The sequence below is a fragment of the Malania oleifera genome, chromosome 13 (assembly GCF_029873635.1).
Source record: "Malania oleifera isolate guangnan ecotype guangnan chromosome 13, ASM2987363v1, whole genome shotgun sequence".
NCBI classification, from domain to species: domain Eukaryota; kingdom Viridiplantae; phylum Streptophyta; class Magnoliopsida; order Santalales; family Ximeniaceae; genus Malania; species Malania oleifera.
In genome coordinates, this window is record NC_080429.1 from 22,319,187 (window position 1) to 22,391,275 (window position 72,089).

Below are 72,089 nucleotides of genomic sequence, written 5' to 3' on the forward strand. Positions count from 1 at the left end.
TGCCCTCTCTGGAGTTGTCAACTGAGATTTTCAAAAAAAAACTTTTAAAAAAAAAATGATATTATACATGAGAAAAATGTTGTCTTATTCTGTTGATGATTGAAGTTTATGCTGTAATATTAGTGACATAAATTTTTTCACTCAATTCGCATTTTTTAATAGGCTTACGGGTCTCGTCAAGTGTTAAGTTGGAAGTCGGTTCGACCTAATTCAGCCTGCTTCATGGATCACAAAACCCATTTTAAAACTATGCTATAATGTCAAATTCAGTAGACCAAGCTCATGGGTCAAATGACACATTTTAAAATCATGTTGTAATGTTAACTTGGACTCGGTTGGACCTAATTTGACCCAATTTGTGTATGCAAAAACCGATTTGAAAATTATTCTATAATGTTAAGTTGGACTCGGATTCGACCTAATTCGACCCAATTCAAAACTGTAAAAGCCCATTCTGAAATTACGTAGTAATGCTAAGTCGGACTCGAATTTGACCCGGTTCATGGCTCTAAAAGCCCATTTTATTTTCCAACTTTTTTGTTTGGCAGTGATTGTCGCACTCCCCATTCCTGCACTTTAAAGCAAATTCCATGTGTGAAACCACTAGGGAATATAAGGAGTCCACGGCCCTAAGCAAAACTCAACTGCGTCATCATTTTGTTTTGGAAGATGGAAGTTGCTTTTTTGTGATTATGATTTTTTTGTTTATGATTTTGGTTTAGCTGGGTGCCTGTCTAAGCCCAAGTCTACATCTTAATCATAAGCTTCACCCTCCTCCCTCCACCTTTTTCTTTACATCAAGCTTTCATTTCAAAGCCTATAATTACCCTAAGTGCTGGAGTTGTTGCTCACTTCTGCTTCTAGGGGACACTGCAGGACAACCCATACTCCCGTGGGAGTCCTCTAAATCATCGCCCCTTTCTCCTCTCCCTCTGCTTTTGAAGGTTGGCTCGCGCCATCACTCTTGTGTGCGTGTGTCTTTTACCATTATTTTCTCCCAAAAACCCTTTTGCCAGCTAGCCAGGCCAAGCACCAATTCTCCTTCCCTCAAGCATCCAAAAGAAACTACGCGGAGTGCTTTCAAGAGAGTGAAATTACTTGTTCCATCACAAGAAACTCTAATTAGATTCAATTTCACTCGTAGCAATGGACCCAAATATTTGGAAGCATAGATTTTGGACCTTTGATTTGAATTTGGATGGATTTGGACAATTTTTAATACAATTTTATACTACATCTTATCTAAATCCAATACAACACCAAATTCAATCTCTCTCCAAATATAGGGTTAGTGTTTATTCACCCTTGCGCTCGCACACGCATGCACAGACCTATGAGAAGATAAGAAGAAAAATTAGCACAAATAATAAGCAGGTCAATCAATGCACTAGTGAGAAGGTATGAGTTAGTTACTATGAGAGAGAGAGAGAGAGAGAGAGAGAGAGAGAGAGAGAGAGAGAGAGAGAGAGAGTAATTTGTGCTAATATAGTAACTAAGTAATGACAGTCTTCCAATTATCAAAGGAAATTGTTTTTAATAGTACAAAATGATGAATTGGGATCCATTGATTGCACTTAAACATGAGTGAATGTTGGTTGTGTTGGAGATTAAACCTGGAGCAACAATCACACACTAAGAAAAATTCAAGCACATCCACACTGGAACACCGGATTTACGTGGTTCGGTCCAAACTGACCTACGTCCACGGGAGCACACACCACTGCACTAGCAACTAGGAGAAACAATACAACGAGGAGCCACTGCTCAACTCTCTACACTGCACAACACTCTACACAGCACTCTCTGCACACTTCACACCTCTCACAATTCACTGCTGCAAACACACAGCTTTGCTCAGAACACATACACCCCTCACAGCTACACTGCTGCACAACTCCACTACACTAACACACGGCTCTCCACACACACACGTATATATATATAAGAGGGAGTGGAGAGTTCAAAGAGGGTGGCTGCAGATTTCAACAAAATCTGCAGCGTAGGTAGCCGCCGGTCTTCAGTGTCAAAGGTGGTGGCTGGGTTGGTGCGGCTGCCGACGGCTCCACACCAGCAATCCTAACAATCTCCCACTTGGAGACGGAGGCAGCATCTCAACCAGTGTATACGCAAATGATGTGCTCGTGTCTGTCTTCAAGGATGAAGACCAACTGAAGTTGAGCACAACTTCAGTTTCTTTTTAGTCACCACCTTCCTGTCTGCTAGATTTCTGCGGACTAATCTGATGGTTGTCATCTTCACAAGTGGTGTAAAAATGTCGGTATAGTCAATCCCTTTCTTCTTCTCAAAGCCTTTGACTACCAACTGAGGCTTGTACTTTCTGGAGCCGTCATGCTCCTCTTCAATTCTATACACCCACTTGTTGTGAAAGACCTTCTTACCTTTGGGCAACTCAGCTAGTTCCCACGTTCTGTTGGAGGTGAGGGACTTCATCTCGTCCTTCATTGCAAGCTCCCACTTGCTCATATCTGCCACCTGGCATGCTTCATCGCAGCATTTGGGCTCTCCTCCATCTGGAAGAAGTAAATCATCTATATACCTTTCGTCTGGTATATGAGGCCGAGTAGATCTCCTAAGTTCCAGAGCTGGAGTAGGAGACGGTGGTGTGATGATCTGCTCCACTGGTTCCTCCGCCTGAGGATTCTCGGCATTCTGCTGTTGTGTCCCGACACATTCTGGGACATGGGTGTTTATCTAGAAACTGACCCTCTTCTATTTCCTAACTATACAATCCTCACACATGTCAATCTGCACTGACTGTAGACCACTCAATTTTCCCTTTAAGTGCTTCACCCTGAGTTCTTTCTCACTCATGTGACCAAGTCGTTGGTGCCAGATATTGCTGTCACCATTTCCTGCAGCAACTGAAATAGACATGGAGGCATTGGAGGTTAGAAAAAGTGTCCCGCTTTTTTTATCTCGCGCAGTCGTTAGTACACCCTTTGAGACTTTTCATTCATCGCCGATGAATTTCGTCGTGTATCCCTCATCTGCCAGCTGACCAACTGAGATCAAATTCTTCCTCAGGTCTGGAATATGTCTGACATCCTTCAACTTCCATACTGACCCGTTCATTTTGATCTTCACAACTCCCTTACCGATTACGTCGTAAGGTTGATCGTTGCCAAGGTACACCTTACCGAAATCACCTGGTGTGTACTCCTCTAGGCAATCTTTGCAGCATGTGGCATGATATGAGGCTCCGGAATCTAAGACCCAAGACTCCTGCTTGCTCTCCAAAGAGCAGATCAACATCTCATCATTCTCGGAAGCAATATTTGCTTCTGTCTTTGCCTCAGATTCTTTTCTCGAACCTTTACACTAGCTTCTGAAATGTCCGGTCTTTCCACAGTTCCAGCACTCAACAGTCTTTGTGCCCTGGAACCTCTGGGATCTCTGGATTTGGACCGCCTGGTCCTAGATCTGCCACGATTATTAGATCGTCCATGCCCACTTCCCTTTCCTCGGCTTTCCACATTCAAAGCTGAACTTGAAGTGGAGTCATTGTTCGACTGCATTCTAATCTCCTCTGTCAAAATCATGCTGATAACCTCATCGTATTTCAGTTTCGATTTTCCTGTAGAGCTACTGATCGCAGTTACAATACCTTTCCAACTCTCAGGCAGTTGACTGAGAATTAATAGGGCACGGATCTCACTGTCAAAGGTAATCCCGATCGAGGCGAGTTGATCCGACAACTCGTTGAAATTATTCAAATGCCTGCTGAAACTCTCACCTGCAGACATGCTCATTGTAAACAGTATTTTCATGAGATGTATCTTGTTTGCGGCTGATGGCTGCTCATACATGTTAGATAGCGCATCCATAAGGGACTTGGTGGTTGTTAAGTGCTTGATGTTGAAAGCAACAGACTTTGCCAACGTCATCCTCACAGCTTCGAGGGCTTTTCGGTCAAGCAACTCCTACTCGCTCTCCTTCATGGATTCTGGTTTCTCCATCAGTGGTAAGTGCAACTCCTTACCAAATAAGAAGTCCTCGATCTGCATTTTCCAGAAACCGAAGTTTGTGCCGTCAAACATCTCGATGTGAGAGCTCTTCTGGTTTGACATCTCAATTCGTTGATCTAAAGATGGAATTAGCTCAATCAGACAGCACGGTTGGATTCGGAACAGTCGAAAACCCTAGAAATGGCTTAAGTCGTTCGAAAAACGGACCTGAAATGGCTTCAAAAAGCCCCATCAAACTTTCGGTCAAAATTGGTCAACTTCAGTCAACTTTAACGGAATATTCCTCTCATAAACGGAATATTCTCTGACGGCGTTAGTGACGCTGTCACTGTGCCGTCTGCTGACGTGGCACGTGGGGCCCGCTGCTGACGTGGCACTGGGGCCCACCTACTGCAGATGACTGTGGGGCCCACTGCTGCCGTGGCGTGGGACCTGGCTGACGTGGCAGACTTTTCGAATGCTGAAGTGGCGGTGATGTGGCACTGACTGTCAGCTTGCTTGGCGCCACGTGGCGGCTGGCAAGGCGCTGACGTGGACTGGCGACGTGGCGCTGACGTGGCTCCGAGTCTGGGATGGTTCAGGTTGATCTAGACTCAGAGCTATTCCGGGTCGGGTTGCGTCAATCCGAGCGAGGAAGACGCGTGGGCAAGCGTGTGGCGCGTGACGAGCAAGCACTGGCGCGTTATCGGCGCGTGCAGAGGCGTCTTTCTCTGGCTCGGCGCGTGGTGGCACGTGCGGGGTCGTCCGAGCTCTGTTCGAGCTCCGGTTGCAGCCGTTGGCTTCGTCTCGGCGAGAGGAGTTCGATGGTAGCCTCAAAATTAAATTTTGAGCTACTAGGCAGAGGGTCAAAATCCGGAATTTTTCTTGATCTGGCAATTTTACTCCAACCTGGGCTCTAATACCAATTGTTGGAGATTAAACGTGGAGTAACAATCACACACTAAGAAAAATTCAAGCACATCCACACTGGAACACCGGATTTACGTGGTTCGGTCCAAACTAACCTACGTCCACGGGAGCACACACCACTGCACTAGCAACTAGGAGAAATAATACAACGAGGAGCCACTGCTCAACTCTCTACACTGCACAGCACTCTGCACAGCACTCTCTGCACACTTCACACCTCTCACAATTCACTGCTGCACACACACAGCTTTGCTCACAACACATACACCCCTCACAGCTACACTGCTACACAACTCCACTACACTAACGCACAGCTCTCCACACACACACACACGTGTATATATATATATGCAAGAGGGAGTGGAGAGTTCAAAGAGGGTGGCTGCAGATTGGCCGCCGGTCTTCAGTGTCAAAGGTGGTGGCTGGGTTGGTGCGGCTGCCGACGGCTCCACACCAGCAATCCTAACAGGTTGTTGTTACTGTTGATGATTTTTGGTAAACATTTAGCTATGCTTAATTAATTTAATTATTTTATTTAACTAAAGTATAGACACACACACACACTCCATGTACGTTGCCTATCTTAATGCAAGGATTTATTGATGAAATACAATTATTAAGACGTCGAAGACAACATGAATAGTTTCTCAACTGAAAAGCATATCATGCACTGGTTATAATTTTAGAAAGGGCAAAAAAAAAGTACATTATAAAACAAACAGAACAATATTTTTAGTCAAGATATTTCTACACCAATTTTGTGAAGGAGCGAATTTGAGGGTGCACAAGAATCCGCAAGAAGATCATGTTTGTGTCTAGAAATTTTTATCATAATTCAAACACTACCTCTTTGACTGATATTAGATTTTTCTTCTTCAAAGTAGTTCACGGAATAAATGAAAAAACAAGTAGTTGCATCTATAAGAAAGGGGGAAAAAGTACCCAACGTTTGTTGGAGGGTGGTGTGTTTGTTTTCAAGAAGAGATATGATTGTTTTGTAGAACATTTAGATGATGAAGACAGTGGTGGTGTTCCTGTGCCACTCCCCTCATCTTTTTCTATCCACTTATAAAGGAAATGCAATATGCCAAAAAAGAAAATTTTGTCAGTTCTTCTATGTCTCATGGGTGAAAAGACAATGAGGCCTGCACTCTTTTCTTTCCATTCTTCAATTTTCTCTGCAACCAAACAAAATAGACGAGAAAAGAGAGGGTATGAACAAAAAGGATTGGAGGCACCGGAAAGTCCTTTGGTTTGGTCTGTTAAGTCAAAAAATTCCCTATCCATTAGGAAACAAGTGGACTTGGAGCTGTAAATCTCAATCTGCAGGTAAACAAAAAGAATTCAGAATTCTTTTCTTCATATAGTTATTAAATTGTTCTCTCTCTCTCTCTCTCTCTGCTTTTTACCTTTCATTTCTATTCTTATTTTATTTTAACAAAGAAATAGAGGAACTTACAATTATTATTATGAGACTTTAAGGAGGCTTTTGGAATATGCTAAAAAAGATGGACCATGGAAAATGTGGTATCCCTGCTGGCTGCTGTTCTGTTTGGAACATTAGAAACACAGAAAATAAAAGAAAAATATCAAAAGAATTTATTTTTCTTTTGATGATTAAGGCCCTCTTTGGAACTTGGAAAATATAAGAGAAAGGAAAAGAAAACATAAAGAAATTCAATTTCTCATATTTGATTATCAAGGAAATTAAAAAATAAAAATAAAAAAATATATCAAATCAGTGAACAAAAATTTAGTTATATATATATATATATCATTGACGTTCATTTTTTTTTCTTAATTTTTATTTATATTAAAACAAATTTTCATTTTTAGTAGTATTTGATATAAAGAAAAAAATACAATGAAAAATATGTTTCCTTTTCATTTTCCTTTTCTTTTCTTTCCAATCCCCACCAAAATCTTTGATCCAAAGGTGTCACAAGTTGACTATTTCACACCTTTGTAAAAGGACCGTGTGGCGCTAGCTAAAGCACTCTTACTTAACTAGTCAGTCTATCGTTTACCACAATTCATCCACAAAACACTTTCATTATCATTCAGTCAAACATCAATTATGAAAGTAGTGGCAAGTAAGCCATAAACATTGAAGCAACCTAATTCATTAACAACACATCCGTTAACATCGGGTGTTTAGCAAGGGAGACAAGTAGGCTAAAAATGTTGACAATAACTACTGAGTTTTACAAGATTGATGAAGACTCGCCCTCCCCTAAAGAGCTTTATATGCAATTCTCACTCTAGCATGGAAACATCAAAGTGAACGAGAAGTTATTCTGCCTTATTTGGCATAGGGAAAAACTACTACTGGAATATAAACCTACACTAGCATTTACATGATGGAAACCCACATCCCAAACGCACGAGAAAAGCAGTCACAGGTAAGCATAATGCCTTGAACAAGCTTGGCTCGCGACGCTCCCCTATTTATGCAGTCAACGTCCTTGTAGACTTTGACGCTAGGTACACTTCTACTTTGTCCACGAACGATTGCATATCTTCCACATAATTCCAGTTGATTTCTTAATCACTAAGGCCTTTCCACTTCACTAAGAACTCCCGCTGTTTCTTCCTTAAGGATATGAACTCTCTATCTATAAGAATATCTTTAACTTCATGTCTGTCAAGTTGCACTGTCTTCAATTCTGCCTTGGTTGGCTGACTTCTGATCAGATCTTTAGTGTCAACATTGAACGATTTGAGGCAGCTAACGTGAAACACAAGATGCACTTTCATCCAAGTTGGAGAGTCAATTTTGTAAGAGGTCTTCCCAACTTTGGCCAAGATGGGGACTAGTCCTTCATATTTGCGAAGTAGTCTCCTATCTCGTCCTCGTAGTGACCTGATCTGTTCAGGATTGAGCTTAACAAACACCAAGTCACCTACATTGAAGTGTTGCGATCTTCTCTCCTGATCTGCCCACTTCTTCATCTGCTTAGAAGCTTTCTCCAAGTAGGCTCGAGCAATCTCTGCATTCTGTTTCCATTCTTTGGTGAAGATGCACACCCTGGGAGTCTTTCCTTTGTACGACTCATCCACTGTGTGAGGTGACAAAGGCTGCTAGCCTATAACAAGCTCAAAAGGGCTCTTAATGGTTGTTGAGCTCTTTTGGGCATTGAAACAAAACCAAGCCACGTCAAGTAGTTGCACCCAACTTTTTTGGTTGGCGTTGACGAAATGATCAAGTACTCTTCTAGAAGCCCATTGAATCTCTCCGTCTGTCCATCTATCTGTGGATGATAACTCGAAGAAATGTCAAGATGTAAACTGAGAATTCTGAAAAGTTATGTCCAGAAGTTGTCAATGAATCTTGAGTCTCAGACACTAACAATATCTTAGGGAACACCCCAATATTTCACAATATTCTTGAATAACAATTGTGTCGTCTCCTCTGCCGAACAATACTTTGGTGTGGGCACAAATGTACCATACTTCGAAAACCTATTTATAACCACAAGTATAGACCTTGCATGGCTGCATCTCCCACTCTAGGTAGGTTGGTGATGAAGTCTAATGAGACACTTTCCCACGGTTTCGATGGTATTGGTAAGGGCTCTATCAGCCTTGCAATCTTCTTCTGCTCCACCTTGTCTTATTGGCAAGTGAGACAAGTTCGAGTACAACCAACCAGATCATCATGCATATGCGATCAATAATACCTTTGCTTCAGTAAAGCTAAAGGGCGGTGCCATCTTGGATGTCCGGCCCACATAGTATCATGAAACTCTCTCAACAATGTCTTCCTCAGATCCCCAACTCGTGGCATAAAGAGTTTGCTACCATGGGTCATCAGCAATCCGTCTTCCATTCAGAACTTACATGCTTTCCCCTCTTTGGTTAGCTTCATAAGGTTCTATGCAACTGGATCTTTGGCTAAGTTCTCTTTGATGCGCTACCGCATTGTCGTGGTAACAGTACTCACTGTCAAGTGTGCCACCATCTGCAAAGCCGCTAGCTCGGCCTCCCTACTTAGTGCATCAGCAACTTGGTTCAGGTGCCTTGCCTTGTGCTCAAAGGAGAAATTAAATTCTGCCAAGAATTTCTGCCATCAGCCCTACTTGGGTGTCAACTTCGATTGTGTGAAGAAATGGCTAACTCCCGAGTTATCTATTTTCACCACAAACCTTGACCCAAGTAAGTAATGCCTCCACACGCAAAGACAATGTATCACCGCTAGCATTTCCTTCTCTTGAGCTGTGTACTTCCGCTTTGCTTCACTAAGCTTATGACTCTCGTACGCAACTGGATGTCACTTCTATAACAAGACTCCTCCAAGGAGGAAGTCTTATGCACCTGTTTGCACCTCGAAGGGTTTCATGACATCCGGAAGAGCAAGTACCGAATCTCTCATCATGGCATCCTTCAAGTCATCAAAGGCTCCCTGGCACTTCTTAGTCCAGTTCCACCCATGACCCTTCTTTAGTAGTTCTGTCATAGGAGTCGTTCTCTACGAATACCTCTCTATGAACTTTCTATAATAATTGGCGAGGCCAAGAAAGGAACGCAACCCCTTCACTGTTGTTGGGATCTTCCATTCTTGAATCTCTCTTACCTTCTCCAAATTCATCCGGATATGACCTTACTCAATCACATGACCAAGGAATTTGATGCTCCGCCGAGCAAAAAAGCACTTCCCTTTCTTCACATACAGACTGTTCTCCCTCAGCCTGTCGAACACCTTTCGTAGATGCTCTTCATGTTCCTCCAAAGTGAAATTATAGACAACAATATCAGCTAGGTACACCACGACAAACTTGTCTAGGTACTAACGAAATACCTGGTTCATCAAGGTACAGAATGTTGCAAGTGCATTCGCCAACCCAAATGGCATCACCAAGAATTCATATGCCCCATACCGCATCACATAAGCAGTCTTCGACTCATCCCCATCAGAAATTCTCACCTTATAGTAGCCAAACCTCAAGTCAAGTTTAGTGAAGTACTTGGCATGACTCAACTGATCCAACAAATTAGCAATCAACAGAATAGGATACTTATTGCGCACTGTCACCTTGTTAAGTACACGGTAGCCTACACAAACCCGCATGCTCCTATGATGTTTCTTCTGAAACAACACCAGTGCTCCAAACGGTGCTTTGGAAGGGTGAACATATTCTAGTTCCAATAACTCATCAAGTTGTTTCCTCAACTCTACTAGCTCTGGAGGCGCCATCTGATATGGCACCTTAGCATGTGGTTTCACTCCTGACAACAACTCGATCTTATGCTCCACACCCCATCGTGGAGGCAAGTTGTAAGGCAGCTTATCCAGCATCACCTTCTTGTACTCATCCAACACCGCTTGAATGGTTGTAGGCACCAGCTCTTAGCTTACTTCTTCATCTACCACCACCGTGGCTAGATATGTTTGCTCACCCTTTCTTAACCTCTTCTTGAGTTGCATGGCTGAAAGGAACTTCCCATCATCTCATTTCGTTGCAACGGCTTGCACCATGCAGGGGTGATCTCCCATCAGACACAGGGAACCAGTAGAAGGCATCAACACTGCCTTCGTCACCCTCAAGAATTCCATTCCCAAAATGACTTAAAAGTCATTCAATGGCACCGCTGTGAAATTCGCATAACCTGCCCACTACCCAAGCTTCACAATCACTTAATTAGCTACTCCCAAAGTAGATTGGGCTACAGAATTCACAACTTTCATGCATCCTATATCCTTCTCCAAGGATAAGTTGAGTGTCCATGCTTCCAGCTGTGAAACATAATTATGAGTAGCCCCGGTATCCACCATAGCGCGGGTACTCTCCCCATTAATCCTCTAAGTCCACAAACATCTGTCCTTTTGCATGTGTAACTTTGGATGGTTTCGCCTACTTTTCCAATGCGTTCATCCGCCGCATTGCACCCATCCTCAGGATATCCTCCTCTTCCCCATCACTTTCCACTACCTACTCCGTAGTGGAAGCCTATAAGGCATTAAGTGTTGTTTTATAAAGGCACTCAAAAACTCTATGAGGGTCTTGACACAAGTAACACGAAATTTTACTCTTTCCATTGGGTGTGTTGAACCCTCAAGATGATGAAGCTTGTTTTGAAGTTGATACTTTATAGTCAACTACCCTACTTTTGGGTTTGCCCTTCTTAAAAGACTTTTCGTTGTTTCCCCCTACGCCAACTCTTTGTACAAAGCGGTAGTATCACTAGTGTAGTCAGTCAAGCGTTCCGCAATAGCTTGTGTGGTAGAAAAGTCTTGAACTCTTTGCCTATAAAGTTTTGTTCTTACCCACAGTTTCAACCCCTCAAGAAAGTAGAATAACTTATCCTTTTCCAACATGTCCTTGATATCCAACATCAAAGCAGCAAATTGTTTCACGTATTCCCTAATTGACCGAGTATGTTTGAGGTCTCTCAGCTTTTTCCTAACATTGTACTGAACATTCTCAAGAAAGAATTGAGTCTTGAGCTTTCTCTTCAAGTCTGCCCAAAAATTCACTACACAGTGTCCCCTTTCACTTTCATTGTACTTAGTATGTCACCACAAGTTGGCGTCACCAACCAAGTACATGATCGCAGTATCCACTTTCACCTATTCTAAGTTCGTCCTCATAGCGCGAAAGTACTACTCCATATCAAACAAGAAGTTCTCCAATTCCTTGGCATCACAGGCACCCTCATACATCCTGGGTTCTAATACCTTGATCTTGGTAAACCCCGAAGTGTTAAGTTTCCCATAGCAAGAACCATCAATTCATCTTTGCATCCAGATCAGCTATTCGAGATTGCAAAGTTTTCACAATATAGTGAAAGTCCTTTAACATTTCACCTATCAAACTTGCTCGATGCTTTTGTGATTCCATCACTTCATCAACAAGTCCCCTTACTTGGGTCGTCTTTGTGGCCACATTGTTAGTTGTTGTCTCAGCCTGTGCTTCCAACACACTGATTCTATCAACATTCGTTGGTGTCATGGTCATTTACCAAAGCTTTCCCAATCCCACAACGAAGGCAACTAAATTCACGTAGCAATTAATCGAGCTTTGATACCAGACGTCACAGGCTAACAATTTCACACCTTTGTGAAAAGACCATGCGGCACTAGATAAAACACTCTTCCATAGCTAGTCAGCTCATCCAAGAAACACTTTCATTATCATTCAATCAAATATCAGCAGAAGTAGTAAGCAATTATGAAAGCGGTAACAAGCAAGCAGTAAACATTGAAGCATCGTAATTCTTTAAAACACCTCTGCTAACATTGTGTGTTTAACTAGGGAGGCAAGTATGTTAAACACGTTGACAATAGCTAGTAAGTTTTACAATATTGATGAACACTCACCCACCTCTAAAGAGTTTTATATGCAATTCTCATTCTAGCACTAGGAAACATCAAAGTGACCAAGGAGTCATACTACCTTTTTTGGCATAGGGAAAAACTACTACTAGAAAGTAAACCTACACTAGTATTTACACAATAAAAACTCATCCCAAATGCACAAGATAAGCGGTCACAAGCAAGTATAATGCCCTCAACAAGCTCGGCTTATGAAGGGACCGTAAAGAAAATGAGAAATAATATATATCGAGAGTTTTAAGCTATTAACTTTTGATTTTTTTTATTTTTTTTATTTGAATATATTTTCATTTTTTATCTTACTTAAAATAAATATACATAACAAAAAATATAAAAATATAAAAACTCTAAAAAATAAAAACTATTTGATAAGCTATCAACTTTGACTTTTTGAATTTTTTATCTATAGTTGAACAAATCTTCATTTTTTATCATATTTAAAATAAATATATATAATTAAAAAAGTTTCATCTCATTTTCTTTTGCTATCCCCAAAATTACAGCCGTCTCTCACAAATTAATGATATGTAAATTAAAATTTTCACTTATTAATTTATAATATATTTTATTTTCTTTCTTAATAGCTAAACATAAAAGAGTGAATTCTTTCGCATTTTTATTTCCTTCCCTAGGATTTTTCAAGTCCCAAACGGTACCTAAACAGCAGCAGCGTGAACTTCAGCCTACCAGGCGATTGAAGAAGATGCAATTGATTTGAGTAGGCAGTGGAAAGGATGCTTTTTCTCTCCCGATTGGAAACAGTAGCCTATATTTCAGAGAAGACGACTTACGACCTTTACTACCTTAATAGAATTCTCTACAAGCCCTAAGTTGAGACCCAAGTTCAGCTAAAGAAGTGCCCCCACTATTTTTTTTCAATCAAGACTTGCTTAAGCAATTTGAATTCTTAATTTTCTTCCAATAACATCACTGTTCCATTGAAGAACTAAACAGCTAGTAATAAATAGGAAGATATTTCCTCTCTGCATGTCCCAAAGCTGGATTTTTTTTTTTTTTTTTTTTTTTTTTTTTTTGCCCCTTTCTAGTAGGCAAGTCTCAGGAAAATTTTTATTTCATAAAAAAAACAACTAATGCAGCCTAAGAAAAGTAAAATGCCAGGAAACTATGAATAAATGACTTAATATTAGAATAATTACGTTTACTGCATCGCAGCACATAATTAAACAACTGATACCCACAATTACTCTCTGAATGCTGCTTTCCAATTCTTGGGAAACTGATATGGCTCAAATTCCTCTCGCCCCATTTCCGCAGCATCAAAATTCACTCTGTATGAATCATTACAATGATAAGTATGAGCAAAAATAGTGTAAATTTCTGCATATTAGGCTATCAAGTACTCACCTTTGAAGGGCTTTTGAATGAAACAAGTCTTATTTCAATCGGTATGGTCACGAAAATGGACAATTTTGTTGATGAAAGATCTTTCGCGGCGAAAGCTACAGATGGAAACAAAGTTACCAGTGTAAGTGCACTTCCCAATTTAAAAAATCAAAATAGGCCACAATGACCTATGATGAAAAATACCAAAATTATAGTTTAATAGCAAAATAGCCGTTTGAATAATAGTTACCAGATTTAAACAATGCATTACTTACATGACAAATGATGACACACACAGGCAAGTTAGCCCAGTTAAGAAGTGAATGAAAAATGTTTCCCAGAAGATTTCTCGATCCAGAAATATTTTCTCAGAGAAGTGCGTGACTACACCTGAAAAGAGCAATACAGTCCAGCCTGACGGCAAGCAGCTGCGAAAAGAAAATAAGGAATCCTGTAAAGAGAAATGGTTCCAGTGTAAGGTCCAATTATCTACAACACGTCATCTATACATTATCAGATGTGTTCACTGAAGAAAGAAGCTAACAACTGGTCATAGTTACAAGGGAAGTAACCAAAAGTTACAAGCGTACCTGAAAATACTGCTTAATGAATACTGCTGAGTAAATAATTCTAAAAATCATATCTTTATGTCAGTCAAGAAAATCAAGGTCAGTTACAAATATTGTACAGCAAACACAAATGCATGCAGTACGTACAACTGCAAAAGGCCTCCCTCCCTACCTACCTGCATACCTGCCAGCAGAGTAATCCTATAATTCTTGTTCTTATGGAAGTCAAAAAACACAAGACCACTAATTTTTAATCTCGACAGAACATTAACTACATAAAGAAAAAAGTGCATTAAGTACAATTCACTACAATTTGCAATATATGAACCTGGCATCAATCCTAATAGATAGACTGACCCAGTGCCCCATCTTACTCTCCAAAGAGAGCAATATCATTTGAAACATAAGATGCCGTCACTAAGAAGTAGAACTTCGATCCTAACGCTCCTCATCACCTCTCTTCATCCCTCTTACAATATTATCAAATGTAGGAGCAAGCCTAAACCACAGTTCCTTCCTGGTTGTCAGATATCGCAGCTGTTTCACAGCTTGAAAGTCATTCCAAGACTAGAATCAAGTGCAAGACACAAACGGTCAACCGTTAACAACTAATATAGCCACATCCAAGCCAATATTGATTTATCTATCAGCGATAACTCAATGCTTTAGGCAAACTAAGAAATGTTAACAATATTGGTGAGTTTCAATAGCTTTTATAGACAAGAATAGAAAGCATCCAACAGCACACTTAATTGAAGAAAAAACAAAGACGAAACAATGGCTAAACAAAGTAACTAAATAAAAAGTGCTGTCCTGACGTTCTTCAAAAGCCATATAAATTTTGGTCCTTCGAAGTTACAATTCCCATGGCATTATGTATCAGCAGCCTGATAATTTTTTCCAGTAAATATTATCATATAAAAAAATTTTATAGAAAAAGAAAATTTTATTAAGAAAAATAAGTACAAGGAGCATAAGAAATCTTCGTTAAAAGATGCAGGAAAAAATAAAAAAATAAAATCAAAACAGCACAACCAACCAAGCTGTGGTTCAGAAAATGAAAAACTCCTTGAAACATCCAGCTGCAAAAACCCACAAGCTAGATACTTAATCTATCCCAAAGCATAATCAAAGACATCCTCTTCCCAGTAAAAATACGAGCATTCCTTTGCAACCAAATCCCCTATAAAAATGCTAAAATTGCACATCTCCATAGTACCAAAGCATCTTTGCCCCTTCCAAAACCTGTAAAATAGATAGCCAAGAAATCCTCCACTGACTCTGGACACCCAACTCTCTCCAAGTAAGCCAATAAGGTTATTCTCTCCCTCCAAAAAAAAAGGAGCAATGAAGGAATAGGTGAGAAGCAGATCCTGAATTTAGAAAGAGAGAACATACATCCAGAGACAGAGCCTTGAAAGGCATCCTGCTCTGCAATTATTGTTAACTCTATTAAGAACAACCAACCAAATAAAAGCCTTGATCTTACGGGGGACTTTAGCCTTCCAAATGGATCTATGAAACAGGAAAGACAAGTTAATTTTTATTCAATGTTCAAGGAAAGAATTACAAGAATACCATGCAAAAGAATCAAGAATTCAGGAACAACAGTCTCTCCTTTCAGAAAAGAGCCTACTATTCAACAAACTTAACAAGGAGGCAAGCTCCAAAACCTCCCTATCAATAAAAGCCCTACGAAAATGGAAATCCCAACAGAAACCAGCATGTTAGAAAAAAGGAATAAAGAAATAGATTTGTTGTGAAAAGAGGAAACCTAAACAAACAGGGAAAGGATGAGCAAAGCAAAGGAACATTTTAACCCAAACTCTCATTAAAAAATGGTTCATTAAATACCTTCATTAAATCCCCCCTAACAATATCACAACAATCTTGGAAGAAAGCCATACTAAACCCATCCAGACCCAGAGCCTCTTCTCTCTCCATCTTAAACACAACGAACTTAACCTCACTTTCCTCAAAAGGCCACATCGATCACCTTATCTGGTGACTACAAATAGGGCCCCATTCCAGCCCCTCACACATAGTCCTACAAAGATCATCCTCATCAATAAATTTGCAAAAAAGAAAATCTGTAATCACCTTAGTGATTAAAGAAGAATCAGTAGTGACCTCTCCTCCCTTCAATTCCAACTCTATAATCATATTTCTCCTCCTCCTACCAAAAGCCAAACTATGGAAAAATATAGAATTATAAGTCACCTTCCCTCACCCACTTCAACTTCATCTTTTGCTTCCACATCCTCAATTCCCTAAAAATCACCTCCTCTAAGTCATTAATCAACTTTAACCTCTTCACTTTATCTCATTCCAAAAGACTCTTTTCCATCCAACGAATTAATCTCACCTAAAATAGTCTTTCTTCATCCCTCAAGTCCCCAAGAAAACCTCCATATTCCATATTTTCAACTCTTCTTTTACGCATTTTAATTTTTTCATTAACTTAAAACCTTCCCAAGCCTTCTCAACATTCTCACTCCAAACATGATTGACCAAAGATTGAAAAGACTTGCGACCGAGCCACATATTTCAAATTTAAACAGAGTTGGCCTTCAATTGAACTTACTATACTCTAGTAGAATAGAGAAATGATTCAACACTGGCCTAGATAAAACCCACTGAAAGACTAGGACATTCATCCTCTCACTCACTAGAAACAAGAACCCATCTAAACGACTAGCTACCTCTCCACCTCTCCCAACAGACCAGGAAAATAAAGAATTACCCAAAGGAAAATCACTCAACCCACAATCTCTAATAAAACTATCAATATTCTTCATACTCAAGGGAAACCTCCCAACCCCTCTATCTTCCCTAGGGAATCTCACTGCATTAAAATCTCCCCCTAAACCCACCTAGGATAACAAAAACCATAGACCATAACTCATCCCAACAAGAAGACCAAAGAACAGATCTGGAAGGACCATAGACCAATGAGAACCACCACTGCCCCTACCTTTCGCATCCAACAAAACAGACAAAGAAAAAAGAAAAAAGAAAAAAAAAACACCATGAGACTATCAATTCTAACAACAGAACAAGAGTCCCACAAGATGAGAATTCCCCCAACTGCCTCTGAGAAGGAAGAACCTCCCACTCCTTAAACCAACCCTCCCAAATAGTACAAATCACACCACCACCGTACTCAAGTTCTGTTTCTTGTGCAAAAACAATATCAGGGGAACTCCTATTCAAAATTTCCTAAATAAGACACCTCTTCCACACAGCCCTAGCCCCCTAATATTCCAGCTAATGATACTATCATACAAAATTACCACCCCCATTCAACTTATGCATACTGCCAACCAACGAAGCTTACAGTAATCAATTATAAATTGATATTTTTACAAATTTTAAGACTTTCAGCATTGGACTCACCAAACAATGGTCCAAAAACCTGGTTTACCATTAGCCACATGCATTAGGTGCATAACAAGAACAGCTGCCCTTTGTTCTCTATTATTCAATTCATAACAGAATAGTTCACTTGGCATGTTGAAATTGTCCCTGTGAAGACAGCATTGTACAACACAGTTAAAAGAATACAGAAAAACTGAAATTATCAAGGTAAGAATATAATCTTATGATGACTCAAAAAACATCCACTGTTTAAAAAGGATACTCAATGAATTAGCAAGAACTAGCCCAGCTGCACCCGCCAAACGTATCAACAGGACATTTAGCACAAGGTAAATCAAAGAAAATATAAGTAATGAATCATTTGAGCGCTTGAGTTGGTTCTCTGTTGCAACCGCATGTAGAAATGCTTCAGATGTTCCTGATGCAAATTCACAAGGTAATAGTATTATAATCTAGATTATGTTAGATGATTTCATTAATTAATATCATTAACACAAGGCAATCTTCAGATGTTCGTGAATTAATCAGCTGTCTGGAAATTGAAAGTGTCAATATTTGATAAATTTTGCAGAATTTATTGACTAAAACCAGTTTCATGACTCACTGATACACTTAGGAGACCAGAGAACAGGACTACAATTACATCACCAGACAAAACCCTAGAGGAAAATATTAACTAGCGAAAAATAAATAGGCAACATTTCTTTTCGTCACAGTAACACAACAATTAAAATAGAATGTTGTCACAATAACACAACATATTAAAATAGAATGAATTGAATAGTTAGGACGATTCAAGCTTCAAGGTGCCAAAATCTTATTGCATTACCATACTACCAATCATAGATAACACATTAAAATAGAATGTCGTCACAGCAACACAACGTATTAAAATAGAATGAATTGAATAGTTAGGACGATTTAAGCTTCAAGGTGCCAAAATCTTATTGCATTACCATACTACCAATCATAGATAGTCATAATGTCATTCCCTCTTATTATAGTATTTTCGTCTTCCATTTTTTCTTTTCTTTTCCATCTTTTTCTTTTTCTTCAAGAATATAACAAACCAAGGTTTTAAATAGTGGTAGTAGGTACCACAGCACAACTGTAACCGGTATAGTGGAAAGCAGAGTGCTATGCGAGGGGTGTAAAGACCATGAATTCTTTTTCAGGCATGCACAACCTTATCTATATTAGTGATTTGCACATCTCAAACCCCTATCCTTCCTAACAAGATTTTTTACGTATTTTGGGTCCTTTAGTTCAGCCTGCTAATATTGTTTAGTAATTAAAAAAAAAATGGTCTCGAAATAATATGGACAGAAAATTATACTTATTTTTCATTTTTTATTACTTTATGAGCACAAATATAAACAAGATTAATCATATAAAATAAGTTGAGAAGTAGATCACATCATATGATGAGTATTTCATAAATTTCAGTAATGAAATAGAATATATTATGCATGTAATATAATGCACACAATCAATACATTAGCCACAAAAGAACATAAGAAAATATCCAAAAAATAATCTATCCATATTATATACTGAAAAGGTCTTAAATTTTACATAGTGAACATCTTAAATTTTGAAGACATGCTGAATTTAAATTAACCTATATAGTAATATTATATAATCATAAAATCACAGTATCATATGCATAAAACTTGCATCCCTTATAGGTATTACAAAAACTAAGTGTAACATTGCCATCCTCATTATCATCTTATCCACCCCTTCTCTTTATATAGCAAGTTGGGATTGAAATACAAAACGAAACAAGAGAAAATGAGAAGAAAGTGGAATTTTTTACTTAAAAAAAAAGAACAGTTTCTGTGTTGTCTTTGGCAGCACTTCAAAGTTCAAAAACAAAGTGCTTATGACACTTACCACTTAAAATAAATGCTTGTGCAAAGAAGTGTTGTTTGGCATGTCCCCAAAAAAGTACTTAACAAGAAAAGGCTGAAAAAGAACTACTTCTTAAGTGGATTTTGAGAAGCAAAGAAAAATTGCTTTTTGCCACTTAAAAGTTGACACTATTCATGCACGGTGACAACTTTGTAATATTATTACTAACATAAATGAATGATCATAGATCATTTTATTATGTATTATAATATATTCTCATTAATTAGAAGATAATAACGATGAATTACATTAGTTAAAAATTATTAATTAACACCACTATTTTAATTAATAATATAATTAATTTATTAATACTGTTAATTTAACTAATAGTATATTATTATTAACATAAATTAATAATCATATATCATTTTTGTTATACATATAATATATTGTTGCAAATTAGAAAATAATGATGAATTATATTAATTAGAATACTAATTATAATTTTTAATTAAATTAATTGTTAACATAAATTAATAATCATATATTATTTTATTATGTATTATATAATATATTGTTGTTCATTTAGAAAATAAAAATAATGAACCATCTTAATAATGAGCACTTATTTGTAGATGCAATATTTATGACTTGTAGCACTTTTGTAGTTCAGCCCTCATCATATTAAGCACTTTTTTCACGTCAGTACTTCTCCATAAGTGGTTCCAAACGATTCCAAGAGTCTCATAGCAGCCATAACAGCTGCAATGACTCTGGATTTTATTACCACCACCATAGAGGTGTGTAGAGGTATGGCCCCAAAAATACATTATTTAACAATGTAACTGCTACATAAAAACATTGCATGTAACAACCAAAAGGTTGTAATGAGGAACAAAAAAAGCCTGAGGGGCTCTCAGTAAGCGAAGATGTCTAAATATTTTAGCTGTGACAATTTTATATTAAAAAAAGAAAGGGAACAAATATTCACTAACCATTCATAGCCAATACAACAACATAAAAGCAATAATATTGCAGGGCTGTGGCAGCTTCTCCATCACTCCATCTCTGACCATACAATATTCTCATGAGAGAGTAAGAGTAACTTGGGCCAAATGCCAAAGCAATGAGACCTACAAGAAACAAGGTTGTATCATGAAACCTGAAGAGAGTTTTTTTTTCTTTTCTTTGGGAAAAAGAAGGGGAGACTGCACCATATGCTCCAAAATTTAGACAAGTTGAAGAAATAAATCAAATGCACTAATATGAAATAAAATGAAAATGCATTCACCATTCACCACACATGACAACTCTCAGAATCTTAATACAACCAGTTCGGGGCCAGCTACATAATTCCTTTTTAGTCATATTTCTCTATCCAGGCCTATATTTTAAAATCATTTATGAGAGAACACATATCTAAACCCCTCCTCCCTCCACACCCACCCCCCTTCCCCCCCCCCCCCCCCCCCACAAAAAAAAAAAAAGACAAAAAAATTACAAACTACTACTACTACTACTAATGATGATGATGATGATGATAATAATTCTGCACCTAAATCATGTCAACACCACAGATACATAGAAGTGAGAACAAGAGCAGCCAAGGGAAACAAGGAGATCAGAGAATAGAAGCATGCACAAAAATCATATATAACATTGAAAAAAAAAAACTGTAGAACTATAAATCATAAACTAACACATAGTTGGCGCCAAAGAAAATCCATCCTATTATAAGTGTATAGGGACTAGTGTTTATAAGATAATAGTTAAGGTTCTTGCTGGTAGGTTGCATGTGGTTTTAAGTGATGATAATATTTCTCATGCTCAAAGTGCTTTTGTCAGGGGTACAAAATTTGGATGCTATCTTGACAGTTAATAAAATAGTGGAAGATGGTAGGAAGGAAAATAAGGGCATTGTTTTCATGGAAAGAGACAAAGTAGAGAGCGGAACAGCAAAAGTATACATGAAAGAAAAACTCAAGTAACTTCCAAATTTCAAATTCACTAGACAGTTTTTACATGAATTTAACACGTTCATAGGAAAGAGGAAAAAAATATAAACCCCTAAGACCAATTCATGTACAAAGAAACTCTACATTAGTACAAGCCTAACCAGTAACTAAACACATTTGCGTTTAGGACCCAACAAGCCTTTGCCCCTCTTCTTTAGCATTAGCCTCCAAATAGCTCAAAGTAATCCGTCCAATGGCCAACTTCCCATCCTACATCACACACTCGGTACACACCCTATCCAGCCCTAATTGTTATGGCTCAGAAAAACCAAACTAACATAATAATTTCAAAATTACTATAGCACATAAAAACCAAACTAACATAATAATTTCAAAATTACTATAGCACATAATGAAAACATATAATGCATCATTATAAATGTATATGAATGTAAAAATAGTACAATAAAATTATAATCATCAATCAGGTTAAATTTGAATGCTTTGGAACTCCATTCTCTATGTAATTTATTAATGTTCACTACTTTGAAAAAGTTTTACCTACTTATTCATGTAAATATAGCACTTCCAACTCTATTTTTTTGACCATGTAAACAATTTAGACTAGTTCAAATTGTTTTAACTTTACTTGAGCATGGCGCCATGGCCCCACTGCCAACTCTAGTCAGACTAGGTCTGGGGGCTGTCAGGAAAATGGCGAAGGCCTTTATAAATATTTCCAAAATAGGTAAATATTGTGAACAATTTATTCCAAATCAGTTGAAATTTTCAAATTTTCAGAACTTCTTAAAACAAATAACACCAAACCTGAAGATTCATACAAATCCTGTCTTTGGACCCTGCAAATTGAGCCCCTCTAAAGAACTTTAATGAAATTTTGCAGCCATTAACACAACCAAATATATCACTTCACCCAAAAGGCTAAGCTATTAGGCTGTGGACCAGTAACGAATAATGGGCAATTGAGGTGAACAACATAATTTATAACGTATAGAATATAAATATTAGCAACAAAAACTAAATGCAGGTTCTCCAATGTTCGCCAAGGGGTGGCAATCAACAGCCCAGGTGACGGAGACCCAGGGTATGGGTCAAGTCACAATAGAAATGTGGCACAGGGGCTACTGCAGTCTAAGGGATTTGAGTAGACTTGCAATCAACTATAGTTTTTGGTGCAGTAGTAGGTGCTCAATCCTACATCCAGGAAACCATGCTCTAAATACCATTTTACTTTATCTCACTTGAGCTAAAAGCTTACACTATCAGGTTTTGAACCAAAATTTTAAATCAATACTTTAACCATCTTGATCGTTTATAATTGTTGTTCACTAGACCAAAAATGTAAGCCAAGGTACAAGATGCAGCCTTCAGTTCGACATTTTCTACTTGAGAAAATAAATAAATAATGTATGTAGAGAGAGGGGGGAGAAGGATGAAGGTAAAGAAAATTAAGATATAATCAAATAAAGGAATATGGATAGTCACAAAAAATAAAGGAAAATGTCTGCGAGGCACGTGGCAAAAAAGTCAAGTTGTAAAAAAGTGAAAAAATGAGAACTCAATTTCAGCCTTTTGCTCCAAGAGGCATTCAGTCAGTTAGTCCTTCAGATTGTCCACAAATTGGATATAATAAAAAACTGTAATTTTATTTTAATTAGCTGTAAGCCATTTACTGCTTTCCATTATCTTTATCCTAAGGTCACTTATTTATAGTTCTATGTGACATGTCATCAATCTGTTCAAACATTCCTTCACTTTCCTTCTTGAATATTCCAAATTGTTCAGTGCATTAAAATGCGCATGGCTAGGATATATTTGTGGGATTTTGGACCAAAATAGAAAGATTACTACAAGTAAATATATTCACTAGAATAAGAACTACCAGGAGAAACATACCAATCAACAAAACAAGCTTCAGAGCCTCGGTAAGGCAACTTCTTAACTTCATGCTTCTACGTGGGTCTTGTCCTGCCAAGAGAAATAAATAAAACATTTTACTGATTGTCAAATATTAAACCCCCAATAATTTTTGTTCTTCTTCCAAATAGAGCCCTCCCAAATAAGTAGATAAAGGAAATAATGAATAATCTATTTTTCACTTCATCCATTTGAAAAAAAATTATGACCCATGAAAAAAATAATCAATTAAAACTGTTCAACTTTAATTGACAACGATAAATGTGTTGAATTGTTGTATCTTTCTGTTAGCTTTAGAGGCTACGTGAGCTTAATTGTCTTGTTTTGATGATAACAACCCATTAGTGGTTCTAGGTAAGCTTATCGTTGCATATCAAGTCATGGTTATTATAATTATAAATGCAAGATTAAGTAAAATAGTAATAGGTTAGACATCATCAAAAAGGGGGAGAATGTTAGCCTTGGTGGCTACACTATCATGGTTTATGTGTTTTGATGATATTAACCTATATGTGGTTTCTAATGTTTTCCATCTTTGCAGATCGTGTTTAGTACTGGTCTAGTGGCAATTACATGAAGTACTAAGATCAGAGGCAAAGATCGTACTGAGTTGACGTCGAGTATGAAGATCAAATGGACACGTACTCGGAAAGAACCCAAGCACAACCAAAGGAAGATCATTGTTGAATTATTTGTAATAAGGGTTGTGTGTGTGGTAAGAACTTGTTGTAACTCTTGTGTTTTGTTTCTTGCATGATTTCTCAGCAAGAGTGAGCAATGCACATGCATACTAGGACACATGAGTTTATAGAATGGCACTAAAATCACAAAGTCAACTTTCGTGATTTTCAAAGTTAAACTTAAGAGTTTGTCAAATGAATCATAAACTCAAATATGTTTTCAAAGGGACAAGTTTTTAACATCCTAATTTTAAGAACATTTTTTATACTCAGTCTCAATTGTGTTAAAACAAGTTTTATGTCCTAAAGGTTCAAAGAAAGTCAAGTATATTAATAAAAGGACATACTAAGCATATAAGATATCAAAATGGGTTTTCAAACGTGTTTTATTAATCAAGATATCTTATATTCAAAAGGAAACTCATTTGGACAAGTTTTAATCTTCATTAGACTTAATATATTTCATATACTTTGGTCCAGGAATGTTTTGAGTCATTAAAAAGCTTTTTGACAAGGAAAAACAAAGCAATCGTCACTACCGTATTGCAACCTTGAGTCATAAACACCCTTCGGTATTTAGGGCATAACTTTTGCTAGAAAAGTCCAAAAAGGACAATCTTAGTGTCCCTAGAAGTTAAGACAAAATGCCACAACTTTCATGTTGATGACTTTTTCTAATTCAAGGCACTCATTGACGAACACAGAGGATTCGTCGATGAGTGGCAGTGTGTCACTAGTCGACAAGAGCAGGGGACTCGTCGACGAGTCCAACAGGCAGAATGACGCTAACGGGCGGAAAACGGCTAGTTTACCAAATAAAACATCTTTTCTTCCCCCCAACGGTTAGTTAACGGCTCCTTTGGCTCTTGGGCTATAAATACAAACAATTAGACTTGTATTAATATGATTTTGAAGGTTTTTGATCATTCTTAGTGAAAAATATCATTTTATACAAAACCTAGCACATTGTATATTAGTTCTTCATTACATGTGTTCATTCTCTCTTGCTTACTTATTGTGTTTAATTCAATTTTTGAGAGAATAGTGTGAGGTTTGGGTTGTAATTTATATTTGCTCATTTAAGGAGCATTGTGTTGTATTTCCATCTTCTTGTAAGGTTGCCTGTAAAGTTCTTTGTGAACCGTTTGGTGAAGGTTCGTTGTGAACCGAAGTGAAGGCTCTTAGTAAGCACGGTAGGGATTTGTTCCCGAGTATAGGGTTTGGTATCCGAGTTGTAAGGTTTGCTCCGCCGGTGAAGGAGCGCTCATAGTAGATTATGGAATCCTTAACTTGGTGCTAAGGCGTGGACGTAGGCTTGGTGTTGAACCACGTTAAATCTCCGGTTTTCCTCCCTTCACTCTTTTATTTATGTCTTGTGCCTGATTTATATTTCATATATTGTGATATAATTACTTGTATCTTACCAAGCATTCTATTTTGTAGAAAAATACGCATTCCGCAAAAAGAGTCTATTCACCCCCCCTCTAGACTACATACTCTCGGCTAGGACGATTAACACTTTCTACTCTAAAGAAATAGTCCAACAAAAAGGTCATACCCAGTTCACAAGGCTCCCACTATGAGTGGGGTCTGGGAGAGGTGGATGTCGGCAAGCCTTACCCCCATTTTTGGAGAGGCCGCTCCCAAGTCTCGAACCCAAGACCACCCGTACCGAGGCGGAGGCACTTGCCATCGCGCCAAGGCATGGCCTCTAAAATAGTCCAACAACTTGTTTTAATTTAAATAGCCAACTTAATCTGCCTTCTATTAACTTGAAAATTGTAAATGTGAATTGGCAAATGAGAAAAGATTGTTTTGAGAGAGAGAAAGACACAGAGAGGTGTAAAAATGTAGAGATGACCTGAGAAATTTTATCCCATTTTTTTATTAAAAAGATATTACTATATATATGATTAAAAAAAGATGTGGAGAAACTTCCAATAAAATCTCAAAAACAGACCCAGTAATTTGAAATACAAATCTGCCAATTTTAAAACTCAAGCACTTAGAACTACAAGTTTGTGAAGGGAAAAAGTTGTTGGAGAACAACGAATCAAAAACCATGGCTAAGTTGAAATGTGTGTTTAAGCCTGAAGCACTTAGATCACAAGTTTGTGCAGAGAGAAGGTTTTTGGAAAATCATGAATCAAAAACCATGCCTGAGTTGAAACATACAGTGGACAAAAAAATGTCTACACCAAACAAGAGTATAACTTTCCAATATAAAATCATGTAAAGCATAAGCAATGGCTATAAGATAAAATAAAATAACAGTAGCATGTTTGAATCGCTTTCCACATAAAAGTTTATTATAAATAGGTAATAAATGAACAAAGCTGTTCATGAACAGATCAGGGTTTATATAGAAAAGACACTATTCGAGCTCATTCAGCTACTAAAAAATCCAAGCCAAGCAAAGCCAGATTTAAGTGCTTATTTAATAAATCAGATAAGCCCATATAGGCCTGACCTCCGATTAGTCAGGCTTAAGGAGCTATGTGACCAAAACTGACGTGGTTGTTTAATTACACAGACATGATTGATATTGCTTGTTGCTGCGTTTCCACCATTCAGATGCTCTATAATAACTGAGGAATAGATAAGATTCACACAGACCATGATTAAATAAATGTAAATGGCCTTAATTCTCTCTCTTTCTGAGACAAAATTGATGGGGTTTGTTTAATTACATTATATGATTAATTATACAGGGTTTGTTTCCACAATTCATATGCTCAAAAAAATTGAGAGATAGGGAAGCAGTGTACAGAACATTGGCTTAAATAACTGTAATGACCTCGTATCTCTCTCTCCCTCTCTTTCTCTCTCTCTCTCTCTCTCTCACACACACACACACACACAGCGAACGAGAAAAAATTGGTACTTTGGCACCTAAAGTAAACAAGAATTGTTCAAAAGGAGATTGCCGGGGGTGGGGGGGGATTTTCTTCATCTCCTTCCCTAGGACTAGGGGAGTAATTGGGTTCTAAATGGTTGGGTTTTGTGCAAAACCCATGATCGAACAGAACAGTTCAGTTTTCAATTTTCTGAAACCGGGTTCGCGTTGAAACAAGAAAACCAATTCATCAGTTTGGTTCAGTTTTTATAACTGGTTATTTAAATTTTTAATATATACTCACAAATCTTCATGAAGGATGCTGCAACAGCTGCATGGGCCCAAGCCCAAATCCAGGAGGATGGTTAAAAGGGAGAGCAACATGGTCTTTTATATGGGGAGAGGGCTCTCAAATAATTTCATGCAGGTGATGTGGGACAAGGAATGATGTGATGCAAACCTGAAATGTCTCATGAAACTAAGGGTCCTGTTATCCCGCATTGTTTTGGGAAATTGGGATTGCCCTCTTCCACATCTATAAAATCTTCCATTCCCATTCAAGACGTGTTGTTCAAATCTGATTTTTGTAAAGTTGATGATAAGAATAAACTATCTTAATAAATGTTTAGAATGAATAAAAACTAATAAAGAAATATATAACAAAATATTTATAATTTAACTAATATATTAATACTTTGGTTTTTGGTTTTTTCAGTTCAGACTGCTTCAAAAACTGAAACCAAAATCGAAAAACCAATTTTCAAAAAAAAAATCAAAAACTGAAACTGAGAACCGTAACCAAAAAACCGAGCAGAATGTGAAACAGTTTCAGTTTCACACAGGTTTTTTTGGTTTTACAGTAATTTTTGTACACCCCTACCTAGAACACAGCAATCTCTATGAGCTGAACCATGACAAGGTCGCAGGTAAAAGCATACAAACTATTAATCAGCATGCAAACTAGGAAGAAAGCATGGACATAGCTCGTAAGAAGTATTTGTGTGTGTGTGTGAGTGCACGTGTATGTGTGTGTGAGAGAGAGAGATTAGAAACATTTTCTACAGCAGACTGATGGGGACACAACAAATAGAATCTTTTAAACATCTTAAATCAAGTTGTCAAAAGCTAAAAAATCATTTAAATTGACTTGTTAATCCGTCCCCATTCAATTTAAAATTTCCCTAACAGAAATTACATAATAGAAATACAAATGAAAGGCATTTTTTATGGAGTCAAGGTCTCAAATACTCAAAGAAAAACACTCAAAAGTAGTTTGATCGAAAAAGGGATAGATTAGAACTATGATTAACTGTTATGAACACCCACAGGAAACAGTAAATGGTTAGAAACTTCATGAAAATACTGTAAATTCCTATATTTCTATTGAAAAAACAGAATGTAAAACCAAACTAGATCAATTTCAATCTTCCAAAATACTGAGTAGCGTTCCACCTTGCAAGGTGAGTAAGGAAAAGGACAGATGGAGTAAGGAAAAGGTGAGTCAAAAATTCTTTGATGGGGTGGAAAGCTAAGAAAGCCAAAAAAAAAAAAAACAGGTAACTATGAGACTTCTCTCTCCTTTAAAAAAAAAGTTGGATACAGGGGCAGAAAGAGAAAACTGTCCATTAAATAAGTTACAAATCATTATCTGTCTTTTCATTAAAATTTAACCAACCATAGGAAAAAAGGGAAGGAAAGTACATTTCCAACCCTTCCTTTTTTTCCCCTCTGCAGGTTTTCCTTTCCCTCTCTTCTTCTTTCTTCCAAACACAACATAAGTTGATGCTACCCAAAAATAAAAAATAAAAAATAAAAATGTGAAGGGCAGAGTCTCACAGAAGTATCACTCTTATATTGAGGACCTGCCCAAACCCTGAATTCACTTGGCTCATGAAGCAACCCCAAAAGTTAATCCTTTCATTGGAAGTCCATCAATTAAGAATGTTTTTTCCACAACCTGCGCCAATTGGACCCTCACACAACATAGAATTACAACCATTATGAGGAAGAGCATGTCTTGCTACAATCTTTTCTTCTCCTTGTTCATTCATTAACCTCTGAAGCCATATCAGCACTGCTTTATTTCCTTTATCCTGCATGGGAGGATGGTGGAATTCAAAATAGAAAGCCTCCTGACCTGCAAATATGTTCTCTACTTCTCCCACTCCATAAGTGCATAGAAATTTACCACTTTTTCTAAGACACATAATATCCTTCTTCTGCCATTACAATCTCCTGACAACAATTAACAATATAAAGAATAATAGAAGTACATAGAATGAAGATTTGCTAGAAAAATTTGAGAGAAACTGGCTACCTTTATTCGATACTTTGAGGTTCAGAACAACAGATTCTATTCACATTACTAAACAACCACCAAAAATCTGAATGCATAACAACCAGATCAGATTGATCAGATTGATCAATGGCAACACACAACAGAATTGGGGAAAAAAAAAACTTTCTGTAGACTACAAGAGGCTCAAGAAAAAAACAAGTTCAGAGATAATCATAAGGCATGCATTTGATCAGGAGCATATTTAGAACCTTTCATCATCTAGTCTAGTTATTAGTGAGTCATTGCATAACTGCATAAGTATTCTTAATGTTAATTAAGTAATCAATTTTATTTTATCTAAGTTTTCTTTAATTTTATAGGGTAACTGCAGTCTATTGCTTTTCTTTCTCCATGGAATATAGATGAAATTCCTTCCCATAGGTATTTAGTAGCATTTTGGGATTTGGGTTTTAATTAAGCACTCTGGCTTTTATGCAAGGCCTTAAGATAACATCAATTAGACACGTCAAAGTCAAACTAGCTCTAATAATTACTCATAATTGCTGTAACCCAAATGCTGAGATATGAAGCTCAAGTAATTGAGATGATCAGACATGGAGGAAGGAGGCGATGACAGGGAAGGATCAGCTATGTACCTGGTGTGGTGGTGATTTGCAATCATAGAAGCTGGAATTCTCTGCTGGAAACTTTCAGTTCTTGTTCATTGATGAAGGTTCTGACAGTCAAGGTAGCTAGGGTTACAGAAGGAACTGCAAGAATGGAAGAGGCAGCTAAGAAAGGAGAAAGAGATGAAAATTGGGCCGGCTGTTTGTTGTTTGTATGGGGCCTCAGCCAGATTCTTGAAAAATGGTTTTCTAAGTTGGGCCACTCACCCCAACAGGCCCATTCACATGATAAAGATGGGTCGGATTTGAAGCATTATCGGGAAAACATTTTTGGAGGATGTCACGTGATGGTGGGCCATTACTAGCGAATGTGGAAAAGGTTTGGAGGATGTTATGTGACAGTTTTGAGCACCTACATCCTGCACACTTACCTCCTCCACGGGAATAGGTAATAAGTCATCCCCACCTTGATTAATCACAGCCAACTCTACACCCAAGCCCCCCATTAGAAGACGCTAATGGGTTTGGGCAGGGGGATCATGGAGGAAATGAAGCTTGGTTGGGCGGAGCTAAGAGGAAAGCCCATAAAAGTAAGTAGGGACGGGCAAGAGTTTCTAGCTTTATTAATAATGAAGGGAAGAGCTTAAAGATAAGTTTTCTTAATTAAGCTAAGGTTTTTTTTTTTAATTTCCTAATTTTTTCACACACAGCCGGTCCCAAGCCCGGTAAAGGAGGAGGGTTGCGTTAGGTAGCTGATAGCCAGCGTAAAATTTGTCAGATCACTATGATATGAATCACCGAATATTTGTTGGGGCATCCCCTACGAGCAACGCATTGCACTTGAACCACCCAGGTGTAGCGAAAAGTGGGCGAGGGTGGGCTAGGTCATTGCCCTGAAGCGATGCGCCGTGTTGGCGCCTAGGTACGGTGTCATATATGTGAAGGTTCCTGTATCATTCTGGACGTGGGCAGGTAAAGATGTTAGTTCAGGAAACTAGGATTAGATTAGCAACTTGGAATATAGGGACACTTACGGGTAAAAGCATGGAAATTGTGGATACAATGATTAGAAGAAGAATTAATATAATTTGCCTTCAAGAAACTAAGTGTGTGGGAGAGAAAGTCAGAGAAATCGATAAATCAGGATTTAAACTTTGGTACACTGGAAAAGAAAAACATAAGAATGGAGTAGGTATTATTATAGACAAAAACTTAAAAGATAGCGTTGTAGATGTAACTAGAGTAAGGGATAGAATTATAAAAATCAAGATGGTATTAGGACAAGAGATAATAAATATCATTAGTGCTTATGCTCCTCAAGTTGGCTTAACAAAAAATCTTAAGAGACAATTTTGGGAAGATATGGATAGTATTATACGAGGCATACCAGGGACTAAAAAAATATTTGTAGGAGGAGATCTGAATGGACACATTGGAAGAGATAATAAAAATTATGAGAGGATACATAAAGGATGTAGATATGGAGACAAAAATGAGTCTGGAGAGATGATCTTAGACTTTGCTATGTCATATGATTTTAGTATAATGAATACTTACTTTAAGGAGAGAGAAGAACACTTAATAACCTTTAAAAGTGGACAAAATAGAAGTCAAATAGGTTTTTTTTTAACTAGGATGGTAGATCATTTATCCTGCAAGGATTGTAAAGTTATTCCAAGTGAAAGCCTAACCACACAACATAGAGTCTTAGTGTTAGATATATGTATTAAAAAATGGAAGAAAAAGGATAAAATAAACCAGTGTAGGAGAACTGGATGGTGGAACCTAAAAGGAGAAAATATAATAAAATTTAAAGATAAAATGATCAAATATGGGGATTGGACCATAGAGGATGGGATAGATACAAATATTCTTTGGAATAGATTAGCTAGCTCTATTAAAAAGATAACAAAAAAGATTTTAGGTGAATCAAGGGGAAGATTCTCGAATAGCAAAGAGAGTTGGTGGTGGAATAAAGATGTACAAAAAATCATAAAGACAAAAAGAATTTGGTATAAAACATGGCAAAAATGTAAAAACAGGGATAACTTTGAAAAATATAAGGAGGCAAGAAAAGATGCAAAAAAGGCCGTTAGTGAAACTAAATATAGATCTTTTAATAGTTTGTATAATAGATTAGGTACAAAAGAAGGGGAAAGAGATATATTTAAATTTGCTAAAGCTAGAGAAAGGACTTAGGAAATGTAAAATGTATAAAAAGTGATGATGCTATTGTCTTGGTTAAGGACTAAGATATTAAAGAAAGATGGCGAAGTTACTCTAGTAAGTTGTTTAACGAAAACCAAATAGAAGGCTTAAACTTATTATTGTCAGATGAGAAAAAGACTAAAAATATAAGATTTATTTGAAAAATTAGAGTTAATGAAGTTATGTTTGCACTAAAAAAATGAAAAATGGTAAAGCTATGGGACCAGATAACATCCCAATTGAAGTTTGGAAATGTTTGGGTGATAACGGAATTATATGGTTGACTAATTTATTTAATACAATTGTAAAAACTAAGAAAATGTCAAATGAATGGAGGAAAAACACTTTAATACCTATATACAAAAATAAAAGACATATTTAAAATTGTAATAACTATCGTGAAATTAAACTTATGAGTCATACGATGAAACTATGGGAAATGGTAGTTGAACAAAGAATAAGGTTAGAAACGAAAATCTCAGAAAATCAATTTGGTTTTATGCCTCGGAGATCTACCACAGAAGCTATTTATCTCTTAAGAAGATTAATGGAAAAGTTTAGGGAAAAGAAGAGGGACTTGCATATGATATTTATTGACCTTGAGAAAGCATATGATAGGATACCTAGGGAAGTTTTATGGTGGATTTTAGAAAAAAATGATATATGTTGTAGGTATACCGATGTCATTAAGGATATGTAAGATGGAGTAATGACTAGTGTAAGGACTATAAATGGAGAAACTAGAGAATTTCCAATTACCATAGGTGTACATCAAGTATCCACTTTAAGTCCTTATCTTTTTGCTTTAGTGATGGACCAACTGACTAGGAGTATTCAAAAGGAGGTTCCATGGTGTATGTTGTTTGCAGATGATATTGTATTAATTGACGAAACTAGAGACGAAGTAGAGGGTGAGTTAGAATTATGGAGAGAAGCTTTGAAATCTAGAGGCTTTAGGATAAGTACAAATAAAATAAAATATATGAAATGTAATTTTAGTAATGATGGGAGGAATATTGGAGACAAAGTTAAACTTGATGATGAAGAAATAAATAACACTTGTAGATTTTGATACCTTGGATCTATTATGCAAGCTGAATGAGAAATTGAAGATGATGTAATGCATAGGGTTAAAGCAGGTTGGGTAAAATGGAGAAGTGTTTCAAGGGTGCCAAGTGATCGTAGAATACCCTTAAAATTGAAAGAGAAGTTTTATAGGACAGCTATAAGACCAGCTATGCTATATGGATCAGAATGTTGGGTGACAAAGAAACATAATATCCAAAAAGTAAAAGTTGCCGAGATGAGAATGCTTAGATGGATAAGTGGTATAACATTGAAAGATAAATTAAGGAATGAACATATTCGTGGTAAGTTAGGTGTAGCGCCTATAGAAGATAAGATAAGGGAAGGACGACTCAGATGGTATGGACACTTGCAACGTAGGCCACATAGTGCACTTGTGAGGAAGAGTGACTTAGTTACTGTGGGGGGCAGTAAAAGGGGTAGGGGTAGACCTAAAATAATTTGAGAGGAGATAGTGAGTAAGGATTTAATATTCTTGAATCTATCGAAAGAAATGGCCCATGATCTATTGAATTGGCTGAAAAGGATTCATGTAGCCGACCCCACTTAGTGGGACTAAGGCTTGGTTTTGTTGTTGTTGTTGTTTTTTTTAATTTCTCTTTTCTTTCTCGTTTTTTCACTTGTTTTCTTTTGGTTTTTATGTTTTGATGATCTATTGTCCTCTCCTAGGTTGTAATTCTCTCCTCTCTATCTTAATATCTTTCTTTTGCTATCAAAAAACAAAACAAAAAAAAACACACAAAAAAAAAAAAAAAAAACTGTTGAATAATTGTGTAAAATGGAAGACCTAAACTCAATGATAGGTATCTCCCTCTATTTATAATATATGTCAAGTACAATAGGAATGACCATAATACCCTTACTAACTTACACTTGTTACAAACAAAACTATAACAATTAATAATAATGTTAAATGACTAAATAACCATTAACACTCCCCCTCAAGTTGGAGAATATATACCATATTGCTCCCAGCTTGTCACAAATGAATTTCACACAAGCACCTCCCACGGCTTTAGGAACAAATCAACAAGCTGAAACTCGAACTTCACATGAGTGGTTGTAATGAGCTTCTGTACAAGTTTCTCTCGAATAAAATGGCAATCAACCTTAATGCACCTTGTCCGCTCATGGAAGATAGGGTTGGAGGCAATATGAATAGTAGCTCAATTGTCACACATCAACTCCATAGGCTGAGAATATGGAAAACCTAGTTATTTCAACATGTTCTTCAGCCAAACAAGTTCATATGTAGTGTGTGCCATAGCCCTGTATTTTGACTCGGCACTCAACCTGGCCACCACAGTTTGTTTCTTACTTTTCCAAGACACCAAATTACCACCGACAAAGATACAATACCCAGTTGTGGATCTTCAGTCAGAAGGTGACCCAACGACAGAGGATGGCATTTTATTGATGAGGGAGTAAGCTATGAGCACGGCATCACTCCGAAAAACTTTGGGGACATTCATTTGATACTATAGGGTACGAGTGACTTCAAGAATATGTCTATTTTTTGGCCCTGCAACCCCATGTTGTTCTGGAGTGTGGGCACAATAGGACTGATGGATCATACCGGAGCTAGTCATATAAGTACTGAATTGGGTATTGAAGTACTCCTTGGCATTATCACTACAAAGTATCCTGACTAGCATATCAAATTGAGTCCTTATTTGGGTACAAAAGGCACAAAAGATATCAAATAACTCAGAACGATCTTTCATTAAATATAACCAAGTCATCCTAGAGTAGTCATCAACAAATGTAACAAAGTACCGAAACCCCAGCTTTGATGTGACACGACTAGGACCCCGAATATCGAAATCGACCAGCATGAAAGGACTAACCACTCGTTTGTCGACCCAGGAAGCAAAGGGAACACAATGATGCTTGCCCAATTGACAAGACTCACTCTCAAGATTAGACACAAAACTCAATGTAGGAACTAGCTGTTTCAACTTGTCCAAGGACAGATGACCAAGGCAAGGATGGATTTGAAGTGGTGTAGCTGCGACTGTGCAGGCAATGAACATAGAAGGTGACTCAAAGTAGTAAAGTCCATGAGCCTCACGTCCTATGCCAATTGTCTTTCTTATCTTCAGATCCTGCATAACAACGGAATCAGGAAAGAATGTGATAGAACAATTTAGTGACTTTGTAAGCTTACTAACTGACATGAGATTGAAAGGAGATTTAGGAATGTATAAAGCAGAAGAAAGAGAGATGGAAGGAGTAGAATATATTGTTCTTATCCCCTTAACAGCAATAGTGGACCCATCAGCAAAGGTAACTTGAGGTAGATTTTTAGGATACTAGAGATCATAAAAGAAGTTGGTTGCACCTATTATATGGTCAGTGGCAGCAGAATCGATAACCCAAGGACTAGTAAAAAGAATACCAGATGACACACAGACTGTAGGATTACCTTTTTGGGTAAAGATGAGAAGATGCTTGTTGAGATGACTGGTACCATAAAAACCTTGAATACTCCTCCTCTAATATAGTCATAGTACGCGGTTCACTCAAACAAGTGATTGACGAAGGAACCATACTTTTGAGATTTGCAAACTCCATCCCAACATTCACAAACTCAGATCAATGACCATAAGATTAATTGTTGGAACAATCAGAACAACCACGAACAAGGTGACCAACCATGAACAAGTCACAAATAAATCCATAATCCATACAAGACTGCCACAGCACCGAGAAACTCAAACACAACCCCAAGAAAGCATCTCACAGCACTGAAACAATTAGAGAAATGAACCACTGAAACTACCATGGAGAAATCACCAACTAACTTATATAACACTGCCATAGCCTCACAAAAAACATCTTATGAGCACTGTTGCTGCTCCAAGAAAGTCACCAATGACTGTTGCTGAGACCAAAAAACAACTGACGAATTACCACGAGTGCATGGTTAAACAAAGAATGGATCTTTGAGCCAAAACACATGTCCAACAGCTTGATATTTTGTTATATGGAAGGAATTAGATTATTGTATCAAAAAACACAGCAAATCCCACTGTTTTAGACCCACTAAACTCAATAACCATTGATAAACTGGTTCATGAAGCATCAAACAACCATTCCTTGGGTGCCGCACTTGAGCAATTAAAAAAGGTGAGATCTTTGGGCAAAAAACATCACGAAAAACTCCAAAAACATGTTAATAGAGAGATTGGATCACTGCTGGATTATTTCAGATCAAAACCATGCCTGAAAGTGGCTTCACGCACCGTCGTGTAGGGTCAGCCCTGGCAACCTTCGTCCGGCGCGTGGGACACTGGCTGGAGGTGGGATTTCAGAGGGTGGCAGATCGGCAGTGTCTATGGGTGAGTATGGTGTTGGTTTTGACAAATCTATAGTGGATTTAATGTTCTCAAACTGGTAGTGTCGCCCAGAAAATTCCAGCGACAGGTCTGAATTTCTGCTGCTCCTCGCAGTTTCCTAATAAGGTTATAATATCGTTGAAAAATCTTCTATGATGAATTGATGATAGACATGCAGTGGATTTTAGGTTTCAGGGTTCAGTTTGATGGTGGTAGTAACACTTAGGGTTTAGGTTTCAGAATCATGCTCTGATACTATGTTGAATAATTGGGCAAAATAGAAGACCTAAACTCAATGATAGATCTCTCCCTCTATTTATAATATACGTCAAATACAATTGAAATGACAATAATACCCTTACTAGCTTACGCTTATTACAAACCAATAACAATTAATAATAATGCTAAATGACTAAATAACCATTAACAAAAACAAAAACAAAAACAAAAAAGAGCTGAAGCTCTCAGTTGCTTCTATTTTCTGGGCCTCCAGTTTTCTTTCAGTTTCAGATCTTAACTCATGTTGGCCATGGGTGAGGGAGGTCACCATTGGTTCATCTTCAATCTCTTTTTCCTCCTCCTCCCTTTCCATTGATCTCCCATATTCTTTCCTTGTATCACCATAGGTCCATAACCAATACATATTCAAATAATTAACCCTCTAAAAGAATTCACCTGAAACTGTTGTTGCAGTCCCTAAACTTCCAAACTTCATCAATCTGTTCCCATACTCTCTCTGATGCAGGGCAATAAGGGAGCAAGAGGAGAGATGGAATTAAGGGAGAGAAATAGAAAGAGGAAGAGAAGAAGAAGGGAGAAAAGAGGGGAAAAAAGAAAGAAACAGCAGGACAGAACAGAAGGTAGACACTGAATAATAGAAACAGAATAAAAAGAGAAACAGAGAGACGGAAAGATGGGGAAGGAAGAAAGAGGAAGAAAAAGAGAGGAGGAAGAAAATATATGAAGAGCGACAGAGAGAGAATAGATGTAAGGGAGAGGGAGAGGGACTGCTGTGAGGGAGTTTAATGTAACACTCAATTTTTTGCATTGTCTGGTTTCTTGGGGCATTTTTAATTATACACTAAGCATTTTCGGAGAACAGTTGGTTTCTCCTACTTCACTTTCTTCTTCATAAATTTACAGTAAGAAGGGCACAGTTCTTTGGCATTGTGCTTTCTTTGTGACTGCTTGTTGCATTTTAATGAACAGACCAGGAGAATTTTCAACGGCCAATGATCTCTTCTGATCCTTTATTGTGCTGATATTGGTTTAAAGCCCCACTTCAATTCTTCACTTCTTCTGCTTTTTGAGTATCCTTACATATATGCAGAGAAATTGAAAGTCTTTGCTTTATTAATTTTCTTTTGTTCTTTTATTGCATCAATTATTGGAGTTTACTTTAGCATATGGAATTTGCTTAAGGGATGTCTTGTCCTCTTTCTTGTAGTTTTCTCTCCTCTAACTAACAAATTCTTCTTTTATCCAAAAGAAAAATGAGGAAAGGGTGGAATTTAGATCAGATATATACCAACCCCTCAGTTCTTAGATGTAGGAAATGACTTGCTAGAAATCTCTCTCATTCAAAAAGAATTACCAAGAGAAAATAAACAACTCAATTTTCAATCAGGCCAATGATCCCTAATTATCATGAAGGAAAGTTAGAATAAAACATATGACATTAATGAAACGAAAAAAAAAATATGACACTTTTCATATGTAGAGCCTCACAAGACACTGGAGCATAGACCAACAGTATAAGAACGCTATCTTCAATATTGGAGGACTGAAATCATGACCCTTTCCAAAATGATAGAACTCTCAGGAAGCAGTGGTCCTGTCTTCCGGCTCAAGTACTCAAGTATGAAGGTTACACCAAATAAAAGGTTTAATAATTCCAGGATCCTACCCAAGTTCACAGTAAAATGAAAAATGCAGGTTTTACATCCAAAGAACCCTCAAAAGAAGAGCATGGGAGAAATATACCTGACGCAATCCTTGCAAATGTAGCATATGAACTTTCTTCAAATGGAAGGAACACCAACCTCACAACTAAGCTCCCTGCAATGTGATGGCAAACTATTCGAGTGTGCCCAAAAGACAGGGAACACAGGATCTGCCAAACAGTATAATTGAACTAGCTTCTTACCTAATTTGTCCACAAGTCCATATACAGCTTGATTATACGTGGTCTCCAATGACGCAAGTACAAACTTTTCTCCTTCTTGAAGAATCAACTTTCGGAAAGATTGAACAGTAAACACCTTACACATGTTTGAGAGCTGCCTATCATAATCCATTATATTTCCTGCTCTGTGAAATTATAAGTCATTCACTGGTAGACTCTAATGTTAAAGATAAAATGCAAAAACATGAGATTCTATGAAAATGGAGGAGTAGAATTTGGACAAATGTGATTAATAAATAATGGATAAATAAAGAAAAAGACAGAGCAATTAATAGTTTGAGGAAACAATCAATGAGAAGTTAGTTTGTTTCATAGAATGTGTATCTTTCTCATAGATATATTTTGAAAATTAGAGTAAACCATATGTTTCTGTACAGCTATGTAGCTAACACAGTTCTTACTGTTTGCAACAAAGCCACAAATGATAAACATGTCAAGATAATAATTCCTTTAAAAAAAAAAAAATTTAAATAAAATAAGCAAATTCATTAAGAGAGTAGAGAGAAACAAAATGGAGAACAATGGATCCTGCTAAAATGAAAGAAAAAAAAGATACAAAAAGAAGAAACTAAATAAAATAACCAAACATCAAATCAAAAATGCTTGCCAATCTCACTGGAAATCTGAAAAACAAGTCTCCTTGAAACAACTAGCAGAGAAATTTTCCTTTTAAGAATCTTTATTGACACAAGTTAAATAAAAATCCTAAAGAAAAACAATTAATCATCATCATCACCTCACTACACCAAAAAAAATATATTTCAAGACATAAAACAGCTACTAAATTTATTATAATAACAGTATCAGAGGCAAAAGAGATTTCAAGACATAAAACAAACAAATTAATTAAAATAAATTAAGATTGTCCCTTCAAAACTTCTAATTTGTATAAGTTTAGTGGCTCAAAGATGAGCCCTCCTACTACAGTAGGCTAGATACATGATATACACTCCACAAATGGAACAACAACAACAACAACAATAGCAAGCATTAAGTCCCACTAGGTGGGGTCAGCCACATGAATCCTTTTCCACCAATTTACTTGATCAAGAGCATTTTCCTGTATTAGATTATGGGCTATTAAATTCCTCTTCACTACCTCATTCCAAGTTATTTTAGGCCTACACCTACTCCTTTTCATGCTAGAAACAATAACTAACTCACTCATCCTCACAAGTGCTCTACTAGGCATGCATTTCAAATGTTCAAACCATCTAAGCCGCCCCTCCCTTATCTTGTCTTCAACTGGTGTTATGTCTAAATTATTGTATATATACTCATTTCTTACTTTATCTTTTAATGTTATACCACCCATCCACCTTAACATTCATATTTCAGCAACTTTTACTTTTTGTATATGTTGTTTCTTAGTTGCCCAACATTCTAAACCATAAAGCATAGTCAGCCTTACAGCCATCTTATAAAATTTTCCTGTTAATTTTAAGGGTATTCTATGATCACACAACACACTTGACGCACCCCTCCATTTTGCCCAACCTGTTTTAATTCTATATATTAGATCTTCTTCAATTTTCCCCCTCCGCTTGAGTAATAGATCCAAGATATCTAAATTTATTAGTGCTGCTAATCTCTTGATTATCAAGTTTAATTTTCTCTTCACTGCTACTCCTTACATTACTGAAATTACATTTCATATATACTTTCTTATTCCTACTTATCCTAAACCCTTTAGACTCTAATGTGGCTCTACAAAGTTCTAGCTTAGATTCCACTCCACTCCTACTATCATCAATTAACATGATATATCTGCAAACAACATACACCAAGGGATCTCATTTTGGATATTCCTAGTAAGTTCATCAATAACTAAAGTAAAAATATAAGGCTCAAAGTAGAACTTTGATGTACACCTACTGTGATTGGAAAATCTCTAGATTCCCCTCTTGCAGCCTTAACACTAGTCACTACTCTATCATACATATCCTTGATGACTTCTGTATATCTATTGCATACCCCCTTTTTTTCTAAGGCCCACCAAAGAACTTCCCCAAGTACTTTATCATATGCTTTCTCTAGGTTAATAAAACCCATATGCAAGTCCCTTTTTTTTCCTAAACTTTTCCATTAAACTTCTTAAAAGAAAAATAGCTTCTATTGTTGATCTCCTAGACAACATAAAACCAAATTGATTTTCTAAAATCCTTGTTTCAAATCTCATTATATGTTCAATTACTCATTCCCATAATTTCATAATATAGCCCCTAATCTTTTCCTCCATTATTCTGGCATTTTCCTTATTTTTATAAAAGTGTTGAATAGATTAGTTAACCAAAGATTTTCTTTGTCCCCTAAACATTTCCAAACTTGGTATTTTATCTGGTCCAATAGATTCCCACTTTTCATTTTAAATCTCCTATTTTTAGTCTCTCCTAATTTGTCACTACCAAGTTCAATCTTTCATTTTGGCTTTCATTCAATAACTTAACAAAATATCTTCACCACCTTTTTTTTTATGTTTTCTTCTCTAAATAAGATATTATCATTTTCATCCTTTTCACATTTTACATTGCCTAAATCTCAATATTTTCTTTCTCTAGCTCTAGCAAGTCTATAAATGTTTTTTCTCCTTCTTTTGTATTTAGTCTAGTATATAAAGTATCATAAACTCTATTTTAGCTTCACTAATACTCTTTTTTGCATTTTTCCTCGCCTCTTTAAAATTTTCAAGATTTTCTATATTTCTATAATTTTGCCATATTCTATACCAATTTTTTTTTTTTTGTCTTAACAGCTTTTTGGACTTCTTGATCCCACCACCAACTTTCTTTACTACCGAGTATCTTCCTTTGGACTCACCTAAAACCTCTTTTACTATCCTTAAGATAGAATTAGCCATTTTATTCCAAACGGTATCTACATTTACCTTACCCCCTACTATCCAATCACACTTTTGATCATTTTATCTTTAAATTTTACTATATTATCTCCCTTCAAGCTCCACCATCTAATCCTTTTGTGTTGATTTAGGTTACTCTTTATCTTCCATTTTTTAATATGTATCTAATACTAGGACTCTATGTTGTGTAGTCAAACTTGCACCTAGGATAACTTTACAATCCTTACAAGATAGACGATCCCCGTTCCTAATTAAAAAGAAATCTGTTTGGTTTTTATGATACCCACTTTTGAAAGTTAAGTGTTTTTTCCCTTTTTATAAAGCAAGTAATCAATATAACCAAGTCGTAAGACATGGCAAAATCTAAGATTGTATCACCGGCCTCATTTTTATCTCCATATCCATGGCTTCTATGTATCCTCTCATAGCCTATATTATTTTTTCCAATGTCCATTCAAATCAGCTCCTATGAATGTCTTTTTAGACATTGGTATCCCTTGTAAAATTCCATCCATATCATCCCAAAATTGCCTTTTAAGATTTTCTGCAAAGCCTATTTGAGGAGCATACGCACTAATGATGTTCACTATCTCCACGCCTAAAGCTATCTTGATTTTAATTATCCTTTCCCCTATTCTTTTAACATCTACTACATTATCTTTTAGGTCTTTGTCTACAATAATTCCCACCTTATTTTTATGATCTGTTTACAAGTGTACCAAAGTTTAAATCCTAATTTTTAAATTTCTCTAGCTTTCTCTACTACCCATTTTGTCTCTAAAGGCAGAATACGTTAATTTTCCTTCCAAACATTATTTACACTATTTCCATACTTCTGCCCGTAAGAGGCCCCTATATTCCAACTTGCTAATCTAATCTTAGTTTCTTGTGCTAATTTATTAGCTCTCTCCTTTCTATACTAACCCCGTCTATTCCCTTGACCTAGGCTGTTTGGTAAGGATTCATGATAATAAGATCTAACAAAGTTTTACGCTAGCTGTTAGCTACCTAACACAACCTTTATCCAAGTTTGGGAGTGATTGTGTGTACAAAGATAATTTGTGTTACACAAGCAAAGCACATGTTGCAGTATTTTTTTTTTTAAATGCAAACTTATGTCACATAGACAATTTTCCAAATCACACCCTACAACTAGTAGAAACCACACAAACAATACAATGCACTTAAAAAATTTAAAGCATACAATTTTGGGTGTGAATCCAAGCTAAACTAAAATCAAAATCAAAAAAAAAAAAAAAATTGTGCAATAGTGCATTTGAAAAATTTTGTATACTCCCAAGATTTGCAAATGGAAAAGACGAAAACTCAAAAATGCATATATTAAGCCTACAAATCATAAACGCAAAATCTCCACTACTAGCCAACTACTGGAAAAATAAAAATAATAGTGATAAGAAAAGAAATATCAAGAGAGGAGAAGATCTCAGCAATGGCTGAAACTAAAATGTAATGACAACTGACTGAAAATACTACAGTAAGTAACCTCTGGCGTCAAAAATTTTATGCTGCTAACTAAAATCAATGGTAGAATATTGAAGCAACGAGGGATTGCAAGAATTCTTCAATCTAAATTCAAGATTGGCGATGGAGCTGATCAACAGTCTTTTTTTATCAATCAGGAAGAGTCAAATATTTGACAACAGTTTTGTTGAGTCAACGTTTAACTGATGGCCTTCACAGAGGCCAAATTCTATCAAAATATATTTTCTATTCTCAGGCTGTCAAATGCATTTTCCTTGGCTTTCAATTTGTACCCGCACTAAAGGGCTATAAATGCTAGAATCATCATTTTTTGTCACCTTGTGTGTCAGCTTTTTGAAAAGTATAACTTTGATAACCTACCAAAGAAAACAAGCATTTCTCTCACTTCAGGTGATAATTTATTTGTATGCTAATGCCTGATGGTGCATTTCTTTGCTTCCAATAGCTCCAATTCTTTTATGTTTCTACAAATTCTTTTGATCCATTTGTCCTTGCTACCAAGCACCCACAGATACCAGTTAAATATATAGCTCCTTGTACCCTCATGCCAAACCCATTTATATTCAACACTGCATGAGATTTTCTTCTATTATCTTACAATGGTTTTGCAATAAAGGTACCTGTTTGCTTAGTTAATTTGCTATCATTCTATCATTTGGCACTTCTCATGCCACTTTAATTGGATTTTGTTCCAGTTCTTAAGCAGCACCTGATGACACAGTTGAAAAGCTAAGGACTAAACTTAGGGCTTGACTTGTGGAGCACAGATGGTTGGTGCCAATAAATTTGGCAGACTTTTCACCTGCAAATTGTCTGAAATGCTGCTTAAAATGAGTAAATATGGCCGCAGATTCAAGAAAGTACGATTTAAGTGAAGCACGTATGACCAACAACAAAAATGGTTTGGTGTCACAATAAATCATTGAGCATCCATTAAACAAATGCAGCCTTAAGGGGTTAACCATATAAAAACCATAGGCCCACAAAAGTGCAGAAGAGTAAAGATGGCTAAAGATTTTGTGAGGACATAATGCTAGGAAATTAAACCTTGAGCCGGAACTTTGTCAATGCTTTATGTACACCTTCATCAATAACTAACCAAAGCATTCTAACTATTGTATTTCTTTTCTTTGACATTCAACTAAAAACGGTTTCATCCCTAGAAAGATAATGAACAAGAGAAAAGAAGATATACCTAAAAGGGAAAAGATCACAAGCTTTAAATGGAGAGGAAAGAAGAAAATAGCCCCAATAACCTATGAACAAACAGGCTCCATATGAGACTTGCGATAGAGCAAACACAATCCCTTTCTCCTGCCAAAATTACCAAGTTACTGAAAATTGGCAACTGTCTATGATACGTGATCATCTGAATCATCAAAGCATAGCACCAGAAAATTTTGTGACAATATGAGACCTAAAGATTAATAATTTTACGTACAGGGAAAAATATGTACCATGTCAGTTTGCTTGACAATGAGAATATAGGTTGTGAAGCAACGGAACATTGTAGCTGCAGTCTCAACAAATAAACGGAGTTCAAGGAGAAGCAAATTCTGGGAAAGAATATAGAAGGGTTCTGCCAGTAACTCCAGTATACATGCAAAACCTGCCATATTAAACAATTTCACTAATCAAACTTTACAGAAGGAAATAACTTTAATATGGACTTGATCATTTATGCCAATTGAATCAGTACAACTAAACAAGAACTCAGGAAAACTTTACTTAGATGGAACTTTTTTATGAATGCCATTGCGTGCTGTCACAATTTGAACATCAACATATTACAAGAAAAAGATTTCAGAGGTTAGGTGGAAAATTTTCTAGACTAATCCTTCCGTTAATTGAAACGTTTTGAAAATCAAGCAGGAAAATGTTTAGACAAATCCTTTCATTTATAGAAGCAACATGCAAACCTATCATTTCTTAAAATCTTGTTATAGGATCATACCAGGTTCTCTTTCAAAAAATTGAGTATTAATATGAGTTTATTTTTCTTTTTTTCTTCTGTTTTTTTTTTTATAAACAATATGAAAAATAAATAAATATTAAGCAAGCAAGAGTAAAAATATAAAAATTTGGATAAGATAACCTTATGAAGAAAACAGGAAAAAAAAAAAAGCATATAACAAAAAGAAGAATAAAACAATTTTTGACACATCCTCTAATTCCAATAATTAACAAAGAAACCAATTAAATTATTCCTAAAAAGCATCAGAACCACAAAACAATGATTGATCCATGCATAACTTGGAACTGGATCTATGGTGTGACTTACGTAAAAAAGAAAAAAGGGAAATCCAATTTCCCATAATATTCACTATTTTTTGTGATTTATGAGCATAGACTGGGTGCTCCAAATCATGTCTTAAGCTGAAAGTTGATTGGATGCCAATCAATTTTATAATCGTATTATATTTTTTTTTTTTACCTCTGTCTATCTTCATAACATATTTATATTATCCAAAGATAATATTTTCAATTTTAATAATTCAACCAAAAGGTTACTCAGTTTTTGCATTTTGGCTTTTAGTTTTCATTTCTAGTTTTTTTTTTCCATAAGTTTCTACAGTGATACTCAACAGTCCCTGATAAAGAACCATCCATTGGCTTCCAATCAATTTTCAGGTTAGGACATGCTTTACTGGCCACTGACCACAGCAATGTGAAGATCCGCACCTGTAGCAGAAAACAGGGACAATTAGTGTGTTCTGCTCATGGAACTTGAACAGAAGTTTTAATAGGTGAGTGAATTGATTGAAATAAGAAGAGTGAGTTTTGGAGAGAATTTTTGAAGAGAAAAAGGTGAATTAATCCAATCAATTTTCAGGTCAGGACGTGTTTATTGGCCACTGCCAACTGCAATGTGAAGATCCACACCTGTAGCAGACAAGAAGGAAAATTGGTGTCTTTTGCTCATGGAACTTATGTAGTAGTTTTAATGGGTGAATTAAAATTGGAAGAGTGAGTTTTGAAGAGAAGCTTTGAAGAGAAATAGGTGAATTGGACAGATGGGTTAGCAATGGAAGGAAAGAAATAACTTACCTAGAAAGTTATTTATCTGATTTTCACCACTACAACTACTGCAACAAAACAACAAAGTTGGATGTAAGTCAAAGGTTGCAAAAGGGGTACAGGAACAGGAGGTGGAGAGGACAATTTGCAATGGTGGTTAATGGGGGGGAGCAGGGGCATGCTGTGGTTGTGGAAGGGGATGAAGATCTGTTCTGTGCTGCAGTGGCAGGAGGATGACAAAGATCCATGTTTATATTATGTTTTATTTGTTAGATGACAATCCACATGTAAGATAGTAAGGTTTAACTGAAACTAATTGTTCCAGCTACAACTTGTTAGTTTCCTTTTTGCTTCTCATTACTATATGGCATTTCAGAAAGAGCACAGGATGCAGGGACAGAGTGGCAACACAGTAACTGCATTACTGGCGTGTAATGCAACCATTCAGTCACAATGTACTGTTAATGTTAATGGTTGAAAAAATGCATTCGACACTAGAATATTTAGGAGACATATCAGGAAAAAAAAAATAACAAGTCACTTAAAGCAACAAAAACATAGCACTAATCATAAGCTAGCATAAATTATAGCTATAATACTCTTTTACAAGTGTATGCATAATCTAGATATAGACTATTCAACAGATATAGACTATTCAACAAAAATCATGAAGACAACTCTTCTCACAAGTTGCATTCAGATAGTCTTGCAACTCAACACTCATATGCAGTAAAAACAAAAAAGTAAAAAAAAAATATTGGCAGTTACAAAATTATGCACATCATAACCATATAACTCCAAACTGAGACTAACAACAAACACTCCTCATACACCACAACACTGCACCAATAATAAATAGTCTACACTCTCAAATGTATGTATATAGCTTACATATTTGTATCTTGTGCATGGATATACTTCGAATTAAAAAGCAATAAGTGAATATGCACAAACGATGGGTCACACTTGATATCAACACTCAATAAAGCATGATCAAATGGTTCAGGCCTACTTAATATTCCATCTCAAACTATGATTCATTACCTCATTTTCCCACTTTTTTGTGGTTGGGCAGAACAGCCTATTATCACAAAATGGTTCTTGGCTGACAATTTATAGGTCCAAATCATCATTAATGTGTTGAATGCCAAATTATAGCTCTCAAAGGAGCATGTCTACCAGCACATGTAGGTGCATTGTTTCCTCCCTATTTTATAAATTAATTTGTTGACCTCTCAAAACTTATAATGCTTTATCTTAATCCTAAGAGGTAACAACCCTAACCAAACTACAGTTTGACATCATCTGCTGAAATACAGTCAGCCTATTATCAATAATGCATTTCTATTATTTCTTTCTCTCAACATCTTTCTCCAAATAACCTCCTAGTCACTAGCTTCTCCCTATTTTCAATATATCCATCAACCCCATAAATTTTAAAATTGCAATGTTTTTTGGTAACCTATGTAATTGTTGTTATGTTCCTTTAAAATTCCATAAATTAAGAAGTAATCCTACTTCTTAAGGTCTGAATGCCATGTTCAAGACATCCTTGAAAAACACTTAGCATAGAAACAGCCACAAATAAAAACAAGGATAGATGACAATTATAGAAATAGAAAAGTTTTTCAGTTTTATGGTCATAAAAAAGGTTACATGTGAAAATCCGTCAAAATGCAAAAGCCTATTGCAACAACACAATAACTCAAGGTTGTAAGCAGAAATAGTGAATGACCATTTATCAGAATAGCTTGTGCATATGGATTAGAATAACTTAGTGCTTTCCACCAGAATAAAATAACACAAGTCGCAAATCCAACTAATATTCCAAGTGGGAGGGTCATCCAGGCTATTTTCAATAGCTTTGCTGCATTTTCTCTCATTAAAGCCCCATCACTGCACCATGAGAACAACGCATTACATGAGACACACAAAATAAATTCCAGGAAACTAGAAAATTCTAGTAAAAACAAAACAAAGAAAAAAAAATCAGTGTATTCATGGTTATAATGTATTGCAACTGATTTTTTCCAATTAAGAAAAAGAGAGAGAGAGAGAGAGAGAGAGAGAGAGAGAGAGATGTATTAGATAGAGTAAGCAGAAGTTAAAACAAAGTGGGGACAAGAAGTCCTCCAAAAAATAAATAATAAATAATAATAAATGGGTTGCAACTTATTATGAATTTCATATACACAGCTATGGTATTGAAGTATTAGCAAATATCTATTACAGTGCAAGTTTCTAGAACCATTTCCAGATTTACTCATCCTTAATAAAGATACAGTCCAAAAGAAGCAATTTATCACAGTTTTCAGGTCATCGAAGAATGTGAATCCTCAATTATTGATAAATACATACAAAGAAGAGACCATCTATTGGAAATTGAAATCCATTCCAATAAAATTTAACTGCCCAGACAGATGGGTATGCCATTACAGGAAAAGGAAAGCAAACAAAACAATTGCAGATTTAATATGCAACTGATCAAATGAAATATGGAACCTTATTAACAAATAAAACTTTATAGGTAGAAGATGCCAAATTAATTAATTTTCATTCTAAATATATAACACATCCCCATCTCCGGGAAAGTTTCCTTGTCCAGAGTGTAAAATGCTCAAAATCATGTAAGCTTGCAGAAGCTAATGTGACAAATTTAGTGGAAGCAGACCCACACTAACATGGTTCAGAGCTCATACATTCTTCAAATTGGAGCAACTAATATTGAAGCATGTGAATTTGTCTTCCTTCAAATGCATGATATACTCAGGGAAGAAGTTTGTATTGAATATTTGTACATATTTATAGAGATATCGTGTTACTATCCATTATGCTACTGTAATTCAAAACTTTATACTGTTTTGTCAACTGCATTGAATCGTATTTTTCTTATTATTGTCATTTATTTACTACACATTATAACAACTTTTATATAGACTAAAAATAGAGGAGGTCAAAAATCTCAATTACAAAGGAAGATAAATTGATTTCGTAATCAAAAAATGACGTCTAAACTTGGAGCTGAAGATAAAGCTTTCAAACCATGACTTAGAGACCTAAGTATAACTGAAAAATTCTCCAAAAAATTTCGTACTTACAAGTCCAGATCAGTTGAAATTCAAAAATTCAGATGAAGCAAGTTTCAATAAAGTAGTAATTCTTTATAAGAGCAAGTGAAGAACTAGAGCAGGTAATAATGAATATAACAGCTTAGAGATACACATATAAGTTGCAATAAAGCAAGGAAGGAAGCACCATCTAATGTCTGCTCGCATGAGTGCTCGCCGAAATCCTTCTCGACTAAGAAACAGAACACAAGTGATAAATAGATGAAAGTGTATTGCATAAAGCTGCCATTGAGAGAGGAAATAGAAGTGAGAATCCACTTGAAGCACCAAAATCAAGAAAGAACCAGAGATTTTTTTTTTTGGGGGGGGGGGGGGGGGAGAGGGGGAGGTAATGAATATTTTTAAAAAATTAACAATTATTGCAAGAGAATTCATCAGGGCTTCATCCAGTCACTTCAAAATGGTAAGAAAAGACAATGAATTAAATTTAGACTCCAATATTCGTTTTCTTTCTTTTTATAGTAATTCTTCATTTTTCGGAAACTTGATAAAATGAAGGGAAATTTTTTTTTTCCCAATAGTACCTATTTGGCTTTTTACGTTCTTGTCACTTGCCCCTTTTTGGCAGTCAAAACAGCACAAAACGTAATTTTTATTTTCTATTTTTTCCCCCAATTTTCTGAACATTCAAACAAAGCACAAAATAATGCAACAACAACAACAAAACCAAGCCTTGGTCCCACTAAGTGGGGTCGGCTATATGAATCATTTTCCGTCAATTTATGCGATCATGGACCATTTCTTTTGATAGATTCAAGGATATTCAATCCTTACTCACTATCTCCTTCCAAGTTATTCCCCTTTTACTACCCCCCATAGTAATTAAGTCACTCTTTCTCACAGGTGCACTATGTGGCCTACGTTGCAAGTATCTATACCATCTGAGTCGTCCCTCACTTATCTTATCTTCTATAGGAGCTACACCTAACTTACCATGAATATGTTCATTCCTTAATTTATCTTTCAATATTATACCAGTCATCCATCTAAGCATTCTCATCTCGACAACTTTTACTTTTTGGATATTATGTTTTTTGGTCGCCCAACATTCCGATCTATATAGCATAGCTGGACTTATAGTTGTCCTATAAAACTTCCCTTTCAATTTTAAGGGTATTCTACGATCACAGAGCACACTTGAAGCACTTCTCCATTTTACCCAACTTGCTTTAACTCTATGCATTACATCATCTTCAATTTCTCCTTCATCTTACATAATAGATCCAAGGTATCAAAATCTACAAGTGCTATTTATTTCTTCATCATCAAGTTTAACTTTGTCTCCAATATTCCTCCTATCATTACTAAAATTACATTTCATATATTCTGTCTTATTTCTACTTATCCTAAAGCCTTTAGATTCCAAGGTTTCTCTCCATAATTCTAGCTCAGCCTCTACTCCGTCCCTAATTTCGTCAATTAATACAATATCATCTACAAACAACATATACCATGGAACCTCCTTTTGAATGCTCCTAGTCAATTGGTCCATCACTAAAGCAAAAAGATAACGACTCAAAGCAAATCCTTGATGTACACCTATGGTAATTGGAAATTCTCTAATTTCTCCATCTATAGTCCTTACACTAGTTATTACTCCATCGTACATATCCTTAATGACATCTGTATACCTACTACATACACCCTTTTATTCTAAAACCCACCTTAGAACTTCCTTAAGTATCCTATCATATGCTTTCTGAAGGTAAATAAATATCATATACAAGTCTTTCTTCTTTTCCCTAAATTTTTCCAAAAAATTTTTTAAAAGATAAATAGCTTCTGTGATAGATCTCCCAAGCATAAAACCAAATTGATTTTCTGATATCTTCGTTTCTAACCTTAATCTTTGTTCAACTACCATTTCCCATAGCTTCATTGTACGACTCATAAGTTCAATTCCACGATAATTATTACAATTTTGAATATCTCCTTTATTTTTGTATATAAGCATTAAAGTGTTTTTTCTCCATTCATCTGACATTTTCTTAGTTTTTACAATTGTATTAAATAAATTAGTTAACCATATAATTCCGTTATCACCCAAGCATATCCAAACTTCAATTGGGATGTTATCTGGTCCTATAGCTTTCTCATTTTTCATTTTTTTAGTACAAACTTAACTTCGTTAACTCTAATTTTGAGAATAAATCTTATATTTTTAGTCTTTTCCTCATTTGACAATTCTAAGTTTAAGCTTTCTATTTGGTTTTCATTAAACAACTTACTAAAATAATTTCGCCATCTTTCTTTAATGTCTTCGTCTTTAACGAAGACAATATCATCCTCACTCTTTATATATTTTATATTTCCTAAGTCCTTGCTCTTTAGCAAGTTTAAATATATCTCTTTCCCTTTTTTTTGTACCTAATCTATCATGCAAACTATTAAATGATCTATATTTAGCTTCACTGATGGCCTTTTTTGCATTTTTTCTTACCTCCTTATATTTTTCAAAGTTATCTCTGTTTCTACATTTTTAGCATGTTTTATACCAAATTCTTTTTGTTTTTATAATTTTTTGTACACCTTTATCCCACCACCAACTCTCTTTGCTATTCGAGGATCTTTCCCTTGATTCAAGTAAAATCTCTTTTGCTATCTTTTTAATAAAGCTAGCTAATCTATTCCAAAGAGTATTTGTATCTGTCCCATCCTCTATGGTCCAATCCCCATCTTTGATCATTTTATCTTTAAATTTTATTATATTTTCTCCTTTTAGGTTCCAACATCTAGTTCTCTTATACTAGTTTATTTTATCTTTTTTCTTCCATTTTTTAATACATATACCTAACACCAAGACTCTATGTTGTGTGGTTAGACTTTCACCTGAAATAACTTTACAATCCTTGCATAATAAATGATCTACCCTCCTAGTTAAAAAAATCTATTTGACTTCTATTTTGTCCACTTTTAAAGGTTATTAAGTGTTTTCTCTCTTCTTAAAGTAAGTATTCACTATACTAAAATCATATGACATAGCAAAGTTTAAGATCATCTCCCCAAACTCATTTTTGTCTCCATATCCATATCCTCTATGTATCTTCTCATAATTTTATTATCTCTTCCAACGTGTTCATTCAGATCTCCTCCTATAAATATTTTCTTAGTCCCTAGTATGTCTTGTTATAATATTATCCATATCTTCCCAAAATTGTTATGCCTTGTTATAATATTATCCATATCTTCCCAAAATTGTCTTTTAAGATTTTCTGCTAAGCCGACTTGAAGAGCATTAGCACTAATGATATTTATTATCTCTTCTACCAACTCATCAAATTTGCATTCCCATGAACATTCAACATCAGCTTTTTTTTACTAGTTTTCAGGGCTCCAAATCTTTAAAACTATAAATTTAAGAACAGGCAAACAAAAATCAGCATTGATCTAAATTATAAACAACCATACGATTAAGAAAAGAAAAACTGTTACCGCATAGTCGTTCTCAGTAATGTGCCTCACCATCCACAGATTGAATATAAATGGGATTCCCCTTGACAAGAACTGCGTTGCTGAGTTCCCACATAGAGGGGGAAAAAAAGGAATAAAGAGGGGGAGTTTCAGAGAGAGGTAAAGAGACCGTGAGCGTGGATTCACGAAAGAAGAATTGAAACAAAAATGGAAAATAATTACCCAATAAGTACTTGAAAGTGCGAGAGAGATTTGCAGGGCCGCCATCCCCAGAAGAAACCTTCGACATGTAGAATCAAATGTTTCTTTCCAAGTCACAATTGTGGGTTTTTCGTGCGCGCCTTTTTTAGGTTTCCCGTACGGACTTGGTGGCGAGCAGTAGAGGAGAGAAATTTCTAAAACGACGTCGTTTTACACCGGGTCAGTAGTAGGATCATACATTTATCCCTTTTTTTTTTTGTTATTTGTGATTATGCCAGGATCATTGGGTGCCAACCCCCTCCTTCGGACTAATCTCACGCCTACGCTAACGGTGCCCTCCACCTGTGTAGGATATAAATCACAACTATGCACTCAGCTGACAGGGTTCAAACTTGGGCTTATACCATCAAGCGACCCACCTCAGTCTCGTCCTTACCGCCGAAGCTTATGCCCAGGTGCATCATATCCATTTATCCTTGTTTGGAACATTCTTACATCACATCAGTATTATTTAGTTTATACTTAAATAAATACTTGTTTACAAAATATTTTTAAAAAAAATTAAAGTATTTATTGAAAAGATTTTTTTAATAAGTAATCTGTAACTGTTTTTAAAATAAGTACTATCTAAAAAAAATTAGAAGTGGTTCCATTTGATTTCCATTGTCCCTCGGTATATTAATAAAGTTTACATTCTACAATAAATAATAAATAAATATTATTTTAAACATAATGAGTTAACATGTATATTCACTACTCTCGTTCAATCACTTATCCAGTTATTTTACAAAAACTTTAAGAAGTTTTAGAATTTTATGTTTTTTCATTTCCCAAACTATTAGTTAGAGATTAAATTCACAAAAGATAAGGCTATATTCAAGTTCAGGGTATCAAAAATAATAAAGAATTTTATGATTTGTTTAGTTTTGAAAAAAAAATATTTATAATTTTTTAAGAATTAGAAATTTGTTTATTTATTTTTTAGCTTTTTGATCGATATAAAAAAAAATGTAGAAAAGAAAGAGTTTATTTAAATGTGTAAAATAAAATTTTTAATTCTAAAATATTATAAAAAATCAACTTGCTTTTCAAATTATAAAAATTACATAAGATAGTATTTGAGATCATGAATTTTCAAACTTAAATTTAAATTTTTATGAATTTGGAAGAAAATGAATATATTCCAAATAAATTAACGTTCAAAAGGGTAAGCATCATAAATAGTATGATAAATTTGAAAGCAGTTCTTCTCAGATTTCAAGGATGACTAACGAGTTCTTGCGAACCTGCTATTACTTTGGAATCAAACACGAATATCTGATCCAAAAACCTTGGAGCAATCTTGAGAAAAAGAAATTTAAAGCAACAATTTTTCTGATGCACAAGATCAGTCAAGGCCGCAAGTGCAGAGCATACTTATAAAAGTAAAGAATTGAATAATTTTAAGTAACACAAACTTTATTAATTATTGTTAAGAAGGACTTACAGAAAGAGAGGGATGGGAGAAGGGAGAAGTTGAGTGGAGCTCGAAGACTCAGGCTTTCTCTAAGAGAAATTAAACCCTCAACTTGGTGCGAGGAACAACCTAGACTGAACCCCTTATTTATAGAAAGACAGGCTAGGACTTCACACAATTTGGAATCCGGAGAAATGAGTGCGGGTGCTCATTGGGCCCCATCGACCACTCAAAAGTCACGCGGAAACCTTACAGACTGTCGAGCCGACACAAGACGACGAAAATTTTAAATAAAGGTGACAGCACATAGACGGCTGCATTTGTGTGGGAGACCCACCACCTTTAAATAAAATATCGTAAAATAATTACAACCCTGGCCGAAAGGTGGACAGGTGTAAAAACACTCCTCACTCATAATTTACAATAGTAAAATGGCAGACTGTTCTGCCACGCAAGCCAAGACGATAACTGATTTGATAAACATCTCAAGAAAGGTGACAGGATGGCCTGTCCTTCAAAAATCTTGATAATTATTTGGAACAGTCTTCATCTGGATCGTTCATGAACTTGTACCAAGATTCAATGTCGGATCCAAGCAAATTGAAGTTTCGAGCCTGAGGTGAGTCAGGTTCGGATCCGGACTCGTCAGATGCAAGCTGGGCAATAATTTTGAGTAACTTTGCTTTTGCTGAAGACTTTGACTTTCTTGAAGAAAGTGATACTGTTGACATAGTATCGTCTTCTTCATCAATGATAATCTTCTTTTTCTGACTTTGAGTAACTGGTTCTGGGCTTGAAGATTTTGAAAGCCAGGCGCGAACCTTTCCTTCTGGCATAATAAATTTGTCCCACCAACGAATTTTAAAAATTCTTCGTAAAGTTCTTGAATGCCCGAATGAACTATCTTCTGGAGAGACAATAACATAGTCCCAGCAAAAGATCCAAGTGATCATGAATAATGAGCAGAAGAACATGAGGCTGGCAGCTTCTTCACAGCGACCCTTTGAATAGTCAAGAGGAAGCTTAAAATTTTTTCTGAATAAATCAAAATCATTTTTAATTTCTTTTGGGAAAATACCAGCTTCGGCACCAAAATAAGAGAACCAGGTTAAAAACCATTTTGGGAAGGTTTTGATAATTTTTTGATCAAAATGCACAAACCAAGAGTGAGTAAAATTTCTGATATAAAAAACATAGTACCAGGCATTTTGATAATCTCGATAGTCATAAGTTTGAGGAATAAAGACTCCTTTAAATTCTTTTGACGCTCGAGGATATTGTGCCCAAACTCCTGGAGTAATGACCTTCAAAATTTTGATTTTTGAAAAATTTATTTTTTGAGGTTCTTGAAGATCATAAGTATGATCAATGATAACAGAGTTGGTTTCAATAAGGATTAATTCGTAAAATCTTCTGTCTTTGATAATATCAGGAGTGTCAAAATGACATCCTCTGAAGAAACATTTTTTGATAACTTCAAAAGGTTGGACGGCATCCCACTCAGGTTCAACCGGAAATAAATCTTCATAAATATTTTTGGTAAAATATCTTTTTGGAGGACCTTTTGATGAAGTGGATGATCGGGAAGTAGCTTTTCCCTCAATAACATCTTTGAAGCTTGGGTTTGAAGGTTTTGGGAGACTCTCCAGTGGGGAGAATCTATTTGTTAAAGCAATGTCTAAGGCTTTTGAAGAAGAGGCTTTTGAATAAAAGTCACTAGCAACTTGCCTTCTTGCCATAATTACCATGTAAAAATTCTCTTGTTAAAAAATCTGGAATTGAATTTGCATTTCCTTTAATAAAATCAATTTTGAAGTCAAAAACTGAGAGGATGGCTTGCCATCTTGCAAAAATTTGTTTTGAAACAAGATTTTTAACATCTTTTTCAATAATATTTTTTGCACTGGCACAATCAATTCGTAGTAAAAATTCTTTATTGATAAGATCATCTTGAAACTTTTGAATACATAAAACAATTGAGAGCATTTCCTTTTTAATTGTGGAGTAATTGACTTGAGGACCTGACCAGGTTCCTGAATGAAATCTCACCAAAGTTTCTTTTGAATTAATTCTTTGCTTAAGTATACCTCCAAATCCTTCGTTAGAGGCATCTGTCTCTACGATCATAAATGCTTCTGGGTCTGGAAGACTAAGACATGGTAAATTTTTGACAAGAGTTTTGACTTTAATAACAATTTGAGTACATTCTTCATTCCAATTTGGGGGGTTTTTCTTGAGTCTTTTAAATAAAGGTTTAATTAGAATTCTAAGATTTGGAATAAAGTCTGAAACGTAATTGAGACATCCTAAAAATCTTTGTAATTGATTTTTATTAGAAATTTCATTTGGAAATCTTTCAGCAAATTCCAATGATCTTTGAATAGGAGTAATTTTATTTTGGTAAATTTGATGTCCAAGGAACCTAATATTGGTTTGGAATAATTTAATCTTTGGTTTAGAGACAACTAAACCATTTTTCTTAACAATATTATAAAATATGTTAAGATGTTTGAAGTGTTGACTAATTGACTCTGAGTATACAAGGACGTCGTCAATGTATACAATAGTAAAATTTGTATATTTGTTAAAAATTTCATTCATAATATTTTGGAATTCTGAAGGAGCATTTTTAAGATCGAATGGCATTACATTCCATTCGTAGTGTCCGAATGGTACTGTGAATGCAGTCTTATACTTGTCTTCTTCAGCAATTTGTATTTGCCAAAATCCCGATTTCATGTCAAACTTTGAATAAATAATAGCAGTATTAAGTCTGTTGAGTAAATCTCTTTTATTAGGTATAGGATACCTAATCCATTGTAAGGCTTTGTTTAAGGGTTTGTAATTGATAACAAGTCTTGGAGCACCCCTCTCTATTTCAACTTGATTCTGAACATAGAAGGCTGCGCAACTCCAAGGAGATTTACTTCTTCTAATAAGTTTTTTGTTAAGTAATTCTTGTATTTCTTTCTTACAATACTCAAGTAATTCTTTATTCATTTGAATTGGTCTAGCTTTTGTAGGTATTTTATCGTCATTAAATTCTTTTGTATAAGGTAATTTGACAGAATGATTTTTTCTATTCCAAAAGGCATTTGGTAAATCTGAAAAAACTTCTTTTTCAAGTTTTTCTTGTAATAAACTTATTTGCCTTTTGACCTCTGGGGCTTGAATTTGTTCTTCAATATTTTTATGATAAATTTCTCTAGATAATGATTTAATATGTTTTTGTTTATTTTGAATAAGATTAATTTTACTTGTTCCTAAGTCTTTGAGAGTATTGATTTCTTTTTCATGCATTTTATCAATAAATTCAAACGTAATTTCTTAATTACAAATGGAAGTAAAAATTCCCTTTTCATTAACCGTAAAAGGATAAATCATTGTGAAGAAAGGGGTTCCAAGAATAATTTCTTGTTGCATATTTTTAACAAGTACAAAGGTAGTTTTGAGACAAATGTTATCTCTACAAATATGAGCATTAGAAATTTTGTATTGTATTTTGAGCGTAGGGTTTGTTGCACTGAATAATTGAACTTTTGTTTTTTCAAAATAACAAGTAGGAATAAGACCTTCTTGAATGCAGTTAAGATCTGCACCTGTGTCAAGTAGGGCACAACCTTTAAGAATAAAATCTTTGTTAATTACAATTTTAACGTTAGAATACCACTTGTGAATGTTAACCTTTGATAAATAATTAAGAAATCCTTGATTAATTTGAAAATCATCTTCATCTTCTAAAATGATCTTCTCTTTTCCTTTATTGTTAATTTTTTCAAGTTTTGAATTTAAAATAAACATTTCTTGTTTAAATTCTTCACCTTGTTCCTTTAGCTTTTTAATTTCTTCTTTAGTTTGATTTACCTCTCTTTGTAAATCTTGTATGGTTAAATTTTCTTTTGGTAATTCTTTAGTTTTAAATTTGTTAATTATTTCTTCTAAATTATAACCTTCACTAATTTTGGGAAGTTTATCTTTTTCTAAATTTCTTTTTAATTTTTGTGAGTATTTATTCTTAATTTCTGGTTCTTGAATATGTTCAATCATTTCTAGAATAATTTCATTTGTTTTTGAAATAACATTAACATATTTTGAACATCTATTACATGAACAAAATCCTAAATCTTCTTGACAAGATTCTTCTGAAGAAGTGTTAGATGATAATTCAGAACTTGAATTTATTTCATTAATAAATTCTTTTTCAGATGAGCTTGAATAAGTGGTTTCTGAATCTTCTGAACTACTATTGATAATTAGATTTAGCATTTGTCTTTTTAATTTCGTTCCTATGTTAAGTTCTTTTATTTCTTGCTTAACTCAGCAGTCTCTTGCATAATGTCCCTTTTTACCACATTTGAAGCATGTTTTTTGATTCTTAAATTTTTTAGGTTTATCCTTCTTTTGAACTTTTGCATTTTCTTCAGTTCTCTTCTTTTTCTTTTTATAATATTTTTTGTCGTAATTCTTGTAATATTTTGTTGAAGGTTTATATTTCTTTTTTAAATGTTTTCTTGAAGGTGCTTGAATCTTTTCGTACCCATATTGGGCACAAAAATCTCCTAGTTCGCCTTTGTTCCTTTTGAATTCAGATTTCATCTGAGATTGTATTTTAAGTTCATTACATAACTTAAGACCTTCATGATTAATTGTGTAAACAATTTGGCCATAAGTGATTGATTCATAATTTGTACCTAATGTTTCTTTAACACGATCCCTAACTCTTTGAGCAAAAAGCTTTGGTAACCCACTTATAAATTTTTCTTTCCAAAAACCAGATCTCCCGTCTGGTCTCCCCATGACTTTAGCAATAAATGTATCTTTGTACCATTGAAAGTCTGATAATTTTGGACAAGTAAGGTTAAGAAGAATAACACTATTCTTCTCATGTTGACTACTTTGTTCTCCTATGAATTGTCTAAAGATTGACCAAATTAAAGCTGCAACGGCATCACTTTCTTGTGTAGCGATTCCGTTTTCTTCTTTAACTTTCTTTGATTCGTAAATTTGTCTTTTTTCAAAAGGAGTAAGATAGTGATCCCACCATTCTTTAAGTGTTCCGGTGAATCCATGAGTAAGAAGAGAAACAATCTGTTCCTCTGAAGCTTTATGTGAATGTAGTTTGTAGGCAGTTGCTGCCATGGCCATTTGATGTAAAAATGAATGAAGTTGATGTTCAGTAAGACCATTAATTCTCCATTCATGAATTTCATTTCCTTGAAAATTTCTTTGAGGAAGTAAGTCATTTGATTCTTCTGATAAAAGACTTGGTGGTGTAGGCTTTTTATAATAGGTTCTTTGACTTTGACTTCTTCAATCTTTTATTTTATTTAAGTCAAAGGTTTCTTCCGTAAAATTTGACTCTAAAGCATTAATGGCATCTTCTTTGGTTATTGTATTAATTTTTAGGTTTGAAGTTTGGCTAACTAATTCGTCAATTCTTTTAATAAGCAATTCGTTTTGTTTGTCAAAGTTAAAATTCTTAAGATTATGATCAAGTATGTTAAATTCAATTGGTTCTTCTATTTTTTCTTTTGATTTACTTGATTCTCCTTTTTCGTAAGTACTGCAAGTTTTTATCTCAGTAAGGTTCTCTAACTGTTCTTCAATTCTTGTTGTTTGAGAAGCTATTGATCTAAGCATCTGATTTGTATAATTATTTTGACTAATTATTTGATCAGTTTCTCCTTTACCTTTTGATTCTTTGTAAGGTGATGCTAAGATTTCGTTTCCTTTATAATTAAATTTGATTGAGTTTTCCGGTGGATGAACAGCTTTGACAAAGTAATTATCAGTAGTTTTCCAATTTTTTATTGGGTTTTGAATAACATTAATTGTCTGTCTTTCTTTGACAAATTTGAAGAAAGAGATTTCTTCTTTTATTTGATTCATCCTTTTAAACCATTCTTCTCTAATTTGTTCTCTTTCTTCTTTATTATATCTTTTAAGGAATAATTTTCTATTTTTTGCATTAAGTTCATGATTGTAATCTTTCTCAATTTTTCCCATATTTGGAATAAATTCTTTTTTATTAATAACCATAACATTTTTTCTTTCTTCGTAAAGATTTTCTCTTTGCTCTTCTGTTAAAATTTGTGATACTGTTGGAGAATTTAACTCAGGAATTTTTTGATAATAACCTTGAGGTATTTCTGGTCCAAAGTCAACTCCTTTAAGTTTAAAGTTTGTTTGACTTGGTTCAACGTAAGTATAAAGACTTGAAATACTTTTTCTTCCTAAATCAATTGGTTGTCTAGAAGTTTGTCCTAAACTCTGACTTCTTGTGAATAAGGGTTGAAAGTTAATTTTTACATTACCTTCATTATCTTGAATAATTTTTGTGGCAACTGTTTTTTGTATTTCTGGAGTAATTTGGTAATCTGTTTCGTTTAAATTTGTAAATTCCCATTCTCCCCCAACCTGAATCTCATTCCATAGAAGTTTCTTGGGATGAGAGGCAAAGGGTTTTCTATTATAATTGGCTTGTAACATAAGAGTTTTTCCTTTTTCACTTGTTTGAAGTGAGTTTGGTAATATTGTTGAAGTTGTTGCTTTGTAATAAATTTGATAAATAAGTTCAAGATTTGAACTTCTTGAATCCATATTATATCCTTTAGTTTGAATGTCTAATGTTAATAATTTGTATAATGATTCATCATTAAGATTTGCCCTAATATTTGGATAACATTCAAATAAATTGGACCTTCAGCAATATTTGATTCTAACATCCCTAAAAGGGAGTCATTAAATTCATGATGCCTGGCATCTCGAAGGATAACACAAACTGGTTTGTTAAGTCCTGCTCTGATTAAAAGAAATAGTCCTACTTGGACCATTCCAATATGAAGTCTATCATATTTTGACCTAAGAGATTCTAAATCTTCAAGACTGAAAAGTCTCTTTTGTTGTCTTGCTTCACAAGTTGTTAATGAAATGGATTTGTTAATTATTTTAACAAAATATTCTTCTTCTTTCTCAAGGGATCCTTTATGTTTGATAATTTGGATTTCATGTTTAGTCATTTTCCAAATTTTATTTGAATCTTGACTTGGTAGGCTTTTACCATTCCAATTTGATAAACGTCTTTCAATTTTGCCAAGTGATATTTGTAATTCCTTTTTATCAGTTCTTTTGCTTGTCTCAATTCGTTCATTCTTATCTTCTTTCAAGAATTTTATTTAAATGTGTAAAATAAAATTTTTAATTCTAAAATATTATAAAAAATCAACTTGCTTTTCAAATTATAAAAATTACATAAGATAGTATTTGAGATCATGAATTTTCAAACTTAAATTTAAATTTTTATGAATTTGGAAGAAAATGAATATATTCCAGATAAATTAACGTTCAAAAGGGTAAGAAATATAGAAAACAATAAAAAATGCTTTCTAACTTTTTAAATATAAAACTGAAATTTTGAAAAATAAAATAGTTTTTTATAAATATTTAAAAAAATAAAAATGAAGAATAAAAAATATTTGCACAAGTAAATAGTCTCAAAAAAAAAATATTGATATGCAATTATATTTCATATAAATGTTGTAAAAATGAAAACCTAACTACTTCTTTATACTTAAAAAAAAAAATTAAAAATAGACAATTGAGCGATCATAAATTTGTTAAAAAAAATTTGCTAAATTTTTTGTGGGAGCTTTCAAGTTTCATCAAGAGTCGTGAAGAGAAAAGGATTAAGTAAAATCAAACAAGGAAGAAATGAATGACAAAGAAAAAGAATCGAGCAAGCGTATTTTTAGAGTCGTCCAACCCAGCCAATCCAACCCCCAACTCATCTGATATGCACAAGTACAAAGAATAGTTTATGAAGTTTTTGAATTGCTTAGTGGATTGTAATTTTGTACAAAATAAAATATGTGAATAGGATGACAGATTGAGGTTGCAACCCACCCAACTTAATTGAACATGAATATAATAGCAAAAAAGTAAAGTAAATAATAAAAATGAAGGGAGAGAAAGTTGAAAATTAGGGAAATTACTTAAAAAATCAAATTTTTTATAGAATTTCTTTCTAATTCAACTCAATGTGTAAAATAAAACTAATGAACATGTTATGATGTATGCATACAAATATTACTTTTGATTTCTTTGTTTCTAACATCCTAAAATATTTGTGTACAAAATGTATATTTTAATTAAAGAAATTTTTGTTTCTTGATCATATTTGGTTCCAATTTACAATAATTCCTAGTAGACTAGACAATAAATGTTAGAGACATTAAAAAAAATCACAAAAATATATGTTTAAACGAATAAATTTACAGTAATTCTTAAAATTAGTGCCATTATTTATTATTTAAAAAATAATATAATTAAAATAAAATTTTGAGTTAATGGGTAAAATGGGAAGTTAATATTCAATGAAAAACAACTTATAATTTTGTAAACCTTCAATTAATTATTCAAATTTAGAATCATATAGTGTACACGTAGTTTGTATCATATACAGTTCATGTACGTATATATAGGCGAAAAAATTTCTATTTTACAAAACTCTCAACCAAAATTTTAACTCATTTATTTGGTTAAAGATTCAAAAACAACCAAAAGTTTCACTATTGTTTTGTTTTGAAAATGATAGTAGGGAATTGTGTTATGCATTTTTTATACTAAAAAATGGATTTAGTATCAAAATGTTAGTTTAAATCAAAATGATAAGAGCATTATGTTCGGTTAAGGGTGGATCCAGCGACAATTTGTTGATAAATAATCTATTATTATTATTATAAAAAATTAGTTATATATTTTATACTTTATCTTCATTGTATTAACAAAATGTATTCAAAATTACAAGAATACGTTAAGTTTGCATTTGTGAAACCTTAGCATAAGTATATCAAATACGTGAATTTCAAAATCTTGAATTTAAAATGCACACATTTACAAATTCATTGTTTGGTTAATTTTTGAGAATTGTAAATTAAAAATACATGTACTTAGAAATTCATTTTGAAGATGTTTTTGAATTTAAGTTTAAATTTAGAATAATAATAAATAAATAAATAAACTACTTCAAATTATAATATAAAGGTATTAAGAATCAAGATATAAAATTAAATTGTAGGTTTGAATTTAGTAAATTTAGGTAAACTTAATATAAAACTAGTAAAATCAATCCACGCTTCGTGTCGAGCATACATATGTGGTTCGATAATTAGTTTTAATAATAATATTAGAGTTTAAAACATGATTTTAGGGTCTACTTGGTATCGTTGTCGTTTTTTGTTTCTATTTCTGCATATTGGAAAAACAAATTATAAAAACATGTTTGCTTATGTTATCAGTTTTTTATTTTTGTTGTCGATTTTCTACTATTTCTGAAAAACTGAAAACTAAATTTTATTTTAGCAACCTAGTGCCAAAAATTTAATATCCAAATAGTTTCTTTGGATTAAATAATTCATGTTATACGCTTTAAAATTAAAATTAAAATTAAATAATCATATGAGTTTAAATATAATTGAAATAAAAATATTCATACACTTTAAAAAATAATAATAAATCCTATCCAAAAATATTTTTAAGCCAACTGCAAAATATTTTTACTATTTTTCAATTGTCATGCTTAATAAAATTTTTATGGTAAAGTAAATTTTGAAAGTATAATAAGTAAAATAATTATAAAGGGAATTGGGGATCTGCGATAGTCTCAGCGCAGGTTACGCAGGCGAGGCTATTGTAGGCCGATCGGGCTCTTTGTCGATGAGTTTTTTCCCAATTTAACTTTTTTTAAAAAATATATATATTAAATAACACCTTATTCTTATTCTAGGAAGTATTTCCCAGAATGACTATGACGTATTCTTGCTATTTGGTCCAACGAGATTTGTACGCGTCTCCCAATCTTAACTCTCTCTGATGGATAGATGGATGGATGGATGGACGTGAGTATATAGCTATACAGCCTGTTATTACATACAACATATATGGCATAGCATAGGACAGTGGATGCATGGAGGGCGGGAAGTGGAAGTGGGAGTGGGACCCATTTTTTAATAATTAATTAACAATTCCTCCTGCAACTCGAAGAGAGAGAAAGACCTTAAATATTAAATTTATATATACATATTAAATTTATAACGTACATATGTAGATATGGTTATAAGTAATATAAAATGTGTTCCAAAATAACAAAAAATAGTACACATGATTAATTTTAAGTGCAATATTGCAAGAATCAATTCAAATTAAATAACTAAAAATTGATTTGTGACTTATTTATTAAGTTTAGTTCAATTTCAGTTCACAAAATCGCATAATACTTTTTAGTATTTACAGTTCAATTTACTTTTTGTTGAACATCTTTAATTGATAGTATAACAAGTACAAGTACTTATTTTTAATAAATTATTTAGGAATTAAGTCAAATCTACCTCTTCATATAAACTTATAAGGAGAAAAATTTATGTTTTAATTTTTTTTTACTATATATTTAAATTACGTATACGTAAATTAATGCATGTCTAGCAGCCTAGAGAGAGAGAGAGAGAAATCTTAGAACTAAACAAATACCGTCAAGTAGAAAATATTATATAAGCTGCTAAACAATGCTTAGAGAGAGAGAGAGAGAGAGAGAGACCATATTTTTGGAGGGGCTTATAATTTTTAAAATTATTTTGCAATTAATTATTTTTTTAATTAAAAAAAGGAGGGGCTTATAATTTTTTTTTCAATAAAGTGACCGTGTTTTTGGATAAGCATACTAAAATAATTGATTATTAAATTTTAATACAATAAAAATATTAGTAGTCTTGACACAATTTTCATATAACTATTATTGGGTTTATGTAAAAAAAAAATTCTAAAACATTTAATTCAGTTACTTGAAATGGAAAAAAAATAAAAAATTTCTTAATGTTAAAGCTGAGCTCTTTGTACGTTATAAATTTAATATGTATATATAAATTTGATATTTAAGGTCTCTCTCTCTGAGCTGTAGGAGGAATTGCTAATTAATTATTAAGAAAATGGGTCTCACTCCTACCCTTTACGTATCCACTGTCTTATGTCATACATGTGCATGTAATAATAGGCTATATACCGTCCATCCATCAATCCATATGTTCCAGCCAATTAATAAGAGAGGGTTAAGGTTGGGGAGTTTTATCCCGATTTATCTTTTTTTTTTAAATATATTAAATAATACCTTATTCTGAAAAGTATTTCCCATAATGACTTTAATGTAATCTCGCTACTTGATCCAATGAGATTTAAACAAATCTCGTTACTTAGTCCAGCGAGATTTGCCATATGTCAAGATCAATTAATTTATTTCTCAAGCAAATCTTTCTAGACCATCAAGCGAGATTTGCACGGCACATCTCCCAGCCTTAACCCTCTCTAATGGTTGGATGGATGGATGCATGGACATGAGTATACAGTCTGTTATTACATACAACACATATGGCATAGCATAGGACAGTGGGTACATGGAGGGTGGGAGTGGAAGTGGGAGTAGGAGTGGGACCCATTTTTTTAATAATTAATTAACAATTCTTTCAGCTCAAAGAGAGAGAGACCTTAAATATTAAATTTATAATGTACATAAGTGGATATGGTTATAAATTATATAAAATGTGTTTCAAAATGACAAAAAATTGTATACATGATTAATTTTAAGTGTAATATTGCAAGAATCAATTCGAATTAAATAACTAAAAATTGATCCGTGACTTATTTATTAAGTTTAGTTCAATTTCAATTCACAAAATCGCATAATACTTTTAAGTATTTACAGTTCAATTTACTTTTTGTTGAACACCTTTGATTGACAGTATAACAAGTACAGGTACTTATTTTTAATAAATTATTTAGGAATTATTAAGTCAAATTTACCTCTTCATATAAACTTATTGGGAGAAAAATTTATGTTTTAAATTTTTTTTACTATATTTTTAAATTACACAAACGTAAATTAATACATGTCTAGTAGCCTAGAGAGAGAGAGAGAGAGAAATCTTAGAACTAAACAAATACCGGCCTAGCAGAAAATATTATATAAGCTGCTAAACAACGCTGAGAGAGAGAGAGAGAGAGAGAGAGAGAGAGACCGTATTTTTGGAGGGGTTTATAATTTTTAAATTATTTTGCAACTAATTAATTTTTTTTAATTAAAAAAAGGAGGGGCTTATAATTTTTTTTTTCAATAAAGTAATCATGTTTTTGGAGAAGCATACTAAAATAATTGATTATTAAATTTTAATACAATAAAAATATTAGTAGTCTTGACACAATTTTCATATAACTGTTATTGGGTTTATGTAAAAAAAAAATCTAAAACATTTAATTCAGTTACTTAAAATGGAAAAAAATAAAAAAAATTTAGTGTTAAAGCTAAGCTCTTTGTACATTATAAATTTAATATGTATATATAAATTTAATATTTAAGGTCTCTCTCTCTCTGAGCTGTAGGAGGAATTGCTAATTAATTATTAAGAAAATGAGTCCCACTCCCACCCTCTACGTATCCACTGTCCAATGCCATACATGTGCATATAATTACAGGTTGTACACCATCCATCTATCCATCCATCTGTACCAGCCATTAATAAGAGAGGGTTAAGGTTGGGGAGTTTTTTCCAGATTTATCTTTTTTTTTTTAAAAAAAGTATTAAATAATACCTTATTTTATGAAGTATTTCCCAAAATGACTCTGACGTAATCTCGCTACTTAGTTCAACGAGATTTGCCACGTGTTAAGATCAGATTAATTTATTTCTCAAGCAAATCTCGTTGGACCATCTATCGAGATTTGCACAGCACATCTCCCAACCTTAACCCTCTCTGATGGATGGATGGATGGATGGACATGAGTATACAGCCTGTTATTACATGGAACATATATGGCATGGCATAGGATAGTGGGTACGTGGAGGGTGGGAGTGGAAGTGGGAGTGTGACCCATTTTTTTAATAATTAATTAACAATTGCTCCTGCAGCTCAAAGAGAGAGAGAGACCTTAAATATTAAATTTATATATACATATTAAATTTATAATGTACATATGTAGATATGGTTATAAATAATATAAAATGTGTTCCAGAATAACAAAAAATAGTACACATGATTAATTTTAAGTGCAATATTGCAAGAATCAATTCAAATTAAATAACTAAAAATTGATCTGTGACTTATTTAATAAGTTTAGTTCAATATCAATTCACAAAATCGCATAATACTTTTTAGTATTTACAGTTCAATTTACTTTTTGTTGAACACCTTTAATTGACAGTATAACAAGTACAGGTACTCATTTTTAATAAATATTTAGGAATTATTAAGTCAAATTTACCTCTTCATATAAACTTAGGGAGAAAAATATATGTTTTAAATTTTTTTTACTATATATTTAAATTACGCATACGTAAATTAATGCATGTCTAGCAGCCTAGAGAGAGAGAGAGAGAAAGAAATCTTAGAACTAAATAAATACCGGCCTAGCGTAAAATATTATATAAGCTGCTAAACAACGCTTAGAGAGAGAGAGAGAGAGAGAGAGAGATCGTATTTTTGGAGGGGCTAATAATTTTTAAAATTATTTTGCAATTAATTAATTTTTTTAATTAAAAAAAGAAGGGGCTTATAATTTTTTTTTCAATAAAGTGATCATGTTTTTGGAGAAGCATACTAAAATAATTGACTATAAAATTTTAATACAATAAAAATTTTAGTAGTCTTGACACAATTTTCATATTACTGTTATTGGGTTTATGTAAAAAATAAATTCTAAAACATTTAATTCAGTTACTTGAAATGGAAAAAAATAAAAAATTTCTTAGTGTTAAAATTGAGCTCTTTGTACATTATAAATTTAATATGCATATATAAATTTAATATTTAAGGTCTCTCTCTCTGTGCTGTAGGAGGAATTGCTAATTAATTATTAAGAAAATGGGTCTCACTCCCACTCCCACTGTCTAGGTATCCACTGTCCTGTCATACATGTGCATGTAATAACAAGTTGTACACCATCCATCCATCCATCCATCTGTTCTAGCCAATTAATAAGAGAGGGTTAGGGTTGGGAGCAGACATGACGTACAAATCTCGCTGGATCATTCAGCGAGATTTGTCTAAAAAATAAATTAATTTAATTTTGACACATATCAAATCTCGCTACTTAAAGTAACGAGATTACGTCAGAATTATTTTAGAAATTATTTTCTTAAAAAAAGTATTATTTAATATATATTTAAGAAAAAAAAAAAGATAAATCGGGAAAAAACTCGTTGTCGATGGTCTGCAAGATCTTCCGCTTAATCGTTGCAGTGGTCTCCCTTCTCCATCGAGCATCCGATTGAACTTCGTTATGCTTGGTCGATGTTTCGCGAATGGAAAGGGCGGTCTCGGGTCCTACTCCTCAAGCCAATGATTGTGTTGCCCCCAAGGTCTGGAAGCCTAAAACAAATCAGGCTTTCAGTTAGCAACATCTTAGTTCAGTGCAGGCTATTGAGGAGCTGGGTAAAGGAAAGTCTTCCACTGTCAAACAGAAGACTAAGTCCCAAAGCACTGAGAAAGGGATCAAGTTTGTCAACATGTTTAGCGTGTTGGATGACCCTAAGGACGACAGTCCTACAATTCCATTGGCTGAAGAGGCTACTACTCACAACATTGGATCAAACAAAGGGGGTGGAAGGCAGATTACAGATGACAGCAATGGCCCTGCAAATGTTGGAACTCAAATTGATAAGGGTAAGGGAAACCAATCTGCTGGGAGTGGCCTATCTAGCTCTTTTTCTCCTTCTTGCAATAATTCAGATTGTGCTGGAAAAGCAGGGAAAGACAAGAAACAAGCTAGAAATAAAGGTAATAAGAGGGGGAGACCCCCAAAGAGGTATTACCTGAAAACACAACAGTTCCTTCTTCTAAATGAATATTGGATGCTAGAACACTAGAGGGTTGAATGACCCGGTCAAGATAACACAGGTCGGAAGATTCATGAAAGATCATAAGTCGAAGATTATTAGGCTGCTTGAAACCAAGGTAAAGGCCAAGATATATACTGCAGTTTGTAAAATGCTGAATAAGAATTGGATTTTTGTGCATAATTTTAGGAATAGAGACTCTACTGCTAGTTTTTTGGTAGGGCTGGATCATATAGAGATTAAATTGGTAGAAGTTGCAAAGCATAATCAGATGTTGTCCGTCCATGTAATGTCAGATTTTGGCCATCTTTGATTGTCTTTTATCTATGGTGCTATAGACTATATGGAAAGGAGAAACTGATGGAGTGAATGGGTGCTCTTAAAGATAGAATTTGCGACCCTTGGCTTAAGTTGAGGGACTTTAATACTATTAAAGATTCGTTTGAATTGCTAGACTTCTCACATAGATTTCTTGAAAATTATCTAGAATAGCTGGAATGTAGTAGTGAATGGGTACCTAATGTTCAAGTTAGTTCAGAAATTGAAAGGTCTGAAATTGGATCTATAGAAATTCCATCTACGCCATTTCATCCTCCTCAGCAAGAAAGTTGAAGTGGCTAGGAAAGATTTGCTTTCTGCTGAAGGAGGAGTGGTAAAGGGCCTAATTAGCGCTAAGTTATATACTCAAAAGAGGAGACTGTTTTTGAAGTTGTATAATCAGGAGGAAGATTTGACGAGACAGATGTCCAGGATTGACTGGATAAGATTGGGTGACGGGAAAAATAGCTTCTTCCATGCGTTTGTTAAAGGGAAGTATTTGAAAATCCAGATCTAGTATATTCGAAATAAATTAGGTGATTCAGTAAAGCAGGATGAAGATATAACTATAGTTATCCTATAATACTATGAGAATTTACTGGGAAGAGTTGATGTTAATGTTTCAGACTGCAATGCTGCTTATTTGGAAGAGATCATTGGTTTTACCTGGTAGGAAGAGCATAAGTAGAAGCTGAGTAAGGAGATAACGGGTAATGAGATCAAAGAAGTTATGTTTTCTTTTGCAGATCAAAGGGCCTTGGGCCTTTATGGGTTCAATGCAAAATCCTCTAAGATGTGTTGGCTGATAGTTGGGGAGGATATTGTTGAAGCAGTGCTATCATTGTTCAAGGAAAGGAAGATTTTGAAGCGCATCAAATCTATTTTCATTAATCTAGTTCCTAAGGTTAAGAATCATGCTGCCATGAAGGATTTCATACCCATTTCTTGCTGCAATATTATTTACAAATATAATACCAAGCTAATGTAAAATAGATTGTAGACTTGCATTGGTGATTTCATGGATTATAATCAATTTGCTTTCCTTAAAGGGAGGAACATCAATGATAGCTTTCTCCTAGCACAAGAGTTGTTGGAGTAAATATCATCTAAACTAAGGGACGCCTAAAATGGCCTTAAGGTCGATCTTATGAAGGCTTATGACTTGTTAGCTGGAGGTTTATCTTGCAGGTTTTGGAATGCCTGGATACCCTTGAGTGTATTTGCAACCTTTGGTACTCAATTATCATCAATGGGACTGCAAGGGGTTTCTTATAAAGGGAGAAAGGGTTTAGACATGGCGACCGTTTATCCCCAACCTATTTTTTTTTTTTTATGGTCATGGAGGTTTTTAGTAGAATGTTGAGGAATGTCGTTGCTAATCGTTTCCTCTCCTTTCAGGCTAAATGTGATAAGATTCAAATAGTAAATCCATGTTTTGTTAATGATCTTTTGATCCTTACCAAAGGGGACCTTATTTCTGCCATATGTGTTAAGAGGATGTTTGGGCTTTGTTGTAATGAAGCTAAATCTGTGGTTTTCTTTTCATGGGTTGATCATGCAAAGGTGGAGTAAATGACTACTTTGTTGGGCATTGAAAAGGGAGTGTTACCAATTCGTTACCTTGGCCTCCCTCTCAACACAAAAAGGCTAAGTAAGGCTGATTGTCATGTTCGAATTGAAAAGATTGGGGTTAGGATTAAACACTGAGCTTGCAAACTTCTCACTTATGCAGGTAGGCTTCAACTGCTGAACTACATAGTATGTTTTCTTTAAGGGTTGGAATGGTTAATATTCCTTATTTTGTCAAGGAGGTTGAAAGGAATTTTAAATGTTTTTTGTGGAAGGGCAATGATTGGAACTCAAAGGCATGTAAAGTCAACTAGGGTAATGTTTGTAAGCCTAATTCAAACGGTGGTCTTCGTCTAAAATTTCTTTTAGATTGGGAAACAGTTGCGGTTATGAAGCTTTGCTGGTTTGTACCTCACACGTGCCCCCCTTAGATGTAGTGTTCCCCAGCGTGCACCTCACTGGGCACGTGCTTGTTACTAAATGAAACTTGTGATGTATTTTAATTTTGACTCCAGGGTTGACTAAGTGGCATGAACAGTTCCAAATTGATTTCAAATCCTGCCAAAATTCCTGATTTTAGAATTAAAACTCGAAACCCAAAACTTTGAAAATTTAAAAGTCTAACTCCGAGTTCTAAGAAAATTTTACCACAGAACTCAAAAATCTTAAAACCTAAAAAGGAAATAAATTGGAATTTTAGACTAGAATTTAACTAAGGGAACATTACCAAGGAAATACATCCTATCAAGGACTGGTTATTACGGTGACTTAATTGGAAAGTCTGATGAAAGAAAACAAACTTTGAAAACCAATTTTGAGATTAAACATAATCGAAACCCCCCTAATTTAAAAGGACTTAATTTATTTTATTTTATTTTTTATGTTTTTTAATACTCGAACCACAATACCTAGTCCTAAAGGAATTTTGTTTTGAATTTTACAGGGACTTAACTAAAGATAGAGACTAATTTTGCAGCCAAAATGACTTACACTAGGATAACAAAACCACGGTTCGAGAAGACTCAATTTTCTATAAAAAATCTAACAATTTAATAGACTCTATCAGGGACTTAAATGAAAACTACGGAACTCGGGTCGACATCAAAAGGACTCAAATTTGAGCATTACGGGAATTCAGGGTCTTAATTCTAAAATTCAAGACCATCCTGGGCTCAAAAGCCAAATTTATTGCACCTGATTTTTTTGGGGAGGCTTAGTTAAAATTGGGGTGTCAACATATTGTATTGAA

At 34.7% G+C, this 72,089-nt stretch overlaps 1 protein-coding gene across 1 annotated transcript; it reads right to left on the reverse strand.

Annotated features, from left to right (window-relative positions):
- Positions 1 to 13,341: 13,341 nt before the first annotated feature.
- Positions 13,342 to 52,993, reverse strand: LOC131146589 (uncharacterized). The gene is made up of 15 exons (XM_058096266.1): positions 52,643 to 52,993; positions 52,442 to 52,521; positions 49,137 to 49,231; positions 47,617 to 47,777; positions 44,321 to 44,472; positions 44,059 to 44,177; positions 38,465 to 38,628; positions 38,302 to 38,376; positions 23,246 to 23,317; positions 20,369 to 20,506; positions 17,782 to 17,937; positions 14,163 to 14,215; positions 13,848 to 14,023; positions 13,594 to 13,688; positions 13,342 to 13,517 (listed from the first exon to the last, which is right to left on the reverse strand). Exons 1-14 carry the CDS (start codon positions 52,707 to 52,709, stop codon positions 13,628 to 13,630), a joined length of 1,569 nt encoding a protein of 522 aa, XP_057952249.1. The 5' UTR covers positions 52,710 to 52,993; the 3' UTR covers positions 13,342 to 13,517; positions 13,594 to 13,627.
- Between the last annotated feature and the right edge of the window lie 19,096 nt (positions 52,994 to 72,089).

Bases quoted from the DNA above. Each gene is read 5' to 3' on its own strand.
- LOC131146589 (XM_058096266.1), bottom strand. From the start codon at position 52,709: ATGTCGAAGGTTTCTTCTGGGGATGGCGGCCCTGCAAATCTCTCTCGC. The intron at 47,778-49,136 runs GTGCTTCCTTCC...CTCATGGTGCAG, and splicing joins ATGCGAGCAGACATTAGATG to TGATGGGGCTTTAATGAGAG. The intron at 13,689-13,847 runs GTAAGTAATGCA...TTCCATCTGTAG, and splicing joins TGTGTGTCATCATTTGTCAT to CTTTCGCCGCGAAAGATCTT.